The 60,948-nt window shown below is 41.4% G+C and overlaps 1 protein-coding gene and 1 long non-coding RNA gene across 3 annotated transcripts in view; one reads left to right on the top strand and one right to left on the bottom strand.

Moving 5' to 3' along the window:
• Positions 1–776: 776 nt before the first annotated feature.
• LOC121870810 (ankyrin repeat domain-containing protein 17-like) lies at positions 777–34,306 on the bottom strand. Of its 2 annotated transcripts, none has more exons than XM_042372779.1 (19): positions 33,967–34,306; positions 21,720–21,921; positions 18,355–18,743; positions 16,650–16,850; positions 16,130–16,228; positions 15,315–15,539; positions 14,803–14,992; positions 14,400–14,574; positions 13,886–14,012; positions 13,305–13,520; positions 12,632–12,917; positions 12,267–12,460; positions 9,858–12,104; positions 9,356–9,614; positions 8,996–9,159; positions 8,385–8,741; positions 7,781–7,956; positions 3,807–7,404; positions 777–1,919 (listed from the first exon to the last, which is right to left on the bottom strand). In XM_042372779.1, the coding sequence occupies exons 1-19, from the start codon at positions 34,156–34,158 to the stop codon at positions 1,884–1,886; spliced, it is 9,333 nt and encodes a 3,110-aa protein (XP_042228713.1). In that variant the 5' UTR covers positions 34,159–34,306; the 3' UTR covers positions 777–1,883. The 2 variants fall into 2 exon arrangements, with proteins under 2 accessions (XP_042228713.1, XP_042228714.1); XM_042372780.1 differs by having other exon boundaries at positions 18,355–18,728.
• Positions 34,307–50,965: 16,659 nt separating this feature from the next.
• LOC121870809 overlaps positions 50,966–60,948 on the top strand; it is a 66,650-nt gene continuing 56,667 nt past the window's right edge. Inside the window, exons 1-2 of the long non-coding RNA XR_006089783.1 lie at positions 50,966–51,004; positions 54,497–54,905. This is a non-coding gene — a long non-coding RNA (uncharacterized LOC121870809). The remainder of the gene's footprint in view (positions 51,005–54,496; positions 54,906–60,948) is intronic.

Below are 60,948 nucleotides of genomic sequence, written 5' to 3'. Positions count from 1 at the left end.
AAGTGCCTATTACAAGTCTCTTGTACATATTTGGGATCATCTGAAGATTAGGCCCCAGCTTATTATTACACCTGAAGATAAGACACCCAAGCTTATTTCACCTTAAATTAACCACCCTAAGAATACCTGGGAGTTAGGGTAGCATTAGGGTGGTTAATCTGAAGGTGACATAAGTTGGGAGATTATTCTTGGTTAGTTTCTCATCTACATTTATAATAACTACAGTGTTAACTAATCTGATTTCTACAAACTGTCTCCAACTTATACAAAAGTTCACTTCACCATGTTCAGACTACTTTTCTTTCTACACACCTACAGTACAACACAACACAAAATAATAAATCAATTCCTTGTTGTTCAATATCTTTTCTTAATACTTTAAGCTAAATTTCCTGTCCTAAACAGAGTCTCTCTCTTCACCAGTAGTTACACAATATTTCATCACCTTCCATATCACACACCATCAACAGACACTGATGTTAATCATGGTCATGTATGTGGTCACTTTAAAAGTTCTCTCATCACTTATTAAAGCTTATTGTCTTACTTTGCCACTTATATCTGTATTTAACTGTTCAGTCATGACACTGGAGCTCTATATCAAATTCAGTTTTACCGAGCATCAACTCAAATTTCCTTGTGTCTGTCGGCTGTAAATCAGTCCTGACTGTAAAGAAAGCTTCTTAAGCGGCCCTCACTGACACAGTTCATAGGTAAACCTCAAGTCACTCTTCTCAAAAACTTTAATTAAAGGGATGGATAATAAAACTGCTGGCTGCCTGATAAATCTTTAATGTTTCCACATAGTAGGAGTGGATAGTAAGCTTTATTATAATTACTGCTGCATATACAAGTACGACCTTGGAGCGGGCGGCGGTGTGGCAGCCGCTCGTCACCGAGTAGGCGTGTTGGCAAAGGGGAGGAGGGCGGGCAGCGGGGCAGGGGAGGGGGTGGAGGATGTGGGAGGGGAGGGAAGGAAGGCCAAAAGGGTCGCTCAACTCAGGACAGTAAGTTGCCTTCTAGTGACTTTGACTTGCATACAATGAAGGAAAACACAAGACTGCAAACGTGAATGTATGAAGCCCGGGTGCGGGGTGAACCAGTGACAAGCTGACTACAAGCAGTCATCGGAGGCTGCGGGCGTGGATGGGACTCAAAGGGGGCGGACAGCCCATCCACGCCAGCAGCACGTTCAGTGGGCAGGCGCAGTAGATGCCCGTGTGCACTACGTAGCGGCCTGCACACACCGCCGCCCCCGGGCAGCCTGGGGAGGGGGTGGGGCCGGCCGGTGGGGGCGGCAGGCGCAGCCACACTAGGACGACGTCCTCCTCAGTCATGGAGGCGGTGACTCGGGCCACCGCCATATTATCCTACCAAGAGTTTACGAGGCCACCGTTACGTTGCGTCATTTACGACTACCGATAATCCTTACACGGGCAAGCAACAAAATATCATAACCGTGTCAACACGAGTGACACCACAGCATTTGCATATGAGGTTGCCTTTAAACCTTTGAAAACATTAACAGTTATCATACATCACTCAATTTAAAGTGGCAAACATTTTAATGACCTAAAATATGGGTACATATAGGTACCATTCATGTAATTCTTTATATCTTGAATGAAGCAATTTTCACTGAGTTTAATGTCACCCAAACCACAAGGACTACAATTAAAAGCATTTAATTTGATAAAAATTTCTTGAGGCAAGCAGATCTGTCGAGGATGAAATAAGCGGTGCTGAGCAATATAAGAGGCAGCCCGCTACTGCTGCTGCTTCAGATACTCCCAGATACTCCTGGCCTCTGCTAGCAACTTCCTTGTTATTCATCATGCTTCTGCTGTTGCTGCTGCTGCTGCTCCTTGTTGGGCAAACCACTTCTACATCTGTTGATTCATGTCGCCCCAGTTCCACAGCTGTCATAACACATCATGCCACATTATTGTCCTCGCATTGAAAATTTACCAAAGCCTGACAAATGAAGTCTTGCTTATATTGATACAATATGAGCACTATCAGTATAATTACAGCTTAAATCAATTCAAGATTATATTCAAATTAAGTCACAATAATGCCTGACTTTTGACACAATGTATAAACATGGAGATTTAATTATGTTTCAACAATATATATTCAACACGAGCCCTCGGTACTCTAATGCTACCGAGGGTAAACACCAATAATACCAGATACACACACACACTACACCCTCACCAGTCTACCCTTGAGCTCAAAAGATTTCCAAATAATTCTAAAATGTATTTCAAGATGATGAAGACAAAGTGAACTTTTCTCAATAACATCTATTATTAAGAGCAAGTAAATGACGGTGATTAAAGAGTCTGGATTTTTCCAGTTATAATGTATAATGGGAAAGGATTTTCACGAATCAATGAAAATAAGTAAATAAATAAATATGACTTCCTTACAAACAATTGCTTATGTAGAAAACATTTGTCAGGGTGGAAATCTACAGCACCTACTGACACTATTAGGTAAATTAACTAAAAACAATACACTCCACGAAATACACGATTTGAGTGTTCTATATATAGTATATTAATTAAGCCAATACCAGGGATAGATAGTGTGTGTGTGTGTGTGTGTGTGTGTGTGTGTGTGTGTGTGTGTGTGTTTAATAGAAGCAAGTTAGACCAAGAGAGAGAGAGGTGGGAAGATGGGGTGAATTATAGGAGAAGTGTGTGTGTGTCTGGCTTGTGTGTTGCAACAGGTACAGTACAACCAGATTTATTGTGCATATTGTAGATGGGAAGAGTAAACAAAAGGTGCACATCCCTCAATGCAGATATCTAACCAACACTGGGCTCATCACCTCTCTCTCTCTCTCTCTCTCAATTTCATGTGTAGGGGTCTCGGGTACATAACTGCAGTCACTGATTTCTTATTCAAATACATAATAGAAGAGTTAAAATGAACTTAAAATATGATCAAACAAGTGCCCGAATTAAGTCTTTGTTCTACACTTAACTGATGCAGAGTGACATGAGCTTAACCACTTGTGTACAGGGTTGCCTCTGAGCTGAATAAAACTAACTGGTGTTAGGCAAATAAAATATTAAAAGTGGTGTCCCTGTAGTGATGAGCTTAAAAACAAAGTGATTGCCGCCACATTGATAAAGAGGAAGAAAAGTTTAGTTTTCTCCATGATATAATTAAAACTACCATCCGAAAATGTGACTCTTCTGTGCTTTCCTTCTACATAACTTCCAAAAATTATCTCTGGGAGTAATTGGCGACAATCAGCATGTGAAACAGCAGGAAAATGCAAAACCACCTCTTCTCCCTAATAAAATAAGTACTACTAACAATGTGTTAATAAGTACAGTACTACCTTTACTATTACCATCAATACTACAGTTACCTTTCACAAAGTTGCTCTACTACCTTTACTAAGTTCCCCCCCCCCCCTCAAAAAAAAATCTACTCACAATATGCTAACGTTTGCCTGATGGTATTAACATGATCACAACTGATGACCCCTCAGTACAGAAAATGATATAGTACAAAAAGTTGTCAAACAATTTGGAGGCCAAGGATTCACTGTGTACACTGCATGGTGTTTGTACAGTACAGGTAGAGGATATAAAGAATGTATGTGTGTGTGTGTGAAAGATTTCTAGCTGCTGTTCTTCCTTACTGGTCCTTCTAAACACTTGTCTTGCATCACACTCCCCCTATACCATACCATACCATTTCCCTATAAAAATGTGAGAGAAGATTTAAGTTGACAGATACATAAGAAGTTAATAGATCAAATAGTTACAGTTACAATTCTCACTCACCTGTCCATACTGTGTCACCTCCAAATCATTGTAATACGGATTGGCTGGTAGATTATGATCAAGAGGAGGTCCCGGCGGCAACATGTCTGACAGTGGCATGGACCACAGTATGTCGTTGCCCACCCCGCTGAGTCCTCCGCCCACTCCGCCGACTATGCCGCCACGTTCCGACCTCTTCTGTGCACGCTCGGTACCAATTGGTTGCAGTTTGGCGTGACGCTCCTCCGGTAACTGAGCCAAGCCTCCAGTATTGGCGGCTGAGGCAGTCTGAGTGGGAGAGGCTGGATTGGAGGAGTGGGGTGAGGCAAGTGGGGATGAGCTGTCCTGTGAGGCTACGTTGTTCCTGAATGCAGCATTACCTCCGACTGAGGCTGGAATAGCAGCCAAGGGTGGTGGGTTGCGTGGCACGAGTCCACTCATCACTTCATTGAATCCACCGGGCAGTTGTAAAGGGCCATCTATTCCAGTTGGGAACTGACCCATTCCACCAAATCCAGATCCGAGCGAAGGTGTAACTGTCGGAGCCCCATTTTGAAAGGCAGCTAACTGTGAGCGAGGTGGAAATGTAGGTGGCACAAATGCCCCAGATCGGCTAGTAAAATCAGGTGCATTAGGGTTGAGGGTGCTATGTATTGGCGTAGTTGCAGATATGGGTGCCAAATTATTGTGGTATACTGGAAGGGTGTTGGTTTGTGGCGTAGTAAATCTTGGGCCATTCATCATCCCTGCAAGCTGAGCCAGAGAAGATAACTGTTGCTGTTTCTGCTGATGGAAGGAACCCATTGTTATCTCAAGAGGTGGAGGAGGTTTACGATAAGGCTGACCAGGTGCTAAGTTGACTAAGTCCGAGTGGTCCGGCGGCGGGATGGGACCGCGGGGGATGGACGACACAGGACCTCCCGGTGCTAAACTTGCCATTGAAACAGAGTAAGGTTGCTGTCCCATGTTCATACCAGACTGCGACAGATGACCACGAGCTGGCAACTGGGCACCGGGTCCAATGGAGGCAGACGCTAAAGGCAATCGAACCAGTGACGACAAAACTGGAGGAGGAGTACGCGATGGACCTGGAAGTAGAGTGAATGGGCCAGCACCCATCTCCAAAGAGGATCTTGGGGGAATAGGAGGTGGTGTTGCAGTCTGACGGGTGGGTGGAGGAGCAATGGGTCTCATTGAGGGCGAAGCTACAGGTGTTCCAGGTGCACTGCGAGCCATACTTGTAGTCCCAGGCTGGTGTGGACCAGATAAAGGCACGGGCACAGGAGCATTACCTGGTGGACTCCCGGACACAACAGAAGCAATGTGGCTGCTGACCGTGACGGTGGAGGCCGTCCCTCTATAACCTGGAGCCCTGGTGACATCTGCCATGGGGGGTTGGTCAACTGGCTCCATGTAATTGTTTACTTGTCCACCAGCAAAATGTGCATGATGCTGTTGAAGCATTTGGGGAGGCATCTTATTATTACAATTTGGCACAAGCCCAGCTGCAGCCACAGATGCAAAATTCACCTGCTTCTCTTTGGCGCCCCACATGGCCTCGTGCGTCACCTGGCTCAGCCGATTGTTAAAGATGGAATACTGCTGACTGACCATACCATTGTTGTTAGTTTCTGGTATATTCTTATCTTCTCCACCCATGCTTTCTGCCGAGCCAATAACATTGTTAGCTAACCCGGGCTGAATACAGGGTTTAGGAGATGCAACCAGTGGTGGTGTAGAACTTTTGGCCGAACACTTGGAGTCGGCCAATTTAGCAGCAAAAGTCTGATGTGGTTCAGTTGACATGGGCACAGTGACTGAGTGAGTGTTGTTCATGGTTTTATTAGCAGCTGAGGTGGTAGGCACAGATTTCTTTTCTCCGGGGAACAGCTGACGAACGGCGGGACTCTTGGGGGCAGAGAAGGTGAGCGGTCCAACTGTGGACACCGGCCTGGTTTGAACTGGCGTTCGCTTTGGCGATGAGACGGCGCTCGACCATGCCGTAGTTGTGGTGGTGCTAGACTTGGCCATGGTGATGCTGATGGTGGAGGATGTTACGGTGGCCATGCTGATTCCAATGGTGCTGGCTGGTCTTAAAGATTTAATATTGGACTGCAAAATTGACATGTCTGCATTCAATTTGGAAGGTTTAGGCAGAACTTTGGCCACAGACTTGGGGAGTAATTCTGAAAGGTCCTTATCAGGATCTTTCACCAAAGCAGATATGAGATTTTGGGCCTGACGTGTGGCTTCTGTAGAGCCTTTGATGCTGATCATTCTATCCCCTTGACTTTTACCTTGCTTCTCTACCTCAATGTGGGCTCCCGAAACTTCCCGAATGGTATTGATATTGCAGCCGCCTCGACCAATTACCCTGCTTATTGCACTGTTGGGCACCGAGACTTTCTTTGCCTTTCGACTCACTTCTTTCCATCCCTCTTCTCTCCGAGTCCCTTTCTTTGGGCTCGTTCCTAGACCCGGAGTGGACTTGGCATTAGGACTAAGGGACGGTGCACTCAGGGTGGTTGACGCACTACCGACGAGGCCGGGGATGGGAGTTACGTAATGGTCGACCTCGCCAAACGTGTCCAAGGCATTTACACGTGAGGAATCGTGGGACGCCTTCTTGTTGTTTGAGGGTTTGATATTATCTAGACGGAAGATGTCGAGCTCATTCATGATCCCACTCGCTTTATTTTCCTCCTCCTTCTTCTTCTTACTCTTGGAGTTTGAGGAATTTGAGGCACTAGACTGTGGCTGGCAACTGTTGCTGTTAGACGATGACTTCTTAAGCTCATTGCCTTCACTATTAGGGATCGGGGAAGGAGTTCCATTTTGTTTCTGATTGGCGATGGTCGAGTCTTTTGTTGATGATTCCTTCCTCTTCTTCTTTGTTCTCTTTCCCTGTTTGTCTTTTTCATCCGTTACTTTGGTTTCCGACGTTGCGCTCGTTTGGCTGTTTGAATCTATGCCACTATCTCCATCCTTCTCCTCAGGGGCTATCTGCTCAACAACTCTCTGGAGAGCATTGGCTTCATTTTTCTCCCTTTTAGTTTGTTCTTCACGACGTTCTTGGTCTTCATTGCTGCCATTCTCGTCTTCATCATCTTCGTAATTATCGCTGCCATCGTCATTTCTCTTCACAACTTCTAAGCGCCGTTTCTCTTCTTTCTTCTCTTGCTTTTTGGCTTTCTTCTTGAGTCTACGCCGTGACGCCGCAGCCTTTTTTGACTCCTCCCGAGAACGTTCCTGCTCCAGTTCCTCCAGCAGAATGGACGCATTCTTGTTGGCTTCCAGAGCCTGCTTGTCCTTGGCTGCTCGAATAACTTCTAAACAGTTGGTACACTTGGTCACCAGCTCCTTGTCTCCTAGGGTGGCAATATACCTCTGCAGCTCCTGGTCAGAGGGGAACTGGGACACATTTCGTACCATGTATTTCACCACTTTATAGTGACCCCGCTTGAATGCCGCCATGAGGCAGGAAACTCTCCTGTTGTCCTCCGAGTCAATATCGGCGTTGGCACTATAGAGTAGCTGTACAACTTCCAGGTGACCACCGTTAGCAGCCAACCATAAAGGGGAGTTGCCTTTCTTGTTCTTTACTTCTACTTGAGCACCTCTGTAACAACAAACATAAAGGGTATTGTTTTATGTATGTAAAGGCTACCATTGTTGATCATCATGATGCCTGATCAACATACTAAAACATGTAATATATTAATAAAGTAAAAATGGCCTGGCTACAAATCATTAGTCTGATCAGAAATATTCACATCATGGCACCAGGTCATAAACTATCTGGCTAAGCTCCTGAAAATAATGACCCTCAGCTTTGACCAAAGGTTTTTACAGCAAGACACTTGATCATGTATAATACTATGAAATACTGTACTGTAGTCTTGAACTTTTAAACATACCGACTCATCTATACACATCACTGTGTTGACCAGAAGTGCACAATTTCACTACTCAATTACAGTAACTCCAGTGCTTACCTTTGGATTAAAAGTTCCACAAACTTATAGTGACCCTTGTCCGCTGCAATGGTTAGTGCAGTGTCTCGAGAAGATGGTACTGGAGGAGCGTTGACATCTGCCCCCTTGTCTAGTAATACTCGCCCCACTTCTACGTATCCACCACTCGCAGCTTCCATCAGAGGTGTCAATCCAGTCTAAGTACAAAAGTTGAGCATGTTGGTATACTGTATATCCTTTATACTGAATCACTTTGTTTTCTAGACCATATCATACACAATAATAATAATAATAACAGTTGACTAATAGGGTCCTGGGTCCCTCATTACCATAGACCCATGCATTCACAAAATATTAAATGAAAAACTAATTTTCACATTGATACAGATTATTTTTTTTAATTTGTGTTCAAATATTTAAAAAGCCTTCCTAAATAATGGTGCATCTGACAGCGAGGACTTGAGGATCTTCACCGATAATAAGAATCAGTAAATATCATCATTCACAGTTCAAAAGCCTTCTATATTACTTGAAGCATTAATTAGTCTCTTATCTCTTAATGATGCAAGCTTCTATGTGTCTTTACTTAGTTTAACATTATCACAGTTAGCGTATTCTACTATACCTTGGCACGGTGTTCAACATTTGCTTTGCGGTCAAGGAGAAGCGAGACAACTTCATGCCGACCCTGGAAGCAGGCTAAGGTAAGAGCAGTGTTCCTGTTGGTCTCAATTTGAGCATTGATGTCCGAGCCCATGTCAAGAAGTAACTTTACGGCTGCCACATGTCCGTTCATGGCAGCGAGCATGAGCGGTGAGATGCCGAGCTTGGATCCCGTACGCGAGTTGATCTCTGCACCATTGTCAAGGAGGAGCTTAATGATGTTGACAAAGCCCCCAGATGCGGCCAGAGAAAGAGGAGTGTAGTCCGATACATTTCTGTGTTCCTTATTGGCACCTCGCTGCAGCAGAATCTCTACCACCTGTACAGAGAGAGAGAGAGAGAGAGAGTGATGTTTTTAACTTGATCCACCAAATCCACTGAACACAATTACGTACAGCATAATATATAACAAACATTGTTAATAAGAAAACTTTGTCCTAAGCATCTTCCTCAAAAATACAATTATTCACAGTTTTTACTGATTTAGAATTACCATAAATCAATAATGTCTAGGGAATTTATTAATCAGTTTTTACAAAGTTAACAAAGTGCATTTAACAAGTGGTTACTGACCTCATATCTGCCTCCTGAGCAAGCAAGAGAGAGAGGCGTGTCCTTGGTGCGCTCGGACTGGGCCTCAATATGTGCACCTGTATTGAGCAAGGTCTCCACTACCTTGGCATGTCCCGCTGTAGCTGCTAGAATCAGTGGGGTGAATCCCTTCTTGTCTCTGTGTTCTGTAAAATCAGATGAACATCAAATTTAAGAACTGTTGGATATTACAAACTCCTATTCTTAGACCCTTTATATAATAATTTTTTTTAACCCAAATCTTATCATGGAGAATTATTGTAGAATGTTATTACCATTTTCTTTACATACACATTAAATACACTGACAACAGAGTACAGTACTATGCAGTTGAGGTCTTACCAATGTTGGCACCTCGAGTAAGTAAAAGCTGCACCAACTCCTCATGGCCACCAGCACACGCCAACGTGAGGGCTGTGTCGTGATTGGAATCTGTCTCGATGTCTACATCAACCAGATGGGAAGGTATTGCAGCTGGATAATGGCAAACTCCGGGACCAATGCCCGTTGACCCGTTGTATGGAACGCTGCCGTCGCTACTCATATATGGAACTCCCACAGATACGGGCACTCCTCCTACTCCTAGTTGACCGCCACCCACCTATAAAGTAAGCACACACAAACTCTGGATTCGGTAATAATTTAACTCTGCATTTCAACAAATCTACAAGTTGCACCACAAAAGTACTGTTACAGAGGACTTCAATTGTCCAATGATGACCAAAACCTTTTTCTTTGGTTTAAAATTATCCTTTATTAAATATTGAAACCTATATTAACACAAACAAATTCATATTAAGTTCCTACTCACCAAGACAAGAAAAAATTAGTAGGCCAACGTTACCTGAGCAGCAGGCGTGGTGATCATGTCAGGTAATTGGTCATTGAGTATCTTGGCTGGAGCTGCTGGGGTAGCAACCATTAACCCTGACTCATTAACTTGTAGACCTTGCCCAAAGGTTGTTACAGGTCCATTGGTTAGAGGAAGAGTACCAGAGGGTGCTGCCATGGTTGCAGGGAAGTGGGCCATGGTGTGGGTATTAGCATACACAACACCCTGGGCTGCTGGATCAAGAGGTAGGCCCGCAGCAACAGACTGGTGGTGCGAAGTAGCTTCCTGCACAATCGTTCCATCTGCACTGACAGGAAGGCTGTAATGACCATCTCGCTCTTGCTTGTTTACACTGGCCCGAACCTGCTTCTTACTTTTCTTGTTGGATGGTTGACTGATAGAAGCCGGGTGGGAAACCTGCTGTCCTGTGGGAAGTGTTCCGGCACTGGCATGCAGGAGTGGTCCAAGAGGCGGTCCCCGCTGCTGACCTCCATTCTCACCAGCATTTACTCCAAGCTGTGGTGAGTGTAGCAAAAATTTCTTCACTTGAGACTTGCTAGAATGAGGAACTCCTACCCCAACAGGGCCACTTGCACTTGTATTGTTAGTAATACTACTGTTGCTTGCAGAGGAACCTATTACTTGCAGCTGTTGTGCTGCTACTGCTGCTGCAGCAGCAGTTTGACTGGTGACTGGCTGGTTGGCCACTGCCGGTCCCATCCCCAAGGCAGACAAGTGACCATATTGCAGAGACCCTGTGCCAACTTGGAAGGGTGCAAATTGCAAGTGAGGGGAGGATACAAGAGTAGTGGGAACGAACTGCAGACCTGTGCCCGGGGCCGGCCCCAACCCCGTTGACAGTTGCAGTGGAGCGCCTAAAGATGTTAAAGGAACAATTTCTGCCCCGCTATCACCATCACGGCCCGCACTATCATTCTCTAATTTGGTTAAGCCAGCCCCACTACTGGCAACTTCTTCGTTAGGTAAAAGTCCTGGACAATCACATTCTGAGGGAACGCTTCGCTTCTTATCCATTTTTCCTCTTGGTACGGAGGCATCTGTCTTGTTATTCTGGCAGCTCTGCTCGTGAGTCGTTTCAACAAGAAGGGGAGGAGGAAGAGGAGGTGGAGGTGGTGGTAGGCATTGTGTTGCTCCACTAGAAGGATGCAACACACCTGGAGGTGGTGGAGGAGGTAGGGAGGTAACAGTCCCACCTGGAACAAGCAATGGTTGAGTACTTAAGCCACTAGCTGGACAACTATATGAACCGTCAACCCCGTGACTCAGCTGCACTGGTTGTAGCTGTAGTTGCTGTACAGCCTGGTTGCGCTGAACCATCATCTGCTGCTGTGTAACTGGTTGCTGCTTCTGCTGCTGCTGTTGGAGTTGAAGCTTCTTTTTGTCAGCTTTCTTAGAAGGTATCATTTTGGGTCTTTCTGAGACAGGAACATTTCCAGTCGCTGGTCCAGAAGAGGAAATATTGTGTGTTGGAAGAGAAGGTGGTGAGGCTGGAGTGTGATACACAGATGAAGCAGAATAGCCAGCCGTTTCTTGTGGGCACGTTCCCCCGGGAAACATCGACGAAGGTACTTGTGCTCCCTCAGCCGGTAGAGAAATTGGCAACTGCGCCGCAGAGGCCGCTCCACCATAAAGAGACACTACTGGGGGTAATTCTGACATGACTACACCTGGAGGTAAACTTGCCCATCCAGTGCCTGGAAGGAAGCCTGTCTGAGTTTCCACAGTATGAGTAGCAATGGGTACATGGTTATGCAGGGATGATGGGGGATAAACAAGAGGAGCTGCCAGGGAGGTGCTTCCTGCATTGATGCCACTAGTGGTGTTGTTACTGGTACTGCTGCTGGCCAGTGTTGTGATGGATGCCCCACTGTTACTACAGATCGTGCCCACGACAGAACTGTTACTGCTTGTGGTAATGCCAGTGCTGCTGCAGCTGCTGCTGCTGCTTCGAGGGGTTTCATAATTGCTACTGTAGGGGATTACTTTCCCCTGCAATTCTCTCTCCACCCTCTGCAACTCTTCTAGAATTTGCTGCTTCTGTAGGATCTGTTCTTCACGGTTTTGGTGTGGCTGCTCAGCCTTCCTAACCAGGTTGTCTACATACTGGTCAAGACGATCACAAGGTCGCAACTTTGCACTAGCCTCATCCTGGTTTGCAGGTGGTGGCGAAGTTGGAGAGGTTGGAGTCAGAAGAACATAATCACTATTGGTCACATTGTTGGCAGTAGTAGTTTTTGCCTGAAAACATTACATTAGTATAAGAAATCTACCATTTTCATCAAAAGGTTTATTGCATACGCTAATAATTAAGTACTGTATATACAAGTTAAAGATTCTTATAAACTTCACTGCCCTAATAACTCCATAACAGTTACAACACAGAGAAATCGGTTTACTCACAGTTTGAGCCTCAGTGGTGGTGCTGGTCTTCTCGCCAGTGGTAGCAGCAGTAGAGGGAGGAGTAAGGCCAGGCGTAGGTAACACAGAGGTGGTGGTGGCAGGCTTACGGTTGGTCTTGCTGCGGTTCACCTTAGTCACGTACGCTTGAGTACCAGTGACTGTGGTAGAACCTCCAGGTAGTCCTCCATCTCGAGCTGTTTTGTAATAAAGGAATGCATTAAAAGATACACACAAATATTTCCCTTCAAATCACAGCTTTTACTTTTCTTAACAATTTATTGCTTTCCATTTTATTAGTATGACTATACTTACATACTTAAAACAAAATAGACACTTGCCAATATCATCACAATAGCCACACTTACCAATATCATTAAATTGGGGTTGATTTGCATTGAGCACTAGAGGAGCCTGAGGATCTGAGCCAGGGACCACCGTGAGGCCCATGGTGAGGTGGTGGGGATCCCCTTCCAGTAATGGCCCGCTGCTCAGCTCCCCCGTTGCTCCCGTGCTGCCCCCGCCTGTCACGCTGGGATGAGGTGGGGCAACCACAGGCAGGAGATGGGAGATAGAACTGGGAAAATCTATGAGGAGCTGCACCACCTTTGTGTGGCCGCCACGGCTGGCCTCCATCAGCATGGTGGAGTTGTCCTGGGGGAGGGGGAGAAACATGTGAATATATTGGTGATGGCGTCCTTAGCCCAAACACGGTGAAACATATCCAATATAGCATCTCTCACAAACTTAATATTTCTTACAATATTTACACAGAAATATAGATTACAAGAACAAAATCATCATAAAAAACTCAATATTTAAGTAAGTGCAAAGAAAACTTATGTCCAAGAATGAAGTACCTGGGCATTGAAAAGGTTTTACCTCAAAATGTAGTTATTAAAAATACAAAGTAACTGAACAAAAATGGTATTTCACTTAGTATCAAGAGAAATTTGAGTAGGTAAAAGTAATGAAGAGGGGAGAAGGGACCCAGTGATCTTGAAAGCCCTGAAATATATATGCAGTTAAATCTCATCTTACCTTGAGCTTGTGATGAGGGTCGGCCCCATGAACTAAGAGCAATTCCACCACAGGAACGTGACCACCAGCACAGGCTAAGGAGAGTGGCGTGTGGTCGTTATTGGTAGTGGTTTTGTTCACATCCCCGCCCTTCACAATGAGGAACTGTACCGTGCACAGGTGGCCCGCCCGACAAGCCTTCATAAGAGGTGTGCGGCCGCCTTCACTCTCATGCTCCTGAAATTAATAAACACAAAACATAATCAAAAACCCATTCATCTATTACACTTTATAGATGCCACAATAAGAAGTCATCCACATACATCCTCCAACACGGAAATAATTATGAAACTGAAGTATATACTGTACATTAGTTTTGGGCAACAGACATCTCTCTACGATACCACTGGGTTAATTGCATAGCTACACACACATTTACTTATATTTTATCCATATTTTAAATTCATATCTGGAAATGAAACTCACTACACTAGGATACATGGGCAGAACCCATTTCCTTATCTTCTACAATGTGGGTCAGTGAGATGTGTGGTGTAGATAAACCTGTAATTTCTCATTAACAAGGCAGCAACACAACTTACCAGGTTAGCTCCAGCTTGCAGCAAAAGGTCAGCTACATCAGTATGTCCATTCTCACAAGCATAAGTGAGGGCTGTGTCCCCTGTTGATGTCTGGGCATTGACGTTAGCACTGGCATCAATAAGGTACCTGGAAATAGTTTGAATCATTATGTAACAGCTTAGAGAAGGCTTGAGAAGATAAAACACAAGACCCAGAGCTACATTTTGTAACCTGTGGACTGCCTCCGAGTATTAGCTTGTGTCACCAATTTCGGTTTGTTAAGTCACCAACTGACTACTATTAAAATTTGCCCTCCACTGCTAGTATCTAAATATTTAATGAATAAATACCATCTTTCATACATCACTAGCACACACAATAATTCTCGTCCTTGAAAAGTTGACTTGGTTCCAAATATATTTAAATTTTGTTGCTACTGACCATACAATTTTTTTTTTCAATATTGAGCCCTGAAGATAAGATACAAACAGCAGAGGTACACCATCACGTGATCCAACAAAGAGAAGAACTTACTCGACCAGGTCTCTGTGACCCTCCTGAGCCGCCTCCATGAGTGGTGTTGAAGCCCCAAGCTCCAGGTCGGCACCGGCCTTGATGAGGAGGTCAGCAACATCTCGAAAGCCTCCGCAACATGCCAGAGTCAAAGCGGTCTCTTGGGTCTCTTCCGTCTGTGCATTGATGTCTGCACCTGAGATGGTAACGAGTCGTCAAATTACTTAGTCCGTTTACACTGCCTTTCTCATTAATTTCTCACCTTAATAGTGTAAACTTTTCAAGGTGGCCAAAATCAAGAGGAACATAGGTCCAGCAACGTAAGTTGAGGAAGAGCACAAGATATACACCAAAAAGAGACACCAGAATTTAACCAGTGATAGATCATGGGTACGAGGAGCAACAAACACAGCATATGACTTACCATGAGCCAACAGCAGTGTGACCATCTCTTCATGCCCTTCCCTGGCAGCCTCCATCAGAGGGGTGTATCCCTCATCATTAACCTCTTCGATGTTCGCTCCTCGCTCTAGGAGCAGGAGTGCAAGGTCAGTGTGGCCACCACAAGCAGCCAGGGTCAGGGGTGATTCGAAGCTGTCAGCAGGCATGTTCACCTAAAACAACACAAGAACATAGTCACCTTTATCTCCACCAATAGACATAACAATGATTACTTTAATATTCTACACAGCAAAAGGTATTTTGTCAATATCAAATTAAATTATATACCAACTTCAACAATGAGAACAGACACCATTTTGAGCTATGCTCCAAAAATTATGTTCTTACAGATCCAATTTCAATATCCCTTAACTATGATATAGGGTGTAGGGAAATACTAATAAAAAAAACTAAGTATAAAATTTTCACATACATTGTTAAAATGACATCTTTGACAGACTTTCATTTCCAAACGTATAAATTAAACTTTCTTACCTGGGCACCTGAGTCAAGCAGAAGGCGTGCCACCTCTACATGTCCGTCCATGCTGGCTTCCATAAGGGCTGTGTGCATCTCATCGGTTTTATGCTCTTGGTCAGCTCCTGCATCCAGCAAGAACTTGACCATCTCTAGGTGTCCCTTATAACATGCTAAAGTCAATGCAGACTCCTTAAACTCATTGCTATGGGTGTTGATTCCTGCACCTTTATCCAATAGTATCTGAAATAAACATTAAGTATTTTAATAATAGTCATTTGCAATATAAGTTAACTTTCACCATCAACCAGTTCCACCAGAGAGATGTATCTCAAGAAACCCGAGACACGAAGTAAGTTTAAGGTGACGGGTTGGAAGGTCCCACTGGCCCTAGGATTAACCTTAGCACTGAGACTGAGGCCCAATCTTACCATGTTCATACTTATGGATATCAAATGTTAATGGATGTGATAGGTTAGGTTAGCCTGGGGACTATTAGTGCTGGGGCCTATCTGTTGTACCACCTGGGTTCCTACCCAAGACTAGGCAGGTTTGGTAGGGTGGTAATGACTATGGTGTGCAATAACATTACCAATCCTTAAGTAAAGTTCCAAGACTACATTGACCCTTCCTAACGAGGTGATGCTAGGAGACTACGCTAACCCTTCTTGACAAGTGATTGGTATCCTAGAATAAAACCGGTGAAACATGGCACACAAGATTTAGTTTCAGCAACACCCTGTTATCATTGATGTACCCACCCACTTGAGTTAACTTGCCGTCATTCTTCCCAAAGTAAAGGCTACAGAAAGAAACTCCATCCCAACACGTACCTTGGCAACTTCCACATGGCCAGCAGATGCAGCTTCCATCAAGGGGGTATGACCATTCTCATTGTGGTCTTCTACGTTTGCACCGTGATGCAGCAAGACCTACACGAAGGAAATTATCATTGTAAATACAGTATATACTGCATACAAAAATGTCAGAACTGTGTATAATTTTACACTCTTATTAAATGTACATGTCTGTCCCATTCACAGTCATCAAACAAATCAGCATCCCAAGCTTTCTCTCTCCTCAGTCTCATTCTAAGCTCTTGTAATTCCAGCATAATATGAGATCTGTCAACCTCTTCTGCCAGACTACCAATCAGCCACAATGACATGACTTGAGCCTGCCTCACCCCAACCTCTTCTCCCATCCCTCATAAGACTCATTCCTCCACTTGACCAAACTAAAAGATCTTCCCTTACTTTATGAGCCTTTTATACACTGCAGGACCATTTACATTTTATTACCAACTTTCAATCCAATCTCTTCTGACACACACACACACACACAGGCTCTTACCTTCACTACATCAGTATGACCACCAGCACAGGCATACATAAGAGGTGTGTTGCCTGAGGAGGACTGGGCGTTTACATCAGCGTTGTGGGCGATCAGGAGCTTAACAATCTCAACATGACCAGCAGAAGCTCCCTCCATCAAAGGGGTACAGTCCCCCTTGATGCCCCGGTCTTCCACATTGGCACGCATGGCAAGGAGAACCTGTAAGACAATAAACCAATAAATACAAGGAATAATAAATACTTCAGCAAATTGGGAGAGTGAGCGGAGGAAAAAAGGAAAAAATCACACCATAACCTAAGCTGACCCAAACTAAATCCAGAATAATACAACCAAAGACTGCAATACAAGACCTAAATACAGTACTACTTAACATAACCCCAGAACTACACAATAACCCCAATGACTACAGAACTTTAAGTCTATAACACAACTAGTCACAACAAACATCTGTAATATCGAGTTACTTATGGAAATCTCATCTTTCTTTCTCACCCCCAGTGTTGATATACCCGTACAGTACAGTAAATTGTTTAAAAAAAAAAATTTCTCATGAAATATACAAACTAAAATGGGTGACTGGCCCCAGAGAACCCAACAACCAGCTTGTGTTATAGTAGGAGGCAATGGTACTACACTATTAATAACCCAAGGACCCCCCTCCCTCAACAGGACATTTCCCAACAGCACAAGGAAGGGTCAGGTACCGAGACTCCCCCAACTCTATTGTTCAATTCTTTGGTGTTATCCCGGAACCTCAAGGGAAAACATAACCTCTTGGCAATGAGTGATTTCATGCATCTTTACGAATTTGTTTGAGACGATAGATTTTGATAACGCTACCGAGATAACAGACGTCACGGTGTTCATTTCAAAATTCAAAAGACCCCTCCATAATGATACCATTTGAAGCGAGTGTACAGTATACATAAAATGAACATTCTACCCTCTAATGAAACACCTGGAACAAGAGATAAACATGAATCTATATTTAGTATCAGTCATACTCACGTCCCTGTTGGAGAAAATAACTACACAAACTTTAAACTGTTATAGGGAGATGTGGCTGACAAATTATCAAAATGCTATACTGTACACTGCTCATAAAGTGACCAGAGCTAAAAGCAAACACAACACACTCTTATTTAGCTGTAATCCATTTAATCTTGCTGCTGTAACATTCCCCATAAACCACTTACCATTTTTTTTTTATCCAGCCTTGAAACCCTTTACTATGATGCAGGGTGGCTGGACAGATGCCAAGCTCCTCCTACTTTGCCTTAGCAGGATGGTACTGCACTAAAATGTTATTCCCCAACAGTGTACTTGGTTATTGTCAAGTGCTGACTGACATATATGATAGGATGAGGACAACATTTTCACCCTGTCTTAATTATTAGTTTTCCAAATTGTGTCCTCCACAACCTTGATATGATGCCGAGTATACTGGACAGGTACTTGTATTAATTTTATTCCAATGTTTTATTGCTTTCATGACAGAGGAATTGTAACTTTTATGATAAGCAGATATTATAGAATGGTTGAAGGCAGTTATGTGGTAACTAACATCAATAATAATCGATGATCTTACAAAACTTCCACAGAGGTTTACTTTCAGTGAACAGTTTTCTGAATACTGTACATGTACTGCAGTTAACACCTCTGACCTTCCTTCCAACATGAGGCACACAAGGCAGTGACTCACTTGGGCTAATTCGTAGTATCCAGCAGAGCAGGCAAGAGACAGTAAGCTCTCTCCCTCTTCGGTGGTCTCGTGAACAGACCTCCCTTCGTCTAGTAGCCTGCGCACCGTAGGTACGTCCCCGTCCGTGCAAGCCTCCACCAAGGTGCGTTGCCCGTCCCCAGGTGTGCTACTACTGCTACTGCTGCTGCTACTGCTGCTGCTACTACTACTGCTACTTCCTCCCACTGTGGCTGCTGCTGCTGCCGCCGCTGCTGCCGCCGCCGCCGCCGCTGCTGCTCCGCCTACCGTCTCTGAGCGCATACGCGTCAAGGCAGCTGCAGCTTCGTCCAGTGCACAAGACACACTGGAAGTCAGTCGACGAAGCACTTCCGGGTCTGAGGACGAGGAAACTACATACAGTGTTTAGCATTAGTAACTCAAACTCGCAACTTATCTCTTAGCTTAGTAACCCCTCTCTCTCTCATGTCCGCTTTGTTCTGTAAAACATATAATCTGTGTTTAATTATTCTTTTACTATAGAAAAGCTGCTGCTGTGTGCATTACAACCTCAAATGACAGCCTTCTGTAACACATGACAACTTCATTTTATAAGTATTGTATGCGTCAGACTACGAACACGTAAGAAAGTTATGTCTAATCATATGTCCACTTGTTTAATAATTATAATAATGAAGAAACAGACACAAGAATACCGTAGAAAGCTTGATTAAACTGACCGTAAACTCACAAGACACGGCCGTCTACTTCAGGTTAAGAAAGGCACGATTAAATAGCCCTTGACCTAACCTATCCTAACCTTCATGACTCGTCTCCATTTCTAATGAGAGTCCTAATGGATACAAGTCCTAATGGTCAAGTTAGGTTATGCTTGGATCTGATAGAACTGAAGCCCACTTGACTTTAAACCAAATTATGATACTGTACTCCCTTAACATGGAAAATTGATGGTTTGGGAGATTATACCACAATACTGTGTTCTACAGGAAGTCTTCCAATCACAATGTGATGCCAAAACCAGTACAGATATTTATAAGTATTGGTCTACCCCCCCCAAAAAATAATAATAGATAAAAATTATATATACATATGCAATATTATTTTCTTTGCAATCATGATAAGTGTACAGTGCAGTTGACTGATCAAGGCCCCACCAATGGTGAATGAAAGGATAATAGATGGAAAGGTAAAGTACAATATATTTTTTTGTGTGTTTTGACAACTACAGAGGAAAATTTTGAGAAGTCAATATCTGTTACATTTATTAACTTTCAGAAGCACTGGATAAAGTATGCAAGAATTTTCACGAGTGAATCACCATCATGTTTTGACTAGTTTATCAACTTGTCATCTAGGAAACTGAAGCCTCAAACTGAGCTCCTGTACAGTATATACAGTGCTGGGGTAGAGCGAGTCCCGAGGTGACCTTGGGTTTGTTGCATCTGACTCACAAGAACCTACAGTGTACTGTTATGTATTTATCTTTACTCTTGGCTGTATTAAGGGTTACAGAAACCTCAAAGGAAGTGAAGGAACAGGATGCAAAAGTCCCTATACAGCTTGTGGTCACCTTCCCAACTGTACAGTACAGTATGTGTACCCAATACTGATAACAAAAGCCAACACGAGGCAACTTATAAGATAATCAGTTACATATAGCAAGCTGATCACAGTGCAGTACAAAGCTGTACACAAGCTTGATACAGCTTCGGAAAATTCTCAACACAGCAGGAAATGAGTGATCAAACTTTGACTACAAGGCTTTTATTTACTTATTCCTATCAGTTTTAACACCACATTTTTAAACAAAATAATGCATGTGCTATGATATAAAAGTAAAGACAAGATTTCAGTTATTCTTCTGTACTACACCACCTATGATCTGGCTACTGGGGAGAAATAATGAAGTGGCACCTACACACACACATACCAGTATTGTACAAATTTTCTTATCAAACTTCACAGGAACTGAGATATAAATTTCTTTTGTACTAAGTCACAATATACTGGTGTTTGGGAGGTGCAGTTAGCTATTAGAGCTGCTCCCCTTACACCATATAATCAATAATTTGGCCACAGGACCTTGACAAGTCAGTCAAGGACACTTATCGTCAATGTCATCCAAACCTTTCATACCTTGTTCACGGGCATACACAGAACGATGAACAGACAGCATACGTGATGGAGTGGATATGACGGCGTTTGAACAAGAGCATTCCTATTTAAACCTCAAACAGGAATATACTGCATATATTCAGTACACAAGCAAACACCACCGAACTGAACTATTAATCTCGGAACATCCCCTAGAATCCTCAATACTTTTTATTCTTTTCCTTGAATGTCTTTTTGTAACTTGCAAGCCATTTCTCACTAACACAGGATGGGACAGACTGACAGACATGGAGTGGACAAATAATCTATGCCCCCATGTCTATGTTGAGGGCTTAATAATCTTGGAAGGTCAAGCGTGTGGGTGTGTGTGTGGGGGGGAGGGGTGTTTCAAAGACAAGTGGGTGATTATCAATGTGTGACAAATGGGCAGTAAGTTTACCGGATCATGAGGGTTGGAGACCAGTCCTAATGGTTAGGATAGGGCTTAGCCATTAGGACTGATAAGTTAGCCTGGGGCCCTAGTTGACCTGTAACCTTTTACAAACAGCCCAATAAATGATAACTTTTATATTATCATACTGACATACATCAGGCATTCTGCATAACAATAAGCATTACTTTTTACTTATCTTGAAGGACAAAACAACCAAGTCAAATTATTCATCACAAAGTAATACTCTAGCTAAGAGACCCAATCAGCAAGCTTCACACAGTAAGTAACATATATACCTGTATACTGTACCAACTTCAGGAAAAAAATCATTATGTAAACAAGAGCTTTTTCCATTTTGCAGCCTTTGATTATTACCTGCAGTCTTTCACATGGAGGACGAGTGGGGTTTTCTTTCATGTAGTTATAAATACATTCACAGTAGCTACATGTACAGTACTGAACCATCATGTCTTCTAAAAAAAGCAGAAAATCAGACTAAGTTAACTAATTGCAGCACCTAAGGTTCATCAGCTAAAGTAAGTCATATGAGAAATAGACCTTGTGTTCAAAGTTGTCAGCTGTCACGTGTATATAATTTTCTTCCGTCAAATTGTTACCGAGGGACCTTGTCGAAATTAAGGGTCATTAATATAGGTTTCAAAATACACAAATAATTCCTGTAGGTGTTAGTTACAGTAATTGTTTTTCACATTCTGCTATTTTAACTATAGTGCTGCATTTCTTCTGGACATAAGTTTAAATAAGTTCAAGAAATTTTTAGAAAGAAATACACTTCTATCTGATATCTATGGTGACTGACCTGCAGCTTCTAAAAGTGCCACTAGCCGTGAATGAGTATCGGGATCAAAATGTGGTTGAGTATGGTGTGGCGAGGCAGTACTAAGGTCCGGTGTGGTGGCAGTGGCATGGGCTGCGGCCGACAACAGGAACTTGTTGCGTACGCTCCCTGCGGCTCCACCCACCTCCTCCTCCTCCCCCTCACCCAAGGCGAACGGCTCCACCTGAGAAGAGAGGATACAGTTTAATCCACACCATTCATATAGGACTATAAATCTTTCTACAATATCTACAAAATCTATCCTTTTTTTTTACCTAAAACTATTTATCTTAAATATGCAACACACACGTCTTGCACTGACAAACTCAACCACTGCAATAACCATTATAATATTTAATTTTCTTCAATCTAAAAACTATTGATATTTCTAAAAATAAACTCACCCTTATAAAAATAATCTACTGGCACATCTGTTATTTGTGTAAGAAAACTGATCCAACTCATGGTAAGCTACAATAAGACAAGCTGCTAAACTACTGTACTACTAGTTATCTATAGTTCAGGGTTCTATCTAGTTACCAGGTACGGTAAGATACAGTAACATAAATCCAACAGTGAAATAATTGCACCACTGCCTCACATTTACCATTTAATGGTGGCTGTAAGAGAGAGCTACGATACAGCCTCTCCTCCTGAACCATGAACTCCAGATTCAGACTCGTGAACCCGAAGCAGCAGACTGATGCATTATTCTGTCCATAAATGCTTCAGATTCATGAGTGTGAATCTCGGGGTTCGTGGTTCAGGAGGAGAGAAGACAGGACTTTTGTGGGGAACTGTACAATGGTATAGGAAGGGGGGATTTGGGTAGGATCCTTCACCAACAGGGGTACACGGGATCACAAAATTGACTTATTCTTTTACAAGACGGAAATAAAAAATATATGTACAGTAGTATAATTTTCACCGACACAACAAAACATAGAAAAACAGATTATTTTTTTTTTAAGTATAGTACAAGTAGAGGTCCCAGCTGCTGGAAGTGTGAGGAGGCTGACAGCACTAATGATGAGGACATAAAGTGTTTCTTTTCACTAACAGTTACAGTACTGGTAATTTTTTTTTGATGGGGGGAAGCTTATATTGGCCATATACTAAACATGTTCCAATACATTTATATTCTTTCTTCCCTTTCTTTTAAAATTCTAAACAGAGTAACTGAACGATTAAACAGCTTAATTTACTAATACTGTTATGATTTAGCAAGTGTCTGTTAATAAACTGTTGTGATTCAGCAAAAAGTCAGAAAAGGTTGGACAAGACAGTGGGATTCCCCTCAAGGAGTTCATTACCCAGGTAATGAGCCTTGCACTACAGCCCCACAGGAAAATTATGCCACTGTAGTGCTGCGAGGGTAGATAAGACCTCAGGAGTTAAGAGTGAATCACAAAGAAAACTACCAAAAATTACTCACTGGACGACCCAGTTTTGATTAACCGACTATAAAATCATCGAGAAGATTCCAATGTTCATCAATTTCACCTAAAGGAGTTCACAGTAAACCAATACAGTACAGTATGTATATGTACTGCATGATGATTTGATACCAAGGCAGAATACCCAACAAAAACATATGATGTGGAACTTTCTCGAGTTGCCACACCTAAACAAACCAGGACCACTTCTTAATAGCCTTGGGCCAGACCACCTCATCTAGAACACAATTACAAAAGATAAGCTGAACTACACACTAGATTCCCCTCATAGTTTTATCAGGACAGTGTGGTGTTGGCCCTGAAGTCAACATGCTAGCAATCTGAACACTAAACACTTACATAAGTACTATACCTATGACTCTTTGGCCATACTGCTGCCCATAAAGTCAAGCAGAATGTCTGAGCTGTACAAAGTGTGACCAGGATCTAGAGTGAGTCAGTCAGGTTTGTGAGCTGTGTAACCAATGTCAACAAATGAATGGACCGGCCGATGTCACCTTACCACGGCCAAACATTAAAATTCTCAAACTTTCTCTCTTCATAGTCTACTTTCTTATGATGTAGATATTCTGAACAACCCTAGAAGGAAGATAGAGTACTGTATAATTCAAATGCATTATCAAGTCCATTCAGTTTTTCGATCTCATTCACAAGCTGGGGTTATGACTTAAGACTTGTTGAAAATACACAGGTTGTATAAAAAAAAGAATTCAATGTTACCATAACCATTTTTTAACAAACATCATAGACAACTTCAACTCCCTATCTAGATTTCCACATAGTTACCCATGATTACTGTATAAGAATTAACAAGAGCCCTGAGACTGTTTTTCTGGTCTGTGTCGAGTAAATAAAAAAAAGTCTACCAACTTGCCATGCATAACAATAAGAAGCATCGTGCAAAAACTGTAAATGTATTATACCTGTAGTTACCGACATCAGTATACATGAATGCATTTATAGTATGCTTGTGTTGGGAGATGCAAATTCAAGCATAGAATTTAAACCACACCAATCATTGTTAATGTGGTTTATGTTTGCCATTAATAAGTAGCTACACCTGGTTATTTTACACCTATAATATACATAGCCACCTCAGCACTCTAGCAAAATTAAAGAGAGCACCAGACCAGGGTTGATATTAACATCCAGTTAGTAATTTTACAAACAAATACAACAGCCCCCAAACATGCATGACCTTCACACCACCCCTATCCTAATGACCATAACTACATGGCTACCAGGGTCATCTGAGTTGATACTACGGGCATACAGCATTTTGGTGAAGTACCGTAAACAAGAACTAAAATAATACAATAATAATAATTATAATAATAATTAGCTTCCTTTGTTCTCTGGCAAAGTGAGTTCTTATTAAACAGATAAAAAAAATGGGCAAAGGTAATAAAATCTAAACTGTCTCCAGATATTGGCTAAAAAATTAAGTTCAACTGTTCAAGATCAAGTGACAATTCGCCACTTCAGCTTATTTCACCAAAAGATTAAACCACTCGAAAGCTATCCTAACACCCTCCCCTCCCCCCAGGTAACTTTAAGGTGTTTAATCATCAGGTGAAATAAGCTAGGGTGTCTAATCTTGATGTGCACCTTTTAAAAGTGCCACTACAGTATTAACCCCGTACTAAAATAATGCCAGTTAGTAGTATGTTATCTGATGATGAGAATTTACAATACATACTGACTTTGTTTTTTGTTTCCTTACTGTACCGGTATCTATTTTTGTGAGTAACAGTAAAAGTCAATGCAGGACACAGCCAAGATAAATATGTGGTGCAGCTGAGATTATGATACGTTTTACACCACACTTAAGAGGAGTGTCCCTAACACATCACCAGTCATTTCTGGAGGTGACTACAGTAGCTAGCTATACACATAAACTGGAAAATTATAAAAACTGCAAAGAAGCATAGCCTATAGCAGAAGACAACAGGGAAGAGGCTATCTATACATACACTATAATATGGTGTTTATGCTCTTAAGTTACCAAAACAAACAAATTTTGTAAAGGACTCCTTAGAGGGTTATACACAACCTTGGTCTTTGACCCAGTATAGTACAGCAGCTCCAGAAATCAATAGAGAACTTCCTCCTCCTCCTCGGGGCAAGATGCCTAGATGCAATATCATCGATGTGAGGAACTCAAAGTTCAATTTTTTCTCTTTTGCGAGCCTCGTCATGCTACAGTACACTGCAGGGTGGACACAAGACCAAACACACACTCTTTCCTTATGGATGTATTTTTATATAACCGTATACCGTAGCTACTATGCTTTTCGCATTACCTGTAGCTATATCCAAACCCCCTAGCAAATCTTGATCAAGTACTGTACTGTATATCAGACACTTCTTCATTTCCAACTCTTCTACATCAATGATTGAAAACCAACAAGTGTTGCAACGAAATGTGAGTGATGAATACGAGTAGTTTCAGGGATTACCCATTTGTCCACAACTGTAGAAGGGCAAGATGCTGGACTGTGATTCACTACAACAGTAATCATAGTCAAAACAATGGTACATACACACCAGCAATTCAACCAATGTGCAGTACAGTAATTCCACCCAATCCAGCCATCCCCAATGATTTAAATCCAAGAGAAAAGAATAACGTAATAATGTAAATCCTAACTTAACCATTGGGATATCAGCCCAACACACACAATGACAATAGGAAAACTATTAATCTGACCTTATCTCCAAGTACAAGATGGTACATTCTTTCAATCACTCCCATATTGCATTTAATACATTTATTTTATCATACTCAAATATTTTTTTTAAGCGCGAGTCAAATGGGCCCCAGTTCCAATAGACCCCAGCCTAACCTAACCATTAAATACTAGGGGGCCTGATCTTAATGACCGGGTATGATAGAACCTCTTATACTCTGTACCTGGGACACACACATTCATAGGTTGACTTAAGACTGTAGGCCTAACTGATAAGTTTGGCTTGATATATTAACTAACAGGAAAGCTGTCACGACTTATCACTCCATAACAAAGAGGAAAACACGAAACTCTTGCCAACTGTGCAGAATTCCAACAATTTAATCAGTAAAACAAAAAAGTCAAATTTTCAGATAAACCACAGAAAAACCTCTATACAGTATTATAAAAAATAAATAAATATAAAGTACAATGAAATCCAACCAGTTCAAATTTCAGATAAGTTGAAAATGTTTATCATGTTCAGAATTCTAAACATACTCCCCTAAGCTGGAAGGTTTGAAGTTCTCACGTGGCATGACTCATATCTACATGTACAGTAGCCACTTCCACCCTTTGTGAGCTACTGAGCATATTTTAGGTGCCCAAACCCCTGTGTGTGTGTGTGTGTGTGTGTGTGTGTGTTAAAATCTTTGACTTGCTTTGAGTCCATTCCACAACTTTTTGCTGTAATACCATACATTCACAACACCTGACTAGAGGTATTAACAACAAATTACATGGAGCTGGGAGACTGAAGGCCAAGCAATATTCCCACTTTGTCAAATAAATGTTCAGCTAATTCACCCACCCCTCCCCCGCCCATCAGGAACAACACACAGAACTCATGAAACACCACCACAACAAATAATGAAACTAAATGAAAACGTCAGAATAAAAACTCAACAAAAAATGAAAGGAAGAGATGGGGAGCAACAAGTCTAAAATCAATAGGCCTACACAGTCACTAGGTCAGGTAGGGCCAGGGATCAATAAATACAAGATCAAAGTTTATAACTCAACTGCTTAAAAAAAATAATTATAAAAATGAGCTTTAGGAGGTGGAGAGGGACCAGAACCCGTATATACCTCCAGCTAATTATTGTCATGGTACAGTACAGTAATTATATACAATACTGCAATGAAAACATGGGCACAGTAATATGCCTTTACATTATAGCAGGGGAGTACTGTACAACCTCTTCAGATAGGCTGTAGCATCCTAACCAACTAATGAACCCACTGTAGTTAACTTGCTGGCAGATCCTCTATGGGAACCCAATGCCCCTGAACAGCCATAAAGAAGAACACAATAATCCCCTGAAAAAAACTAGAGCATGTAGATCCAACTAACAGATGAGCAGGATAATTGTGTACCTCCAGAACACAACTTTACTGAAATTCCATAACAAACAACACTCACCAAGGAAACAGAATACTGTATATCCATAGCAATGTGTAGGGCCTGACCCCCAGCCCACAAGCAAACAACAAACTGGGTTTATTTACTGCATAAACAATTCTAAACACACTTGAAACACGATATACACACTGAAAATTTAATACAGTACAGTACTAATTCCAGGGACTGCGTGGCAACCAGTCAAACCTGATATCAAATCCCCCCAAAATGTGTCGTAGGAAGCACTTTGTCCCTGAACACACTATGCGAAGGTGTTCAACCAATTTAATGAGGATGACTACAGCATGAGATAACTTTGAGATGTTGTTCAATTTGTAACCAATGTAATGTTTGTGGAGTGAAGACACGTTACCATGAAGGGAAAGAATAATTAGTATCCGCGCAACAAGTGAATAACTCCTATAAGTATACACAGTTCCCCTTTTTTGCGGGTTAAAAGTGAATTAGGAATAGAGACGTACTATTTATATCCTAACCTAACCTAGTCACAAATGTCAGAGGCCCTGGGAAATCTGGTATTATTAACCTGTAGAACCACTGAGATAGTACAGTACACCAGTTGCCAGATCCAGGTGGGAGATATAAATACTCTCTCTCTCTCTCACACACACACGCGCGCACACGCACACACGCACGCGCACACACACACACACACACTAATTAACCAGGCGGGGCCATGTGTGGAAAGTAGCACAAAAAGTTGTTGTCCAATTTCAACAACTAATAATCACACAAGTCAAGAGACAAAGTATACACTGGTACTTCCTTCTTACCGATGCCAAGATATATAATTTATATGTATTGACAGAATTACTTTGGACAAGGATGTGCAGTATAGTTTCTAGGAGCACCAATGACAACAGCAGATGACACCAACCTATTAAACCTAACCTAACCTAACCAAGTAGTACTATAATCTTAAATCGTTTGTAAGGTTTGATTGGTTCATCTTCCCTCTCAACAATACTGGCATATCAAGAAACCACAATCCTTAATTTCTTCTCCAACTTTCATAATTTAATTAACAAATTTATAAAAAAATGACATGTAAAGTAAAATCTGCTCCTGTCTTTTTTCTTCTTGTACCAGTGGTCCAACAAACAATGCTGCTTTCACTCTTAAACTGCAAATGATCACTAAAATATTTACTTTACAACTTAATTCTTCACAATGTGTCTCTTAATTTAAACAGCTCAAGGTGGGAGGGGGGCACGGACACACACAAGTGGAATGACAGATAAGACCACCCACCCTGTACTGTACCTTCACCTGGGGTAAGAATAGGGGGAAGTACCTATCTACTCCCTCGGCTGTGTTTACATCATATCAGTAATTTAAATAAACAAACACAGGGTGTTGAACTCTGGGGCTATTCACAAGTGGCCAAAAGGAACACACCGATGATAAGTCAAATGGGCCATAATCCCATTATACCACCGTAAAACTTAACTATCAGGATTAGCCAATCATAATAGTTATGCTGGGGTCTATTATGCACAGAGCACATTTGAACTGCAACGAGAGCTATTAGATCAATGCTATAATTTCAAGGTTGTAGCTAGAGCAATCCAGTCCATATTTGACTATTTTATAAAGACAAACCTGTAATCCGACTCAATCTAATCTAGGTAAATTAGCAAAATCTTATCTTGTTTAACCTGACCTAAACCACCTTTCTTAATCACTGAACACATCCCATAATTAAATGGCTGATAACCCCACCAGTATTTTTCAAGATATTTCAACATCATACCAAGTCTTAATGCAATTTGGATATAATCATCAATTTATGTAGTATTATGATAGTGCAAGACAAAAATTTTACTAGGATAAATAATGTGTTAAGACTCCAAGCTTCCTAAAACCATCAAAGCAGACGATATGAACCAACCAAACCTAATTTAAAATCACCATTGAATAGCCCACTTGGCTCATGTCATCAGCTTTCTTACATGAGCTAACACCACGAACGAGATGACTGCCAGATGCTAAACCCATTCACCAGAGTAGATGGAATGAGACTGCAGGCCTAATGACAAAACAAGAGACTAAAAGAAGAACCAACTGAACCAAATAGCTACGGCATTACCAGATTCTTTCAAAGTTACCGGTAGTTTAGGTAAATTAGGTATGGTTAGTTCAGGTCCTTCACCAGCCCAATTGTCTCCTCGAGGATACCTTGTTTAGTTCACGTCAATATTCCCCAACCTGTACTTGGTTTCTTTCATTCCATCGGATTCAAATTCTTTAGATCAAGACCAACTATAAATATGCTATTGATTACAGGACAGTGAGGTTGAATCCATTTCCTTAACCTTTGCCATGAAACTAATGTAGAATTTTGATGAAACAGATGTAAGGCTTACTAGGTTCTGATGGTCCATTAGCTCTCCTTGGTCAAACTTCTTGCTGATTACCATTGTTTGTATACCTGCACTGTCTTGATACACTGCACATTGTATACAGTAAATGCATTGTCTCGAGTTATGCAAGTTGAACTGAACACCTGCATTGTTTAGATTTATGCTGACTCCATTGTAATCTTGTATGACAATTTTCCTGAATAAACACTAATCAATTCATTATTTTTAGTAAGGTACATCAAGCACTGACCTCATAATACTGTATGTGATGGTCTATTGAAGAAAAAACATATGGAATAGCTAGCAGAAGTTCAGAAGCCTATTTTCATTTATTTATGTTCTGCACATTCACCATTATACAGTATATTGTCAATGCATTTTCACAATTTGATTATTCAGTAAGATATTGGCTATAATTCGAAAACAAGCTTGAAAACGGACTTACCAAAGCTTGTTTTCAAATTACAGCTGATAACCTTACAGTACAGCATAAATGGATAACCAGGTTTCAAAAATATTAACCAACAGTAGGTTTTTTTTAAGTTTATATTACAGTACAGTACTTCCTTTGGAAATGAACCACCCTGAATAAAATTTCACACTTAAGTTTAAATTAGTTTCAGTGCTATTTCGGAATAAATGACATGAAAAATAAAATAAAATAAAATATATACAATAAATACAGTACATAACAAAGGTGGCGGCTCTTTAGACAGCTACACAAAGAGGAATACTATACAGCTACTCCTCGACTTACGACTGCCCCAGTTCTACCCAAAATTTTTCAAATTACACATTTTCAAGTCCCGACGTTAGTGATTGTGCTGTGTACTGACAAAATTTTCATTTTTAATTCCCTTTAAAATGGCTGGCATGCTTAAAAGTGAGTTTTGTGGTGCTGAGAAGGAAAAGAGACATCCATTTTAGATTTTCTATGTATTATCTTCGCTTTTTCGACTTACAACCTGGATTTGGGTCCCTAACCCCGTCGTAAGTCGAGGAGTGGCTTTTTTTTTATGCGTTACAAAGCATTCATCATTCAGACCTAACTGGTGTTAAAAGTGTTAGGGTGTATTTTTGTTCGCACATCATCATCCTTCTTCACTTTTTATACAGCATTTGATGTTTTAGATCTCGCGATGATTAGGAATCCCAGTTTATTTCCCTTGAATCAACCCCCTAATGCTAACCACGGGAGGAGGGGTTAGGTTAGACTTGTTTAAGTTAGTTAGTTTAAGTTAGTTAGGTTAAGTTTGCTTTGGTTAGCTTAGGTTAGGTTAGGAACTTTGCATTAAAATGTTTAATTATCAAATGAAGTACGGTACATCAAGTGACGGCCGCTAATTTTCACAAGCTCACACATTTCTGCCAGTTAGCTACCGTACTTATCCATACTGCACCACCGTCCTCAGCAGTGATCAGCCAGGGTGCAGTGGTCAGGCTGGGTAACGGTCCACATACACCAACTGTGGTTAATCAGGTTGATGTCTGGGTAAACTTGATCACACACCAAGTTATAGACATTGGTAAGGCAATTTTTTACTGGATACATCACTATTGTCAGTAAGAATCTGCATTATTTGGGAATCTTTCTGTGGGAGGGGAGGCATAGACAAATCCTAAGTGATTTACAACCAACCAAATCAAACTGGACCTATCAACTTAAAAAATGGCTAAGATCATGTGTCAGGTGAGGTGTGACTGCTTCAGGCCATATGCTCTCAAATGATTAACACCTTAGACCATAATCCTTTAGTCGGGTCAAATCCTAAATAAATCACACCTAAACCAACAAATACCACTGCTGAACCATTAACAAAACCTAGCATACTTACCTTCATTGGATGGTACAGTACACACAGCCTCTGACTCAAATTAAAACTAATTGGCTGTTGTCTTGCAATGATGAAATCCTATGACACATTCCTCCAATTAAGAAGAACTCCCATGCACATGACACAGAGGCCAGTCACCAAAGAGGACTTGCCACTCCAGTAACCACATTAAGAATTTTGAATAAACTCTCAAAATTATGTGATGACTCAGTACTTACCAATATGATAAATTATGATAAGACTTCAAATGGTTTCCGAGTAGTAAATAAACACAGCACAGTCTTCTGATGTTGTATGTATGTCATTCACAATCAGACTAGTCTTTGTATTTCTTTCAGCATAATGTAAAAAAAATATACACTTGATTGTAATCCAAGTACATAATCCCTTATTATTCTTTATCTGTGATCAATTCAACCTACAAAGCAATCAACATATAAATTATTATACCAGTCAGTAAAAATTCAACCAACAATGCATTTTGATTGTCAAACAAAGACACCTCACTTTATTTATATTCTTAACCACAAATAATAGATCTTTTTTTATTTTCCTTTGATCTTAATGTGTAATGTACAGGGCTTCATAGTTTTGGCAAATAACATAAGGATAGGGGAGGTTGGTAGCTCATGGTGCAGAGGATGAAGAAAACATGGAGGCAAGGGTGGGTGAGGTGTAGCTAAGCAGTGGTGTGGTGGCAGATGTTGGGATGAATGTTTTGTCTGCATCCATATTTATTTTTGGTGCTAATATTAGGAATGAGCAGAAGTGTATTTGTTAATTGTGGGGGGGGGGAGGATCAGTTTGAGCAATACAGGTATATGAGAAATACTTTTATTCTCTGTGTTTGTGATGTTAGTGTGATGTATATGCTGTACAGTGTGTTTTTGTTTCTTTCTCTGTCGCCATTTATAGGTAATTATGTAATGTGAGCATGACCCTGGCAATGAAATTGACCTAATTTTGCATTTTATTGTTCATTGAGTTCTGCATTCATGTACTGTTAACCTTGCCGTTGTTTGCATTTATATTTCGACATCTTAATTGCCTGCATGTACTGTATGTATGTTTGCCTGCAAGTGTGTGTGAGCATGTGTATAGTCCAAAGTGGGTTATATAAGAAGCCATAATTATGTCATCTGTAGAATTGTGGATGTAAAGTAACCCAATGTTCTCTTAGTTCTTGCCTTTGATTATTTCTGTAGCTACATGTTCCAACTGAAGTCTGCAGAGATTTATGCCATGAAATGTGTTTCACTTCCAACACCTGATGTGGAAATGTAATGATGTAATATGGGGGTTGATCTGAGGCACCACTTGCCCTGTCTATGTACACTAAACAAAGCAAAATGAGATACTATACACGAGTCATCTGCCTTTATCAACACAACTAAAGTTTCTAAATAAAAGCACAAGACACAAAAGAACAACTGCCAACATAAGATTGATTCTCAAGCCAAAAATCCACCACTAACTCCTTTGATAACTAAATCAATTTGAAGACACCACTTTGGTTATTTTTCACCTTGGCTACAAAATGCGTTTAAAGTGTATGACTTATTTAAGCCATTTGGAATCTCCTGTTCATTTAGCAGTAACCTAATACCATATAAAAAATACAATTAAAGAATGACCCAGTTTCAAAGTCCTTAAACCTTTGATCTCAACATACCCACAAAATTGATTGAAAATGTTCCCCATTAACGCTGATAGGTGAATATACCCTTCAGGTTAATTTATACAATAATCCATCCAGGGGTAATTTTCATATTAAAGAGTGACCTAGTTTGATTATTGGTTGGGTGTTCAGTTTCTACACAGGCCTGCAGTGCTGTGTGAGGCATGAGTCATGAGTGCAGGTATGGTAGCTGCCGTAGGCCTAGAGTCGAGGTCATGACTTGTTTTGCTGGCGGGGCTAACATGGTAGGCCAGCCAGCCATCAATGGTGCTTATTTCTTCCATCCCGCCTCCGCCGTGTTCAACTATCGATCCTGACGGGGATTGACTATGACATAAACTATAATAAACGGCGGGGGAAGGAGAAAAGGACAGATAAATGCTAATAAGAGAGGAAGAGTAAGGAAATTGTGAAAGAGAGAGTGGGTTAGAGGTGGTGGCAGTGTTATGGCAGTATAGTGGTGCATCATCACCCACACCCTCACCATACACCTCATATATCTCCTCCAAACCAACACTCAGGGCTCACACGGACCTAAAACACGGCCCAAGAGCCTGTGCCTGCGTGGCTAGGAGGGGTGAGCACAACTGGGTTAACTGACTGGGCTGCTGTATTGTTTGTCAATACGGTTGAAAGTCGTCCGCGCTCCACCATCTCCGTTGCGTACAATTTTGCCTCATATTGACCGATTCCAGCCTGCTCTCTCCTCCAGCCTACCACCAACACCTAGATTAAACTACGTACCTCCGATTCGTCACCTTCTTCGCTATCTGAATCGCCCGATACTGTGAAAAATTTATCTTGAAGGTCCGCATACGTTTGGCATTTATCCGGGGTGCCTGGTCTCAAGGTGGCGGGCGAGTCCGACTTCGCACCCTCCAGTATTGAGCTCTCTTTCTCGCTGTCGGCGACAGGTCCCTGTACTACATTCTGCATCTTTCACAACTAGATTATTTTCTTGGCATTAACAAGCATGCCAAAGTCTTAAAATCACCATCTGAATGGATAAAAATCACTTGTTCCGAGTAATAATCACTTGAGGCAAACACCCGCCATGTTACATTACAGACTGGAGAAAGACCCGGATGAGCTGTTCCAATACTACTAGTAGAATCTCCCAGCCCATCACGTGAAGAAAAACACTCCCTTATTTATCTTCCTTCAGTCTCCCCAGTCTATATTCTATAAAAATGTACACGTAATTTAATAATCTATATATGTAATTTTATATGCGGGAAACACACTTCCCCGAGAGACATTTATTCCTAAATTTGCTCAACACATGTTTCCGGTGTTTAAAAGACGTAGTGGTCGGGGAGTGAGTTAAGGCACCAGCCCACAGCATTGGTATTTGGCCCATTTTCTCTGATGAATTAAACCTTATTTTTCAACGAAATAGATATTTGACGAAAAGATGATGGAAAATGATATAAAATGCGGTAAACAGCGAGCCTACCAGTAATTTTAATAAATGGGTTGTCAACTGCCATTAAATCTCCAGTAATGAGTTTAAAACGAAATAACTTGGGGTCTTACAAGACGGCCGAGGCAATTAATGTAGGGAAGCTTTTATTTTCTAAATTGCTTACGTTGACGTGATTACGTAATGCTATTAATCTACGCTCTTGTTAATTACTTTTACTGTCATGGTAACCCTATATTGGAATCCTACGACATTCATGATGACCCTCAACTGGGAGGATAATGTAGGCCTCGGCTGGAGTAAATATAATAAAATTATAATAAAATTAATAATATATGGCCCCCAGAAACATGGAAAAAATCCTTATAGATAAAACTGCCTTCGGGAAAAGCTATTTTAAGTTATATCTGGAATACATCACGTTTATTGGACATCATTATTCAAATATATACCAGTATAACCACCAATTATTGCCTCGTTTCATTCAATACTTTCTTCCTAAATTCACAAAAGTATGATTTATATGAAATAGTGAATATCAAACATGCGAGAAAAGGCAGAGCATCACATAACAAGGTTTATGTACCATGGAAGATAATCATGCAGGAAAGCCAGCGACTTCTGGCAGACCTCAGAGGACACCCGGCCACTCCTGGCAACCCATGGCAACTGTACACCGTGTTTACAAAGTCCCTTGATGTTCGCGTTAACTTCACTGATTCCATTAATAAAAGTTACACATCTAAATTATAAATGTGAAGTTCTTTGTTTTATGCCTGTAAGTGTAGCAGTAGCCATGGCCGCTATCACCAACCCGCCAGCGGAATTGTGTGCAGTGCACCATGGCCGGCGGTGATTTGTTCCTTACAATTCCTCCTCCAACTCAAAGGGAAATACCATAGCTTAATGTTATACAATACAGATACGTACATAACATGACGAATTACAAACACATATATTCCTGGATGTGTAAACGTCCTTTGGAACGTGTAAACAGAACATCAAGGGATTTTGTAAACACCCCGTACTGTGCCTGCCGTCTATAGGGCTCATGTCACACTTCATGCGCAACCTGTTATGCACACTACCCATGGCAAATCTTACAGGATATTCAGACTTGAATTTGAGTAATTAAAAGATACAAATAATCAAATATACAGCGTACAACAATGCAACCCAAGATTCAAAAATGTCATGCACAGAGCACACTGGCCAGCCCGTAGCCTGAGGCATTGACCATTACCTTGAAAACCCCGTATCTATTTTCAGTGTTCGATTTTCAATAAAAACAACTAGATGTATAATCAACAAAACAACTTATTATTGTAAAGTAATAAATCAGATTATATCGTAGGTATATAGGCACAGAGAAAATAAACTAAAGGGATATATTATTCAGCTCTGCCTTCCCGGCGTCATGCACCGTGTCGAGGGGTAGATGACGTCCAGCTCAACTGATTATAGGGTGAAAGTCTCCTGAATATTTTTTACTCGTGTAATTTAACGTCGCCCATTGTAACTTGACCGGGATAATATACTTTTGTTGTTATTTATTCAATGTGACGAATGTAACTTAATCTAGGTAATGTGATTAACTTGATCAATGTAACTTTACCTTATTTACCTAATGGCCACCTACTGGAGATGGCCATGCGGAGGGAAGGCCACTGGCCATTGATTTCTATAATTTTGTCAAGGGCTATTTTAACCCCACAGTACTATTCTTGATTCCACAGCTTGGACTGGTAGACCGTTCCATAGGTCTACCAGCCTGTGTGAAGAAGCTCTGTATAACTAGATGACCTTATGTCCCCTCGTGTTGGTGGTACGTGAATCACAAACAAATGACCCGGGTTCAAGTTTTTCATCCCTTAAGGTGAATATTTCAATGTGATCTACCCTGTGTTGCCTTGTCTGAAGGGTTGTTAGCCCTAAGGTCCTCAGTCTACTTGGATATTCACGATGACACACTTATATCACTTACACTACGATGGATAGCGAATTCCAAAGAAACGTTGATTTTCAGTTTAGATAATATTGGAAATTTAACTTACAGTGTTACCAATAATTTAGTTTACACTGATAATTTTTCTTCAGACAATGTAAGTAATATTCTTGAAAATATTCCTCCATTTACATCTCATTTTAACAAAGAATTTAATGCTGTGTTGAATTTACTTTTTATGCTAAGTGATAAATAGATTTTGTTTGTTTGTGCGTATTTATGTAACCTGCTTCTCTGTTTGTGCGTATGTCTGTATCTTGTTTGTTTGTTTGTGTCTTTTATGAAGTTGAATAGATAAATATAGACATACACACATACACACTCTTATACAAACGAAGTAGTAATTTATATATGGTATAATTGGTATACACCCACATATATGTACGACACACACACACACACACACACACACACACACACACGTACGCCATCATCACCATCCACACACACTTGACCATCTCATGAACGTGTAATTAATACTTAACCTACTTACATGGCTCCAGACGACACACACACACACACACGTAAGGTTAAAAAAATCCCTTTAGTTAATAACCTATAATTCTCCCATCATATATAAAATGAAGGAGAAACATACGAACTGACATTTCTTTTTAGGGGCGACTTTGAGAATCTGCCATTATCCTGAGATCGTAATGGTGAATATATACCTTAGTTTCCCTTCGTAATTAAGAGAAAATGGAAATTAATGGAAATATGCAAATAAACTGATTAAATTTTAGTGATTATATTATTCTTTACGTTGTTTAATTATATTTTGTTATAATTACGTAAAATAAAAATGAGTTATGGGAAACTTGTTTATGAAAGGGTCAACTATTTTGATCTATTAACAGAAAATGGAAAACAATAAAAACAGTTTGAGAAAGTTATATTTACGAGATAGATAGATAGATAGATATAGACAAACCTTACAAGTTTACATTGGTTCATTATGGGACCTATTAGAATTGGGACCTATTAGAACTGAGACCTATTAGAACTAAGACCTATTAGAACTTGGACCCATTCATCCAATCACCATTAAATTACACATAAAAATCAATTTCTCAATAAACCCTAGGTCAAAATTCTCTCGTAAGTGAAAACGTGAAGACGCATCTAATCAACTCAAGTCCTCAACTAACGACACACAAAAAAGAAAGAAAGATGGCGTCAAGATTGAGCCAAGACTCTGGTATAAAACCGACACGTTTTATTTATTTACTCTCTCTCTCTCTCTCTCCATTAACTTACGGTAAAAAGAAAATACCGTGTTTTTTTTATCTTAAGAATGAGAAGCGAGGCTGCTGATTGGTTATTGATCTGTCTCTCGCCACGCCTACCTGGAGGGGGGGGGGGGAGGTAGGAGGAGGAAGGAGGAGGGATACGTTCTTCTCAGATTATTAAATTAAGCAATACGGTTAATTGATCCTCTCTTTAGTTTTAATAGGGCCAGGTAGTAATGGGTTTTAGATCTAATGGGACCTCTTATTAGAAATGTGTTCTATTTCTAATGGGGCCCCAGTGGTAATTGGAGCCCCTAGATCTAATGGGCCCCTAGATCTAATGGGCCCCAAGGCATAATAGATCCCAGTTCTAATGGATCCCAGGACTAATAAGGCTCAAAGCAAAACAGACCCCACTTCTAATAGCCCCCTGGACATAAAAGACCCTACTTCTAATGGACTAATGGGCACCAATTGAAGCCAGTCAGTTCTCACAACATCAGTTAAGGGACAGGAGACAAGTTAAGTCTCTCTGGGAAATCGGCCCAAAGTCTTTCTATTCGAGCACTTCCGGTCTATGAGTGCGTGAGGGTCTTAACAACACACTTACGAGGCAACTGGTGAGTGTGAGTGTGTGTGTGAGTGTGTGTGAGTGTGTGTGTGTGAGTGTGTGTGTGAGTGTGTGTGTGTGTGTGTGTTAATGTGTCGTCTGCCTACTGTCTCAATCTATCTTTCACATGATTCACATATTTACAATTCTGAATCCACACACACACACACACACACACACACACACACACACACACACACACACACACACACACACACACACACACACACACATTCACTTTCTTTGTTTTGTAATATACGTACATGATTTTGTACACCAGTTTCTTTGTTGAGTTATATTAGTGCATGACCATATTAGTGTATTTGTTGACATGTAGTATTGTTTTTAGTCATTTCTACGTGATACCTACGTGAGTTTCTTTGTCCTTTGAAAGAGGTTTGTGCCTGATCGGATAATTTTTGTTTTGCATGGTATTTCAGTTTCTTTGTTTGTATGTTTATTCACTCGTCTGTTTGTTCTTTTGTTAATGTGTCTGTTTGTTAATTCGTTTGTTTGTTAATTCGCATGTTTGTTTGTTTGTTTGCTTTAGATGTTTGCGCATGATCGTTTTAATAGTTGTGGACATATAATGGACGATTCTCTGTCTTGTTTTGAGTTTAAGTAACATCTGTATTTCTAAATTATTTCCGTATGATTGTACAAGTAATTTCTAAACACCTAATGTATGATTTTATGAGTAATTTATATATTTCAATTATATTTTTAATATCTTAAATTATTTCTTAATATTAACTACTTCTCAACAATTTTTAAAACATTTACTTTATCAATTTTTATACATTGATTCCAATATTAATTTCCTTCCATCTTCGAATAATTTAATGATTTTTTTTAATAAATGGTGAAATTATCAATAATTTCTCATCAATTTATTCGGTGTTACGTGTTGACAGGTGTGTGCAGGTGACGGTAACGCTGGGGACGTAGCCTACAAGTGCCGCTTCACACCTGTCTGTTTACGTGTGTGTGTGTGTGTGTGTGTGTGTGTGTGTGTGTGTGTGCTTACGTCATCTTCCACCACCATCCGTTCACGAAAAACCACGTGGGTCAGGGTTGGGGAGGCCTGTGTGTACTGTATGTGTGTGTGGGAGGAAGTAAGTGTGGGCGGGAGAGGGTGTGGGTGTTAGGGAGAGGGTGTGGGTGTTAGGGAGGGGTGGGGGTGATGGGGAGGGTGGGGGTGGGGAGAGGGTGGGGTGATGAGGTGGGGGTGATGGGGAGAGGGTGGGGGGTGGTGGGGAGGATAGGACACTACTCATGGGGAATTTTCCAAGTAAGAGCTTTGCTTGACACGCGAGTAATGAACAGCACGTGAAGCTTGTGTGTGTGTGTGTGTGTGTGTGTGTGTGTGTGTGTGTGTGTGTGTGTGTGTTAATAAAACTATGTACCTAGACAGATGGATATAGATATACAGATAGACATAGATCGATAGACACACACACACACACACACACACACACACACACACACCTGTCTATCTCCCCCACGCGACAAACAGACCTCACTAATTAACGCAAAGGTGGGCCCCAGATCTCAGGTATAAGAGACTACCATAACACAGGCACTGAGAAAAACATCCTCACGGGAGATAACACGATCAGTCAGGTCAGTGAGGGACAGGTGAAAATAAATCGTTATAGTAATTAGGTATTTGGAGACGAACTAGTGTCCTCGATTTGTATATATGCGATGTTGTAAACCGGTGCGCCAAGTTGTTCCTTTGTGGCGTAGTGGTAGTGTGTGTGTCTGTCTGTCTGTCTGTCTGTCTGTCTGTCTGTGTCTGTCTGTCTGTCTCTAAAACACATACACTCTCTTTTCTACACTATATCGCTCTCTTTTCACTCTCTCGCCCTTTCTCTCTTTCTCTTTTCCTACTCCCCCCTCTCTCTCTCTCTTTCCTCCCACCTTTCTCTTTCTATCAACAACAATCTGCTCCTCTCTCTCTCTCTCTCTAAAACACAGTGTCACTTTCTCTCTCTAGCTTTCAATCTGTACCCCGCCTTACTCTCTTTCCTCCCAGCTCTCTCTCTTTCTACAGCAGTCCGTCTCGCTCTCTTTCTCTCTCCTGCCCTCAATCTGTACCCTCCTTACTTTTTTCTCTCCTCTCTCTTTCTATTATCTCTCTCTCTCCCTTCCCTCCTCTCTTTCTCACATTTTGTCCTTATCTCTCTCTCTCTCTCTCTCTCTCTCTCTCTCTCTCTTATACCACAGGGGCCTTGGGCGTGTACTGTTGCGTCAATATTGGCCAGAATTAACTTTTGCGTCGTTTGTGGGTCAATATTCACCAGAATTCAAGTTAGCGTTGGCTTCGGGTCAAGACAGTGTCGCGTAAGGAGGCGGAGCTGAAGATGACTCAGCAAGAAGGTATACGAGATGAAGGAGGATTAGAAACCGCAGGAGGGAATTCAGAAACCGCGGGAGGGAATTCAGAAACCGCAGGAGGGAATTCAGAAACCGCAGGAGGGAATTCAGAAACCACGGGAAGGAATTTAGAAACCATACCTTGGTTTCTAAATTCCAGGATGGATATTAGAAACCATGGGTACAATTTAGAAACCGCGAGGAAATGTTTAAAAACCAACGGAGGAATTTAAGAGTCCTAGGGTATTTAGAAAACCGATAGTTTGGCATAGAAATCACAAATGGGAGAAGAATTAAATAAAGAAAACACGGGATATGTATTAGAAACCGTGGGGATAGGAAGGTGTGTGTGAGAACGGTACAGAGGGCGTGGGAAATTAGAGCGACGCGTGGGAATCAGATTATAGCCGTGAGAACTGACATATTTACGCGATAACGACATTGTCAGCTCGGCAACTGTGCGTGTAAGAGGATAGCAAACACACACACACACGTACACATATATACAGACACGTACACATATACAGTACACATACGTAAGCATAAACACACACACGTACATATATACAGACACGTACACATATACAGTACACATACGTAAGCATAAACACACACATACACATAAACACACACACACATGAATGTAAACAATATTTATTTACAAGATTTAAAGAAAAGAAAACAGCTGTTATGATATATTTCTGTTCGCCATCAACTGGGGTCTTGAAACATGTAAACAAACTCAAATCATAAGCCGGACAACAACTATTAATATTACGATTTTTTTTTTTATTACAGTATTATCTTGGTATGGTATTTGACTTGTGTTTAATGGGAAGATGAAATATATTTTATGAGATTATATATAAACTGTTATTTCTTGTTCTCTCATATCTTGTGAAGTAAAAGCACAATCAGTGTATATTTGGGGATTTTCTTGGGTATACTATAGTTTATCCTTAACCGGGAGTTTTTTGCTACATCGTTTTCTGTGGTGTGTGAAGCAGCTGGAGGGCTAATGTTAAGAATTTTCTTGAATATGATAAGATAAACATATTATCTAGAAAATGACACAAACTAAGCAAGAAAATCTAAAATAATTTGAAAATATCGTGTGATCCATTAATAATTTGTAATAAGTTAATATTTCTTCAGAAAGTGAAGAATAAGAAATATTGGTTTTGCGTAAAGTTCGTGGAACAGGTTTAACATTAAGTAACATGCGCAGACGGTACCAGTTGAACAAACCGCTTTGGTCCGGTTCCCACGATGAAGCCGTTGCTGACGTCAATTTCGTAAACAAATGACAGACACTAGATCATATTTCATCCAATTACTACTTCTAAATATACTTATCAAGCGTATTTATATGTATACCTTACGTAAGATACTTCCTTTTCAGTGGCGCAACATTTAAACACAGCTGTTAGCTAGAGTACACGTATTGTTGCCATAATTTCATCAATTCCTATATTGCCATATCTAAAAATCGGGTAAAATATATCTATTTAATATAATCATAAATAATCACGCATGTTTAGCTAATAAAATAAGTTTCAAGGTACAATACTATCAAGAAACGTAACGACAACAATAAGAGTGAATGGATGATATAGAGTGGTAGTAACTGTGTGTATAAATAGCTGGGGCGAGACAGCTGTGATGGTGTGTGTGGCCCAGGGTCTACGACAAGCATAATTGACGCCATTCATACCTGCAGGCCTACATGGGTGTGTGATATAAGACAACACTATTACTGCTACTATTACTACTTTTATTACTACTACTAAAATGCAGATACTACTACTAACACACACACACACACACACAATATCAAAATCTTACCTTGTCCGACGATATCCTCAGACTGTCTCTTGGGCACACCGACCCCTGAGAGAGAGAGAGAGAGAGAGAGAGAGAGAGAGAGAGAGAGAGAGAGACTTTATCAAGCATTACAGGAGAAGAAGAAGAAGGGCCCAAAATTGAAATAAAAAACAGTTCAACCAAACACTTCACTTCTCCTAACCTAATCTCCCCTTATTTCACTTCATCTATCTCTCATCACCTCACTTCTCTCCCCCTTCTTAACCTCATCTCACTTCTCTCCTGTCACCTCATTCTAGTCTCCCTAGCTGACTGCCTTTGGGTTACCATGACCTGACCACCTGACCCTCACTTACCGTTATGACCTCTATCACTCACCTCTCTAAGGGTCATTTGTACCCCCCTCTCCATCCCCACTCCCACTCCTCCCTCTCCTACTCCTGTCCATCAACTTGATATACCACGGTGTAGTCTTCCTGTTTCTCCTCTTCTTCCTAATTATCTTTCATTTCTTCCTTCTTCTCCTCCTCCTCTCCCTCTCACCTTCCCTCCAATTCCCTCTCCTCATTCCCCACCTCTTAATATTCCCTTCTTCACCTTCTCCTATTACCTTTACTCCTCCTCCTTCACCTCCTCCTCCTCCTTCTCCTCCCCTCCTTCACCTCCCCATCCTTCACCTCCCCTCCTTCACCTCCCCTCCTTCACCTCCCCCTCCTCCTTGTTACCTACCGCCTGTGTGTGTTAGCGTTCACAACTCCGGCCACACTCCAGGAAGACCACACAACTTGTTCCTTCACTTCACAATAAAATAATCAACCACTCTGAAACCCTCAATTAATTCTCGACCCCCCGCACCCAGACCAGGTTGATATTGTTGCAAAAATCAACCCCGACATGACTTAAAATACGGTGAAATAGGGTCCTTGAACCTTATTTCCTCCCTATTTGTGACATTTAAAGCCCCCCTCTGCCCCCCCACCCCTCTATACAAACTCACAACACAATGACACGATCTCGGGAATATTGCAAGTTGCTGGACTGTCCTGTGTTGCAAACTGCAGGTGTCACGTTGCATCTGGTAGGAGGTAGGGAGGACAGGGAGGGCAGGGAGATAGGCAGGGAAGGGAGGAAAGGGAGGACAGGGATGGAAGGGAGGTGGAGTATTGGTCATATACAATTTAATCAGAGCACAACATTACCTTCGTCTCCACTAGCCAATGTTTACCCACTTTTTATCATCAGGTAATTTTTGTGTTTTCTGATTGGTCATTTTTCCCCCGGGGGAGGAGTTAGTGTTTATAGGCTTGAGTCTATCAGCTGATTTTCGCGCTCACAGATTGGTCAATCACCCCCTACAGCCAGGTGAACTCTTGCATGGTGATTGTTTCAACGCTTACCCAATTTTCTTTAAAACAAAGCCACCCCCCCCCTCTCTCTCTCATTGGCAAACCCATTCTCCCTTCTCTCTCTCTCTCTCATTCTGTCTTTGTCTATATATATTCTATCCGCCCCTCTCTATCTATCTGTCTTTCCTACTGTCTCTCTCCTACGTTCGTCTGGAGGTCACAGGTGAAGGTCAAGGGTCAAAGACAGGAGGGCGGAGGGAGGGAGGGAGGGAGGTGTTTGTGGTCTGAAGGGTCCCTGTCTTAGTACTAGTTATCTGATATCTCTCCCTCTCCTCTTTCTCTCCCTCCTTCACCTTCCCTCTCCCTTTCTATCTCCTCCTTTTCACCCCTCCCTCACCTTCTTCTCTCTCCTCCCTCCGTTCCTTCCACACCCTCTTCTCCTCAGCCGTCTTTCTCCTCCCTCTCTTCAACCCTACCTCCTCCCCCCTCTCCACTCCCTCTCATCCCTCCCCAACCTTCTCCTTCTCTCTCTCATTTATCACAGTCTCCTCCATCCCCTACCCTTCACTCCTATCCCTGAAGCACTTATTCTTTGTCACCTTATCTTCTTCCTCTCCTCCTCCTCCTACCCCTCTTCTATCTCTTCCTCCCCTCTTCTTCCTCCCCAACCCACCCTTCCTCTTCCCTCACCCTTCCTCCCTCTCCCTTTACCTCGTTCCTCCACCATCACCCTTACCCCCTTCCCCCCACCCACCACCACCCCCTCCCCCCACCCACCACCATCCCTCTTCTACCGGCAGCGAAACACGCAGGTGTGGCGATCCCCCTCACCTCCCCTTCCCCCTCCCCAACGGCCCTCCACCCGAAACCCCTCAGGCAGGTGACAACAGCCCCACTCCCCCCCTCTCTCCCCAACCACCCCACCCCACTCCCTTAGGCATGGTGACGGCAGATCCTTTCTTCCCCACTACTAAATAAAATAATAAATAAATAAATACAAACATCTCCTCTAATCCCTCTCATTCTCCTTCCTCCCCTCTCCCTCCCACTCACTCCCTCTCATTTTTGTTTGGTTCAAGAAAAATTAATAAAAAATCCGGGCTATTTCCCCAATTGAAATATTTACAAATTAAAAAAAAAAGTACAAAAGATTAAAATAAATTACAAGATAAATTGATAGATGAGTAGAGAGAGAGAGAGAGAGAGAGAGAGAGAGAGAGAGAGAGGATTTATCTCTTCCAGAAGGCTCCAAATAACAATATAACATCACAAAATATTAACCTAACCTAACCTACCTCACTCCATGACACCTCTTAGTTTTATCTACCATGAGGGTACGTGTTGTCTGTCATCACGCCCTCGAGACTTACTCAGCTGACCGGAAACCCCGAGGAATGTGAATCACCGCTGGCGTTGAGGGTTACTTTCTGCTCCCTACGTCATCAACAGCCACACTGACGTCATCGATGGCGTCACTCCTCTCGGTGGGAACTCCAATGACCTGGGAAGAAAGGAATAATTATTATGATACACTACTGGGTTGATCCGGTAAAAAAATATATATTTCATCTGTAATTCCGAGATCTTGAAGTTTCCTCAAACGGTGAAAGGTATTGAAAGAAAACGAATTTGGGGATAAAAAACGGCAAAATATCGCGGCAAATAAGGCGGTGTGGTTGGCCGCCAAGACGCTGACGTCACGAGTATGTTAGAGCGGTTATTCAGCCAAGTTTGAGAACTGTGGCTGTGTAGAAGTTGTTGTACCAGGAGCGGGCCCTGTCCTCTTAAGTCTCTCTACAGGTGGACAGGATGTATAGTTTTATTACACAAAGATTAAATAAATTGGTATAAATAATTAAGTGTCGTAAACTCATCAGAAGAATAAATTCGTGGATAAATACAATTATAAAACAGTCGCACGCCATTCTGGTTTCCCCAGGGTGAACAACAATCTCTCTGCCAGACGAACGATTTTTACTTATGAAACTTAACCTAATTTGAGTTTCAGTTACACAATATTCAAACAAACTTCCGTAATAATTAAACTTTTACAATTTCCTTTTCAATTATATAATATACTTGAATAAACGAGGCATTTAACTACAAAAAATAAAAACGAATTCTCGAACAAAGGTGACCAACACGTGCTGCCAGACACCCAAGGATGGAAAAGTACCACAAACAGGACACGCCAACCTATTAACAGTACGTGTACTTATTTCTGCACGTCATTAGATACAAAACTGACTTGACCTGACCTGAACTAAAGGCTCTACGGTAATTTTATTTACCTAATTGAGTTACTGTTTACTAATTGGTTTATCTACTAATTACCACAATCAATCTATCCATGGCCATAAAACGCTTATCACAAGGCCAACTAATTACCCAAGTGTGTGTGTGTGTGTGTGTGTGTGTGTGAGAGAGAGAGAGAGAGAGAGAGAGAGAGAGAGAGAGAGAGAGAGAGAGAGAGAGAGAGAGAGAGAGAGAGAGAGAGAGAGAGAGAGAGAGAGAGAGAGAGAGAGAGAGAGAGAGAGATATTTGGGTCTTATCCAATCAGGTTGCAGTAATTGTTTGAGATAATCGTAATGGTTAAGTGAGATTACGCTGCAGCAGAGAGGGGGGAGGGGGGAGGGGCAGTTCAAATGAGGTCCCTTAACACTGGGGTCTATTAGAACTGGGGTCTAACAGGACTGAATAATATTAAAACTGGGTCATATAGGATTAAGGTCTATTACTGGTGCCTAATAAAACTGAGGCCGATTAAAACTAGACCCATTACGACTAGGGCATATGAGAACTGGGGCCTATACGGACTAGAAACTAATAGACCTGGGGCCCATTAGGACTGAGACACGAGACCTGGGACGTATACAGACTAGAAACCTATCAGAAAAGGGTCCCATCATACCTGAGACATACTAGAACTGGGGCCTATACGGACTAGACTACCAAAAAAGGGGCCCATTAGGACTAAAACACATAAAATCCGGGGCCTGTCTATTAAAACTGGCAACCATTAAAACTGAGGACCAGGAAAATTATAGACAAGTAACCCCTAACATCTACTTCGTTTTCTCTATCTCCCTCTTGCCACTTCATCCCTAACTATTTTATTTTTTCAATTTGAGGGTAAACCATGATATTAACCCCTTCACTACGGGACACCATTGTTAATATTTGATTTAGTTAAGGTCAGATGATTTTATTAAGCCCATAGAGGACCATCGTGCATAAAGAGTTAATAGACTATCCCCATTAACCGTTCGATAAACTTAGCTAAATGAGGAAAATCTAAATTAAGATCTGATATAGTCTTTTATGAATGGATTTGGATGTATTTAATTATAAACATGTTAATTACCGTTAAGTTAAATACCTGGGGTTAAAAATGATAGATGTTATGGTAATTAATTGTTTTAATGACCATTGGAGTAATTAATTTCGTCTTGTAACACTAATTAATTACTTGTCTTGTTATTATTCCATGGTTAATTTTGGTGTTTTTTATGCTGTTGCGGTAAGGTGACTTACGATATACTACTGCTGCTTACTACTACTACTACTACTACTACTACTACTACTGCTACTACTACTTACTAATAATAGTGTTTCTACATTCTTTTACATTTTATATAAGCATTAAAAGTTTTCTAGCTAGAGTCGTATATCGATGTCTGGTCGGATGTTCACGTGGCCGGATGTTCACATAGGGACCGGATGTTCACCTGGTGGCCGGAACTAATCATACTCACCTCAAACTCCGGCTCGGCTTTTTATTGGTAATTCAGAACTTTAATTAATTATTCTCGAGTCTCATTAATAAACTTGGAATCTAATTACTCTGCAATGATTAAATATTCTGAAGACTAATTACCTTAAAATGCGATTTAATAGAGGGGAGTCTAATTTGCCTGAAATATAATGACATATTCTAAAGTCTAATTAATCTGAAGTCTAATTAATCTCTATATTAATTATAATTATCGATTCTGAGTTATAATTATGAAGTCTAATTACTCTGAAATGTGGTTTATTATTCTGCAGTCCCATTAAAGTCTGATCATATTTGGAGAAGTTATTCCAAGGACAAGTATAACAGACGAACGGACGGACATTAACACTCCAAATTCGAACTCACCCAAGGGCCTATGGGTAAAATCCCCTGTACAATGTCTAGTTAAATTCTGATAATTTTTGTGGGAGTTATTACACGGACAAAGATATATCACGGACGTACGGACGAACGGACCGGTCATAATCCTCAGCAGACAGTCAGATGGATTCTCACATTTCCAATAAAGAGGAAAAATTATCGTACGAACCTTTGAGAGTCCATCACTACAACCACCATCACTACCATCACCACCACCACCACCACACGGAAAACAAAATGACTTCATCCTAATTACCACAAACACAAACTGGCATAAGTCATCGATCCTGTGGGTGCCAGACACTGTTGGGAGGCACCCGGTAGAGCCACGGCACCATGCCCTCATAAAAAACATAAGATAGATAGATAAATTAGACATAGATAGATAGATAAACAGACTACAACATGTCTATAACTCAATAACAAACTCAATTTCAAACTCTATCGGGGGGAAGACATCAAACACATCAGCCATTGTTTACATTACCATGGATCAAGACGAGTTAGATGTGAAAATTCTTAATAGAAAACGGGGATTATGATACCTTCAGTGGTACCCGGAGCCTGTGTTGGGGTGGTGACGGAGGCAGCAAGTCAGTCAGTAGGGTGCCGGCCGCCGTGCTGGACGTATGTGATAGGTGAATTGCACGACGAAGGAAAGAGGTTAGGAGACGCATACGGGGAAAGACAGTCACAGAATGGGATAGTTACGATAGCAAGGGATGGATAGTTATAGGTGAAGGATAGAGGAGTAATTAATGGATGGTGGATAGTACAGATAGCTTGAGGGGCGAGAATAGAGGTAATGGGTAAGAAGGGTATAGGAAGGAGGTTGGGATAAAGTGAGATAAAGATAGTAGTGGGATGAAGGAAGGAAGAGAGATAAATAGAGAAGAGAGGAGACTTAGAAAGAAAAAAAACATGGATAATTCAAATGAAGAGGAAGAGAGAGAGGAAGAACAAACGGAGGAAGAAGGAAGAGGAAAAAGAAAGAAGTAATAAAGACGAAAGGAGGAGGAAGAAAAGGGAAGAAAGAACAAAACACAGAAGTAAACTAACCAACACACAACACACTGACTCACTTAAATATTGACACTTTGACTAAACACAACATTGGCTGCCAAATATCGTCATATCCAAGGGAATGGGTGCCAAGGGGTGCCACAAGTTCATGCCAAGTGGTGACATAATGACATTTACCTGTGACCTTGACTTTTGACCTGTGACCATACATACATAAATACATACATACATACGTACATACATACATACATACATACATACGTACATGCATGCATACATACAAGACGCTCACGTAAACCTTTAGCAAGAGTAACAATATTAAATTAAATATGCACATCTCTGAAAGTAAATCATCCAATGTGATATTCAAAGGTGTGTGTGTGTGTGTGTGTGTGTGTGTGTGTGTGTGTGTGTGTGTGTGTGTGTGTGTGTGTGGAGACAACATCGTCGCCGGCACTGTACTCGACCACCTTAACTTCCCCAAACTGTTAAGTCAGGTACCCATTTACACCTGGGTGGACTGGGAGCGCCCCGGGATCGAACCCACGACACCTTTACAAAGAGAGAACTTGTAAGGAATGGTCAGTCAGAACCTGGAGTTAGTGAGAATTATTTCAGGAATTTCTATCGGGAATTTAGAAACAAGTACAGTCTCTTGGCACTGGCGCTAATTCTAAGACGTCAAGGGTGTCCAACTCTGGCACTGGCACTGAGGTTACTGAAATTGGCACGACTCCCAAAACCAAGTTCGATATCCTGGGAATTGCTTATAATTTCGCGGTTCCTAAGCAAATGCCTTAAATTCCGAATAAAGACGTAAATTCCGAAATAAAACTCCTAATTCTGAAATGAAGACTTTTAACAGCATGTGTGTATGATACTCCCGTGTGTGTATGATACTCCCGTGTGTGTATGATACTGCCGTGTGTGTATGATACTCCCGTGTGTGTATGATACTCCCGTGTGTGTATGATACTCCCGTGTGCGTATGATACTCCTGTGTGTGTATGATACTCCCGTGTGTGTATGATACTCCCCTGTGTGCGTATGTTTGTAAGTAAACATACACAAAGTACACACGCCACACCACTCTCCACCACCCTCACCACACCTGTCACCTAAACACAACACACCTGTCCCACACACCTGATCAAGAAGACTGAGAGGTATCCATGAAACACACCTGTCCTACGGGGTTTAATGATATTCAATACGTATTATACTTCACTACTGGGAGCAGGTAGGGTTAGGTTAGGTTAGGTTGTGATGTCGCGCGATCGTCAGGTAAGTGTCATGCACGGTGACAGCCTAGTGTCATGTGAGGTGACAGCCTGGTGTCATGCACGGTGACAGCCTAGTGTCATGTGAGGTGGCAGCCTGGTGTCATGCACGGTGACAGCCTAGTGTCATGTGAGGTGGCAGCCTGGTGTCATGCACGGTGACAGCCTAGTGTCATGTGAGGTGGCAGCCTGGTGTCACGTGAGGTGACAGCCTGGTATCATGTGAGGTGACAGCCTGGTGTCATGTGAGGTGACAGCCTGGTGTCATGCACGGTGACGGCCTAGTGTCATGTGAGGTGGCAGCCTGGTGTCATGTGAGGTGACAGCCTGGTATCATGTGAGGTGACAGCCTGGTGTAAAGTGAGGTGACGGCCTAGTGTCATGCACGGTGGCAGCCTGGTGTCATGTGAGGTGCTGGTAGCAGGGGGTCGGGTCGGGGAGGGGTTGGGTTGGTAGAGTCAGTCGTGAGGCAGCGGCCGTGGTGTGCGGACCTTCCTCGTCTAGCAGGTGGTCACGGGGTACCTCACCTCCCTACCTCACCTCTCCCACACACACACACACACACAAACTCACACTTCCCACACCCACCATCAACCCACACTCACTCTGCCCTCTATCGCGTGTTCAATACTCACAGCACATGTACATCACGTGTGCTAAAAAGTACCATTTAAGATAAGTTTAGTGTACAAAATATTCCCCTACGACAAAATATTCCCACGAAGCGCGTAAAATTCCCACGGTCACTAATCACCACCCCTCCCCCTACCCTCCAATAACCAAACAATTTACCTCACAGTGAACCATAACAAGACTTCAAAACCAACCAATCACGTGACGGATACTGAAAAGAGACAGAGAGATAGAGAGAGAGAGAGAAAACAAACCACGTATCCTCATAACCAGGACACATAATGTAGTATTTCTGTGCACTGTGATACATTTGTGATATATAGAAAGTAAATAAAAAACAGTGATTTAATATAGACTTTCTGATATACAGTACGTGATTTAAACCTCTATAGGCATTCGTATTGGAGAAAAAATAAATAAATATCAAGATATGACTGTCTCCCCTCCCCCCTCTCTATCGCAACTACGCTACATCAACTCTACAACCATTTACATATATCAATTACCAGTTGGTTGAGAAGTTCCCGGTAAAGTTATTAATCTACCTATATGATCCTATACATATATATATGCAGTGTATAATAATAAATAATGAATATTAGTTATACATTTGATCTAAACTTTGAAAAAATAGATTAGATATATTTTTAAAACCCAATTTGTAAAAGTATTTGTAGCTTGAATGATAGATGTATTAATTTTCTTCAAACTTTTACAAATTATACATTACGACACATCCTGAGTTATTATTATACATTATTCAAACAAATTTACTGTAGTGTTATGTGATGGATTCATACATTTTATAATCTGTAATGTATTCATGCTATTCATTATGTATTCTGAGTGTGGCTTCTAGTGTAACGTCAGCCATACGTTTTTGTTCTGATCCAACACACACACACACACACACACACACACACACACACACACACACACACACACACACACACTCACATTTATGTTCCTCGGGAGTGAAAAGGGGAGAGGGAGGGAGAGGTGAGGAAGGGAGAGAATGAGATGAGTGGGAGGTCAATGCGAGAGGGAGAAGGAGTGGGAGGTCAGTGTGGAAGAGGGAGGGAATTGGGAGGGAGAGAGGGCGTTGATGGAAGAGAAAAGGGGAGTGGGAGAGAGAGGGAGAGGGAAGTATGTGTGGAAGAGGTGCTGGGAGAGTGGGAGAGGAAGACTTAGACACGACTGCTGTATTTCTCAGGGGCAAGGAGACACTATCTCTCACACACGCATCTCTCCCTTTCTCCCTGTACCTCTTCTTCCTTCCTGCCTCCCCCCCTTCTTCCCTCATATTCCCCCTATTTATCTTCCTCCCCGTCTTTTCCTCCTCCTCCTCGTTCTCTATCCTCCTCCCTATCTTTTTCCTTCTCCTCTTCCTCTTCTCCCTCTTCCTCCTTCTCTTCTCCCTCTTCCTCCTCCTCGTTCTCCCTCCTCCTCCTCCTCCTCGTTCTCCCTCTTCCTCCTCCTCCTCCTCTCTCCTCTTGCTCCTCCTCCTCCCTCCTCCTCGTTCTCCCTCTCCTCCTCCTCCTCCTCCTCCTCTTCTCCCTCCTCCTCCCTATCTTTTTTCCTTCTCCTCTTCCTCCTCTTCCCTCCTCCTCTTCCCTATCTTCTTTCCTCCTCCTCCTCCTTCACTTCCTGCTCCTCAAACTTCCTATACACACAACGTTTTAATCTTCCCACAATCAAATCATCTTTCCTGCTTCCAAACAGACGTGCCTCCTCCTCCTCCCCCTCTTGTTTTTCTTCTTCTTTCAGCTCTTTATTCTTCGTCTTCAACTCTAATTCTTCTTCCTCTTCCCTCATCCACCCTTTGATGTCCCTTCATCTCCTCTCTTCCCTTATCCTCCTCCCTCCTCTTCCCCCTTCACCCCCTCCCTCTTTCCCTTTATCCTCCCCTTCATCCTCCCTCTCCTCCTCCCTCTTCCTATAGGCACTTGGTTTTATTACCTTCAATCAAGAGGTCATTTCTGCCACTATAGGTCACGTGGTGCGTCCTATTTGACCCTGACCCCTGAGTTAGTGTTTTCCTGATGAGGGTTGATTGTGTGTGTGTGTGTGTGTGTGTGTGTGTGTGTGTGTGTGTGTGTGTGTGTGTGTGTGTGTGTGTGTGTGTGTGTGTGTGTGTGTTTTTTCTGTCACTATCCCTTTACTATATCTTTATTGTCACTTTCTATTTCTCTTTCTTTTCTGTCACCCGCTATCTCTCTTTCTTTTTATTTTTCTTTCTTCCTCTCTCTGTCTTTTGTCGCTTTCTCTTTCTCACTTTCCTGTCATTAACTCTCTTTTTACTTTCTCTCTCTCTCTCTCTCTCTCTCTCTTTAATCAAGTGTTCTCGTCATCTCTCTGTTGATGGTGCCTGTGTGTTATTATTCTCTCTCTCTCTCAGTATGAATCACTAACACAAACAGATTGGGTCCAATTATCCTTTCATCTTACCCACCTATCTTACCCTTCCCACTCACCCCACTAATCCCAACCCACTCCTCTACCCTCCCTACCCCACTCTCTCCTCTCTCCCTCTCCTTCTTCCTTCTCCTCACCCCTCTCACTACCTCCGTACCCCACTCTCTCCCTCTCTCCTCTCTCCATTCTTCCTCTCCTTCTTCCTTCTCCTCACCCCTCTCACTACCTCCCTTCCCCACTCCTTCCCTCTCACCCCCCACTCTCCACACTATCACCAACTTCCTCAAGCAACTCCAAGATGATTGATAAAATTCCTTAATCAATCTCAACTCTTAACTAAGATCTTCCCTGTTTTGGTGGGTGGGCGAGTGGGCGGGTGGGTGGGTGGGCGGGTGGGTGGGTGGATGGGTGGTGGTTGGTAAGGGTGGGGTATGTGGTGGGGACAAGTGGGTGGTGTGGTGCGGGTGATGGTAGGTGTGGTAGAGGTGGGTGGTGGGTGGTGGGCGGTGGGAAGTGGGTGGATCGTGAGTAAGTGGGCGTTGGATGTTCCCGTTTTAACAAAAGTAGTTTACCAAGCTCACGCGTCTCTGTTTATCTGTTAACCGTATAATAACAGATAAAAAAAAGCCCCTCTGTTTTTTAGGGGCTTCGTATCACCAATGGTTGAAGGTTCCCGTTTTCCCTGGTATCCGTATATTAACGGTGATGGATGATGTTCTGTTTTTTACTCCGTTTAAGAGGGGAGAAGGTGTGTTTTAACAGTAAATAAATGGTAATTGGGGGAGGATTTCTATTCTTAACCATATATAAAAGGTATGGGAATGAAGAAGGAAACTGTACCGTTTTTAACCGTATATAAACAGTGGTAAACAGTACACGCTTAATATCATCCCGTTACTACCGTATAATAACAGTACTAAAGTCATTAAACACAAAATACTCAAACAACAGATAAAAACATCGACCCTGTTTCTGTTTACACTCAACAACGGCGACGCCCTCTCACCGTTTTTCCACCGTATAATAACAGTACTAACTCGATACTGCCCATACAAGAACAAACAAGAACAATCAAACAAGAAACAAACAAGCTGTGAAAAGTGTTAGTGTACAAACAAGTGCCAAAAAAAAAATATCACAGGGGAAGAAGATAAAGAAAACGGAGGAACTTAAAATTTTCATGGGAAACTTTAGAAAATCTTTGCCTATCTGACCCCCTTGTGACCTAGTGGTGACCCCGTGTGACTCTCTGGTGACCTCTTCTGTGGCCTCTGACCTTCAGCTCTTCATGTGACCTCTTCAGTGACCCGTGTTGTGTCTTAAGGAGGTCAACTGTGTCCTGGGTCACTAGTTTGTACAGGTAAGTGATTATATTATGTGGATGTGTGTGAAAGCTGGTCTCTCTCTCTTTCTTTCTTTCTCTTTCTCTTTTTAGCCCCTATTTCTCTCCTTTCTCTCATTTTCTCTATCTAGTTTTTCCATGAACAGTCTCTCTCTCTCTCTCAACTTACCTTATATCCATACGTCTAACTCCCAACACAGGTAAGTGCAAACGATATATTAGACAGGTGAGATAATTAGTACATTGACGGTAAATTAATTAGTGGACAGGTGCAACTATTGGTGTACGGGTTAATTAGATGACAGGTGTAATAATAACTGCATTGACGGTAAATTAATTAGAAAAGACAGGTGTATTAATTAGTATAAACAAACAAGAAAACAACACACACACACACACACACACACACACACACACACACACACACACACACACACACACACACACACACACACACACACACACACACACACACACACACACACACACACACACACAGCAGCAATAAAGAACTACTTAACTAATCTAATAATCCTCCGCGCTATACTCAGTAATTCTCTACCTTAATTTGGTTCAGTTCGCCGACCCTCAGTCACAAACTAACAAACAAACACAACAAACAAACAAACACACAGACGAGGCAAGTGACGTCATATATAACCTAACAAAATACTAACACGTGTCAGATGAAGTGCTAAAAGTAGTCACCCTCACCCAAGCCTTCACACAGGTACTAGACACGTACACAACATGTTTCAGGGTGTATGTATGTGTAGGTTTATGTGTAGTTGTGTATGTATGTATGTGAAGGTTTATGTGCGTATGTGTAGTTATGTGTGTGTATGTGTAGGTTTATGTGTAGTTATGTGTGTATGTGTAGGTTTATGTGTCTGTATGTGTAGGTTTATGTGTCTGTATGTGTAGGTTTATGTGTACTTATGTGCAGTTATGTGTGTAATGTGTAACTCACCTAACCAAAGCCAACCAAACCTCATCTAACCTAACCTAACCAAAACCTGAGGGAGTTCTTACCTCACCTGTATGGCTAAACGCAGGTAGAATCAATTAGTGGTAACAACGGCAGCTCCAGGCCAGAGAAAACAAGACTAAACTGATATATTGTGAGTACCTCAGGTGTGAATTAATTACTGAAAAGGTGTAGAGAGAGAGAGAGAGAGAGAGAGAGAGAGAGAGAGAGAGAGAGAGAGAGAGAGAGAGAGAGAGAGAGAGAGAGAGAGAGAGAGAGAGAGAGAGAGAGAGAGAGAGAGAGAGAGAGAGAGAGAGAGATTATTGTAGGAGAAAGAAGTAAGGAGAAAAAAAGGAAGATAGAAGGATGATAAAAATTAAAAGAAATAAGAAAGTAAATGAAAGAAGAGAGACAATGAAAGAAATAACAAAAGAGATTCGAGAGAAAAAAATATAAAAATAAAACCAAAATAGAGATAATAAAATAGAAAGAGAGAAACAACAGAGAACCAGAGAAAATTAAAGATAAATGGAAGGCAATAAGAGAGACGTGATGAAGAGAGGAAGAATGCGGAAGAGATTAGGGATAATTAGAGGAAGAAGAAGAGGGAGAGAAAGATAGGGAGATGAAGGAAAGAAGGAAGGAAGGAAGGAAGGGACGAGGACATGAAAGACGTGATAAAGAGGGAGAGAAGACAAAGGGGAATAATGAATAAGCGATAGAGAATAGCACAGAAGAAGAAGAAGAAGAAGAAGAAGAAGAGAGAAAGAAACAAACAAACAAAAAGAAGCAAAAGGAGAAAAAAAATAAAACCCAGAATCACAAAAAAACGAAAAAAAACAAACAAAAACAAACAAACAAACACAAAATCGTAAATACAAAACAAAAGGAAAACAAAGATAAAAAACAAGGTAATTTACTTTTGGTTAGCGAAGGAGAATTTTAAACAGATGAAGAAGAAAATCTAATTAAAATTCTCGAGGTAAATTGAGATTTGTCTAATTGACCAACACACACTGTATACGTGTGTGTGTGTGTGTGTGTGTGTGTGTGTGTGTGTGTGTGTGTGTGTGTGTGTGTGTGTGTGTGTGTGTGTGTGTGTACAATAATAATAACAATAAATAACAATAATATACAACAGTACCATTAAAGATCTGGAGAGAGAGAGAGAGAGAGAGAGAGAGAGAGAGAGAGAGAGAGAGAGAGAGAGAGAGAGAGAGAGAGAGAGAGAGAGAGAGAGAGAGAGAGAGAGAGAGAGAGTAGTCAGCCAATTTCAGGCTCTGAGCTAATCAGTGACATACAGCAGAAACCTAAGTGGATTCTCAAGACACAAATAGGGTTACTTCTTTCCTATTTTGTCGTCTTCCTATTTTTCTCCCTATTTTATTTTCCTTATTCCTTATTTACAACCCATAGGAGAATCACGTGAGAGAAAATACTATTGCTATTGCCACTACTACTACTACTACTACTACTACTACTACTACTTTTACTCCGGCGTCGAATAACAAGAAGAAGGGAGGGAGGGAGGGAGGGAGGGAGGGGTACTGTACAAGGCTAGCCGTCACACTTAGCATAATTCATCATACTCAGCTGTAGGTAACTTTACAAAAGCCCCGAGAGTTATAGTGCTCCTAGTCTTATTATTTATCATACTTCTCCTTACTGTGTGTGTCTGTGTTTTATTTTATACTTTTATTACTATTACTGTACTCACGAGGATTCAGAAACACACACACACCCACACACACACACACCCACACACCCACAACCCACCCACCCACCCACCCACCACCCACACACACACAGAAGCTATTTCGTCTATACATTTTATTTTATTAACTGGAATTTAGTTAAAAATGCATTTTAAATTTTGAATATGCATGAAGTAATTTTTTTTGTAAGGTATATATTGTGAAAAGGTGGAAGTGCTTTAGGTGTGTGTGTGTGTGTGTGTGTGTGTGTGTGTGTGTGTGTGTGTGTGTGTGTGTGTGTGTGTGTGTGTGTGTGTGTGTGTGTGTGTGTTTTTTTTGAATGTGCACAGTATATTTGAGTATATATGTGTGTATATATGAGTGCATGAATGAGTATATATGCCAAAAAAACAAACACACACAAACACACTCCCCCAAACACAAACAGTCATAACTAACACTCTATCTCCTGTACTATATCAAACACCCTTCAAATAACTTTACAAAAACACTATGTAATTTTAGCCTGCCACTACCCTTGTGTATTTCCTCGATATATAAATTTATACATTTATTTTAGGTCCGTGGAGTTTAGATAATACCAAAGAATTAATTTATTGTAGGTCCGTGGTGCTTAGATAATAACAAAGAATTTATTTTAGGTACGTAGTAATTAAAATACAAACCCTTAATTACAATTGAATTTTTAATTACATAAAAGAGTAATTTATTTTTCCATCTAAAATAAATTAAATAACAAATGTATTTCTTATTTTTTAAAGGGGATTTTTACTGGAATTTTAAGTGTTTATTTTGTTTATGAACTGAAAACAAAATATTTAAGAATTATTATTATTTAGTGGTTCCATTGCGTTAAATTATACTCCATTATATGAGATTAAATTATACTAAATTATTCTTCATTACATATTAATTATATTCCGTTACATTACGATAATATATACTAAATAATACTTCATAGCGCTATAATGCTTTTCTCTGTTTATCCATAGCGCCACAATACACCTTTTTAAGACCACAATACACCCTAATACACCTCCATTAGGCCATAATACACTACATAACACCACAATACACCCCCATAACACCACAATACACCCCCATAACACCACAATGCACTCTATAACGCCACAATACACCCCGGGCGTCACAAGTCGATCATTAATCCCGGTGTGAAAACTTTGCCTGAATAACGACACAGATTATCCGTGAGGACACCGACGCCTCATAAAGGGGTGTGAGATATGCAAATGAGCGCCGATAAGAAATAGAGTGTGTTGTTCTTCGTGTTCTTAGAGTGTGTTCTTCCTAGGGCGAGCTAAGTGTGTTGTTCATATTCTTAGAGTGTGTCATTGGTCATGTTCTTAGAGTGTTTTGCTGTTCATGTTATAGTGGAGTGTGTTCTTCCTAGGGCGTGTCAAGTGTGTTCTACATGTTCTCAGAGCGGTAGAGCAAAGCATCATACTCAAGGGGTTAACCATCGTACTCAAGGTGTTAAACCATCGTACTCAAGGGGTAAAACCATCGTACTCAAGGCATTAAACCATCGTACTCAGGGTGTTAAACCATCGTACTCAAGGCATTAAACCATCGTACTCAGGGTGTTAAACCATCGTACTCAAGGCATTAAACCATCGTACTCAAGATGTTTTTAATAACTATCGTGTCAACTAAATTTCTTCAGCACGAGAAGTTGAAAATTTTAATGGAAACTTTAACACATTTTCTTTATATGAAAATTTATATTAATATAAATTTTAACTTGGGGGGGAAACTCAAGACTGTGGAAGATAGATAGAAAGATATATATTCCGGTTTTTTTTAATATGAAGTAAAAAATTGGTGAGTTTTGGAGGAGTCTACCCTCTCAATTGTGTGGTGGTAGAAAATGGTGATTATTGATACTACCACTACTACTATTACTATTTCTACTACTACTAATACTACTACTCCGCCTACTACCACTACTACTCCTACTAACCTACATTATATAACCAAATAAACTTTACCACAATTCCAATTTTTTCTCACAGGAGCCAAATGTTTTCACTTCCTGACGGCGGCATATTACAGTCTTTTCATCACTAAATATTAAACAAACTTTCCCTCTGATCTGATCTTTACGGCCCAGGGGAATATTATTAAGGTGGGGGGAGGGGGGTAGGAGGGAGGGTGTGTGTGTGTGTGTGTGTGTGTGTGTGTGTGTGTGTGTGTGTGTGTGTGTGTGTGTGTGTGTGTGTGTGTGTGTGTGTGTGTGTGTGTGTGTGTGTGTGTGTGTGTGCCAAGAATAAGTATTTGACATTTTTCGACGAACCTGATTTTCCATGTTTTTTTTTTTTTGGCCAACATCTGCCACCTTCCAACACCTCCCTACCAACACACTCTTTGTCAGCACACTATCTACCAACCCCTGCCACCTCCCTCCCAACACACTCTCTACCAACACGATATCAGATAAACATTACAGACAGACAGACAGACAGACAGACAGACAGACAGACAGACGACAGACAGACAGACAGACAGACAGACACAACCAAACCCCCTTCAAACAATATTACACAACCATTACAAATATTATCATCAATTGACCCGTATTTATTATTTATTATTTCTCTCCTCCTACCTTCGTTACGGGTGAAGAGGGTGAAGAAAGAGGGGAGATGGAAGAGAAAGGAAGATAAGTGAATGTGAAGTGTAGAAACTGAGAGGAAGGTGCTAAGATAATAAAGGAGGGGAATAATATAAAGAAAATACATACATACATACATACATACATACATACATACATACATACAACACACACATATATACACAGACAGACAGACAGACAGATAGCACACACCCACCCACCCCACCCACTCCCCTCACCCACTCCCACCCCCCACCCACCCCCACCCACCTGCCCACCCCACTCACACTAATTAAAACATTTAACTCTCACATTTACATAGTTAATGTTCAAGCTTAATTCAGCGGCCAACACCAGAGCAAATTGTCAGTGTTTAAAGAGCACTTAGGCCCTTCTGGCGCTCATACGGTACACCAATTTTATAACTTAAATGTGTATTATTACCATTTAGGTAGAACACGCACACACACACACACACACACACACACACACACACACACACACACACCTCTCTCTAAGGAATTCCATCTCATTCCCATCATATCTCTCTAATGTGCCAGGTCTCAGCTTGTCAGGAGGGAGAGGTGATATAAGACAGGCACCAGAGACCTTCATTATTTACACATTTGTCAAGATCAACCACCGTCCTTCTCCTCCTCATGAGACACTGAGAGATACCTGAGAGATAGACCAATGTGAGAGATACTGGGGGATATACCAGTGTGAGAGATAGATTGTGAATACAAT

The sequence above is a fragment of the Homarus americanus genome, unplaced genomic scaffold (assembly GCF_018991925.1).
Source record: "Homarus americanus isolate GMGI-L3 unplaced genomic scaffold, GMGI_Hamer_2.0 scaffold16119, whole genome shotgun sequence".
NCBI lineage: Eukaryota > Metazoa > Arthropoda > Malacostraca > Decapoda > Nephropidae > Homarus > Homarus americanus.
The sequence above is the reverse complement of the archived record's forward strand: the minus strand, read 5'-3'. Positions and strand labels throughout refer to the sequence as shown.

What these genes read in the sequence shown, in the direction of transcription:
- LOC121870810 (XM_042372779.1), bottom strand. Translation starts at nt 34,158, where the DNA reads ATGCAGAATGTAGTACAGGGACCTGTCGCCGACAGCGAGAAAGAGAGC. An exon ending in GGTCACAGAGACCTGGTCGA is followed by an intron (nt 14,013 to 14,399) that starts GTAAGTTCTTCT and finishes AACTATTTCCAG; the next exon opens with GTACCTTATTGATGCCAGTG. An exon ending in TCACCACGCCTGCTGCTCAG is followed by an intron (nt 9,615 to 9,857) that starts GTAACGTTGGCC and finishes CTTACTTTATAG; the next exon opens with GTGGGTGGCGGTCAACTAGG.